Source organism: Perca fluviatilis, chromosome 4 (assembly GCF_010015445.1).
Source record: "Perca fluviatilis chromosome 4, GENO_Pfluv_1.0, whole genome shotgun sequence".
Classification (NCBI taxonomy): Eukaryota; Metazoa; Chordata; class Actinopteri; order Perciformes; family Percidae; genus Perca; species Perca fluviatilis.
In genome coordinates this window covers 42590262-42661519 of record NC_053115.1, presented here as the reverse complement: position 1 = coordinate 42661519, position 71258 = coordinate 42590262, and the positions used below count along the sequence as shown (strand labels likewise).

Here is a 71258-nt window from a genome sequence, read left to right as displayed (position 1 = left end):
GTTTTTGTCATTTGTTTTGACCTATTCTTGCCTTTTTTCCTGACTTTTTTTTTTTAAGCCCGCTTTTTAAATGTTTTTGTCACTTTTTTGGAAGTTTGTCACTTATTTGAATTTTTTGTCACTATTTGTCACCTATTCTTGCCTTACTTCCTTCTTTCTACCGTCTTTTATTTTAAGTTCTTGTCTCCTTTTTCCATGTTTTCCAGGTCCAAGGCTGTTGTTTTTTTTTTTTCTAAGATAATTTTTTGGGCATTTTTAGACCTTTATTTGACAGGACAGATGAAGACATGAAAGGGGAGAGAGAGGGGGGAATGACATGCAGCAAAGGGCCGCAGGTCGGAGTCGAACCTGCGACCGCTGCGCCGAGGAGCAAACCTCTATATATGGGCGCTCGCTCCACCAACTGAGCTATCCGGGCGCCCCAAGGCTGTTGTTTAGTAAATCTATCTCTGACATCACTGTATTCTTCCTCTTTATAGAGAGGAAACAATTATTCGCTCTGGTCAGGGGGTACACGGCTTAAAAAAACTGTTCAAAGTGGGAACATTATTGAAAAAAGCTTGAGAACCACTGCGTGCGTGCGCACACACATAAGTTTGTGGCACTATCTTTGTGGGGACTCGTCATTGACATAATGCATTCCCTAGCCCCTTACCCTAACCTTAACCATCACAACTAAATGCCTAACCTTAACCCTTACCCTCACCTTAACCATAACCTAATTCTAACCCTAATCCTAAAACCAAGTCTTAACCATCAAACAGCCCTTTAAACTTGTGGGGTCCAGCATTTTGACCCCACAAGTATACGGGACTCCCGGTCTTTCTTTGGACCCCACGAATATAGTTAAACAAGACTACACACACACACACACACACACACACACACACACACACACACACACACACACACACACACACACACACACACACACACACACACACACACACACACACACACACACACACACACACACACACACACACACACACACACACACACAGGACAAAAGTCTACAGCCATCTCAACAGTTTCCACATTTTATTTTATATTTCAGTTTTGGTTGGGGAAAAAAAAAAAGTTTTTGTCCCTAAAACATCTTGGAAGTTGACAGGAAACATTCACTGAACATCGGAGTAAACAAACCAAACAAGTCGGCGCCGGTTCAGTCTCGACGTTCACCTCCGGGAGCTGTAGAGGCTTGATTGAAATCATCACGCGTGCTGTTTGAAGAGATTAGATGTCAACTATTAAATGAATCGCCAACTATTCTGATAATCTATTAATCAGTTGGAGACATTTCTTATGTAAAAACACCCGAACTTCTCTCGTCAGCTTGTTAAATGTGACTATTGTTCTATTTTCTTCTCTCCTCTGGGACAGGAAACTGAATATCTTTGAGTTGTGGACAAAACAAGACATTTGAGGACATCATCTTGGGATCCCATTTTCTGACGTTTTAGAGACCAAACAACTCATCCATTCATCCAGGAAATAATCCATAATTAAACAAAAAACGGTGCAGCACACGCACACACACACACACACACACACACACACAAACACTAGGTACAGCCCTCTCTCTCACACGCACACATGCACATACACACTAGGTGCAGCCCTCACACACACCCACACAAGTAAAAAGTAGAACTTGTGTGACGTCAGCTTGTTAAATGTGAATATGTTCTAGTGTCTTCTCTCCTCTGGGACAGGAAACTGAAGATCTTTGAGTTGTGGACAACACAAGACATTTTAAAGATGTCGGATGTTTGAATTAAGAGACAACGTAACGACGTAATTGAGGCTAAAGGTCAGGGCAGATAAAACAAAAACGGAGATGGATGGATTGGTGTATTAAAATTGAATAAAAGTCGGTATACAATATAAAAACCATCATCAAACCAGTAATAAGATCAGGTTTCGCACCAGTTCAACAGCTGATATCTGTCAGGCAGATTACAGAAAGAGACTAAATAAAAACATGTTTTCTTCCTTCTCCTGCATGCAACAAGACATCCAACTAGGGCTGCACAATATGTAGTCTTCGGATCGTCCTAGCGACAGCAACTGGTGCAAGTTAACGCGTCACGAACTGCGACACATCGCAGTATCGTGGTAGTTTGCGTCTCTTGGCAGTCATTTTGTGTCTTTTGTAGTTGTCTCTTTATGGGGGTTTGGGGTATTTCATGTTTTTGACCGCTACCCAGCCCTAAAGTGATGGCATGTTCTCCTCGTATCGTGCAGCCCTAGATCAAACACGCTCACGCTTTTCAAAACCAAGGAAATCTGGAATGGTTGGACTGATAAAAACACTCCCGATGTAGAATATACAGTCACAGGACGGGTCAAGGAATTCACTTTTGTCTCTAGCAGGGTTCAACGTTAAGGTTGTTTTTTTTTAAAAGAACAAAAAAAAAAAAAAAAAAATGCCCAAAGACAATTTTTACTTACTGGCCCCTATACAATATAGTTTTTTTTGAAGGAAAAAAATAATTAAAATAACCTGTCAAAAAATGTTGAAAAGTATAAAAAAAAAAAAACATTGAAAAAAACCCGTCAAATGTTGAAAGAAAAGAAAGTTAAAAAATAAATAATAAAAAAAAGTCAGTCCAAGTATAAAAATAACAAAAAAAAACATCAAAAGCATAAAAAAATAAAATTGGTGGATAAATGTCAAAAAGCCCAAAAGAAAAAAAATGTAAATTAAAAAAAAAAATCATTGGGGGGGGACGGCCTGAAAAAAGAAATACGTCAAATGGCGAAAGAAAGTAAAAAAAATTTGTCCAAGTATAAAAACACAAAAAAAAGTCAAACGTCGAAAGAAAAGAAATGTCACGAATAAAAAAAAGAACGCATCAAAGCGTGTAAAGTGTGCAGCACCAACTCAATTCCCGATTGGCCGACAGCACATTCAAAGAAATCATTCAACAAACATTCTCCGATGGTAAAGAGAACATTATTTATAATTATGTATACGATGACGCACAAACAGGAAAGCTGGTTTACTCCCCCGACGCAGCGCTGTACGGGAAACCCTTAATGTTGAACCCTGCTCTCTAGACTCTTCCCCACTTTCAGTTTACAGTACAATCACTTTGTATAAAAACCTCCCCCCCCAACACACACACACATCTATATATAATCGGATAACAACTTGGTAGATTCGGATAAAAAGGAAAACATTAAAGTAACTGAGCACACAAACAAAAAACCCTCAGATTTAGTGTTGTACGTTACAGCTTAAGAGTATAAAGGTCTATACATTTACATTTACATCCTCTCTCCTTTTAAGGGTTCTCATTTCATTTAGACTTGCAATTCTACGGAAGCTTATTGCTGCCTAGAAAAAAAGTGAATTTTTATTAAAGTAACAAGATATTTTCACGTTATAACATGCTTTTGTGTTGGAAAAATAAAAATATCTTGTTTTTTTACAAGATATTTTTTGAATTTTTTACAACATATTGTTGCATATAATTACATATTTTCATGTTAAGACAACATGAGTTCCCATTATAGCGAGACATTTTTTGTTTTGATAGTTTTGCGGACACAAGATAAATGATCCGGTGTATTATGTGAAAAGTTTCACTTTATAATGTGATAAATAGAAAAGAAGATGTTATAATTTAAGCTATACTTGTTAAAACCTTCAAAATACCTTGTTAAACGCTAACAAACAACATCTTATTACTATAAAATTCCCACGAAATAACGTGATACTGATTTGTATTTTCTTTTTCCAGGCGTGGCAGCAATACGCTTCCGTACGTTAAAATCACCGTTAACAACGTGACAAGCAATCGCTCACTGGAGAGAGGGAGGAGTAATAAAGAGGAAGAGAGTAAAAGAGCGATGTAGTGTACTTTGCTGTGTAGATACTGAATAAAAACCATAAAACACATCTTTCTAAAAACAACACAGAAGTATTTGTAGTTACGTTTCCTCTCCGTGTGGGACTTTAAGTGTCTGGGCGCAATAATCAATTAGTGTCACTGACGATCACAATAACCATGTGCTCCTCGTCCAGATTACCCACAGTCCTTTTGGCGGCCTGCAGGTACTGCTGCGAGAACACGCCGGGCGGGAACGCGTACAGCATCGCCCCGGGCCCGCCCTCTTTCGCGGCGGGCAGACTCACGACTCCCGCCGCCTCCTTGTTCCGCAGGTAGGTCACCAGATGGCGAAGCAACCGCGCCTGCAGCCCCGGCTCCAGGGCGGGCGCCTGGCGGTCGATGGGGCCCTGCAGAGCCAGCAGGATGGCGAACCCGTCGGGGCGGCCGAGTTTGATGCGCCGCGTCACCTCGTCGAGCCGCGTCTGGTCCATGCGGAGCCGCTGGGCGATCTTCAGCTGGCCCGGCTGGTTCTGGCTCTGCAGCTTCAGCGTGTCGCGCATCACGGCGCTGAAGAACGCGGCGCCGCCCTCCAGCATGTACAGCTCCGTGGGGAAGCTGCTGTTCTTCAGGGCGAAGAAGCCGTGCCACGTTTTGGGCAGCGACGCCTGGGCGAACTCCGACAGCGTGCCGGGAGGAGAGGAGGAGGTGTGCGTGGCGTCAGTGTGGGCGGCGGCGGCGGCGGGAGAGACGGCCGCGATTGTCTCGCTGCTGCCACGGTGGGGGTGGTGATGGTTGTTGAGGTGTTCGCTGGATCTTTTGCTGTGGTGGCGGCCGGACGGCGGGTCCTCGTCGTTGGCGGCGGTGGCGGTGGGGGAGTGGTCTCTGGGCTCTGTGGTGGAGTCCGGCGCTCGAACCTGCGCTCGGTCGGGGCTCGCATCAGGAGAAACGGGCCCCCGAACCCGCGACCTCCCCCTCTCTTTCTCCTTCTCCCTCTCCCTGTCCTCCGTCGGCCGGTCGGCGGACAGACTCCTCCTCCGGTTCCTCCTCTCCTCCCTCTCTTTCAGCCACCGCTCCCGGCTGCGGCTGCGGCTCCTCGCCGTTCTCCCGCTGCGGCCGAACGCCTCCACGCCCCCCGCTCGTCTCTCCAGGCTGCGGGTGGGGCTGCTGGGAAAGTCTCTCTCCAGCAGCGCCCGCTCTCGCTCCCTCGCCGAGATGAGGCTGTAGGTGGGCGGCTGCGCCGGCGAGCGGTCCCTGGCTCCTCGCAGCTCCCGCTCCAGGCTGCGATGGCGGCTGTAAGCGTCCCCCAGGACGTCGTAGTGGGAAGGGGCCGCCACGGGCGGCTGGTATCCGGGGGGAAACGGTCGAGAGGGGCTCTCCTCGACTTTGGCAAAGTCAACCCTCAAACGGCGCTCGGGACCGCCCAAAGGAAACCCCCTCATCTGGCCGCAGGCGGCTTGGGCAGCGTCCAAGCTTTCGTACTGAATGTAAGCAAAACTGTCCCCCTTACCGTAGTCGATGCTCCGTATGCTTCCGAAGCGGTCAAACTCCCGGGCGAGGGCGGCGAGGGAGTTCCCAGGCCCGAGACCGCCCACCCAGAGCCGCGTGGTGGGGTTAGCTTTGCCGTAGCCGATCTTTATCGGATTTCCGCCCATGAGTCGACCCTGCATGGCCACTTTGGCCCGGTGCGCCATGTCCAGGTTCTGGAACTTCACAAAAGCATACGCCCCGCCCTGTCCACGGGCAGGGCGTTTAATCACAACATCCTCAATGACGCCATACTTGTCAAAGCCCCTCCGCAGTTCTGCCTCTGTAACATTACCGTCCAAATTTCCGATAAAAAGGTTGCTGGTCGCCCTCTGGTCGTCCTCCGGTTTTAAATCCTCCACTACTGGCATTGCGGGGATGCCATAGGGCCGGCCCCTCTCATCCAACATACCATAATAATCCAGAAGCCTCTCCCTCTCTCTGCTGAGCCCCAGGGTCTCCAGAGCGTAATGTCTGGCTCTGATGTCTCTGATGTTACTCGCGCCCGGACCGGGCGGGGAAATGGAACGCTGTCTGTAGGGGAACGGCGCGTGCAGTGGCAGATACCCAGCGTCCGGCGGCGTAACGCTGCGCCTTCTGACGTACATGGGCTCGATTTTTAACTGGCGCTCCCCAAGGACTAACCTGGAGGATTTGGCGTGCCGGGCTTCTTTTGCGTCCTCCGGGTGACGGAAATTCACGTAAGCGATGCGTCCCAGCTCCGGCGTGTGCGACAGTTTCACGCTCACGTCCCCGAACTTTTTGAACTCGTGAAACAGCGCGTCCTCCACGTCCTCGTCCGAGACCTGCGAACCGAGGTTGCTGATGAGCAGCGTTTTGTACTCCAGCGTGCCCGGTCTGGCTGCGGGGAGCTCCGCAGCAGCAGTGGTACGTAGCGGCGGGCGGCCGAGGAGGCTGAGCTCGTGCCGGTGGTGGAGCTCCAGGGCAGCGGCCGCGCGCTCATCTCTGAGCCGCGGCTTCTCTCTCTCCCTGCTCCGGCTGCGGCGGTGATACCCCCGGCTCTCCGCCAGCAGCAGAGCCAGCGGCGGCGGCGGGAGCTCCTCTCTCCGTCCGCTCTCTCGTTCCCTTTCCCGTATCCGTTTAGCGACGGCCCTGGACGGACTAGCCTCTCTCCCGGCCTGCCTCTTCATCTTCGAAGGATGATGGAGCTCAAACTTTTCGCAGCCTGCAACGGGAATCCGGCTCGCGGAGCGATTTCCAGGGGTGTTAGCAAAAACAGCGAGGCAGACGACAGCTTCGACAAGGACACCCAACCGCTCAAGACGCTGAATACTTGCATATATATCGAAATAAAAGCATAAACTCGTTTAAAAACATGTCAGCCGCGGAGGATCTGCACCTACGCCGCCATCTTGGACAATAGGAATGTGCGCTCTCGCTAAGGGGGGCGGAGACTGCGTGACGCATCATCGGCGGACGCCATGACGTAACACGCTTTATTTTGGACCACAATGAAGTTGTTAAGGACATAAAAAAAGATTTTTTTTTTAACATGAGAAATTTAACATTGAATACATTGTTAACTTATTGGTGTTATCTGGCAAAATGTACTTGCATAAGTGCAAAACAATTTTTTTTTATGTGAATTTAAATTATATATAAATAAATAAAATGTGGAACCAAAAGCCAAGCGAGACAAGCGATTGAAAAGATATTCTGATTTTGCGTGTTACTGTGTGTGTGTGTGATGGGAGGGTAATGGGACTGGTTTTAGGATGTGGGAACGACTGAGCCCATTATAATTTTATTGATGCAACTTTGCACATTTTTATTTTTGTAACTTAGGTATGAATACGTTTGTACTTCACTTACATTGTATAATTAATGTTTTCCCTTCCTGCCAAAGGACTACGGGCAGAAAATGCATCTTGTGGCCCATCAAACTATTATTTAAAACGTTGCTCATTAAACAAACATCAAGGCTATCTGTTCTTTTTTTTAGTACATCACAAAGTTTGACGTCTCACTGTTGAATGAAGACCAAGTTTAAAAAAATATATACAAATATGTGGATACAGAAAATTAATGTCAAACCTTCCGTTCAGGTATTCATTCAAAGCTATTTGGAATCAGTTTTTGGACTATTTGATTCACTAAGAACACATTTCTTGTCAACGTTACCCTCGTCTCTTAACCGACACGTTAAAGGAAATCCTATCCTCTACTCCACATGACCTTTTGCATGTTTTAATGAAAAAGTAGAATAGTACAGTTGTAACAAATGACTGGGCTTCACTCAATGTGAAACAGAACAGAACGTTATAAGTTTTCATTTCCCGCAAGAAGCATGACAATTTTGATCATGTTTCTATTTTTTTTTTTTTTTAAACATACACACCGTTTGCTTACATCAAACAATAAAATATCTATCCCTTTCTGAAAGACACAACAGTCTGGGGGGTAGGGGTAGGAGGCAGTTTTTGAGAGGTTGAACTGGTCACTTTCTTCAACATATGGAAGAAAATATGTAAAGTTGTTTCTCTCCAAGTTCAGGAACCCTAAAATGTTGCGATTGGTTTAAATAAATGGCAATAAACCAGAGCACATTTTTCTCCCATCCAGGAATGCTGTGTGGCCTAGCCAGACCTTCCTCCACAGCGCTGTGGAGGAAGGTCTGGCAAGTAGTTAGGAAATAATCTGTATTTTGCTGCCTTGTTACAATGTTCACAACACTTACATCGGCACTTCAGAAACCATCTGAGATGTCATCAGTCAGATCAAAACAAAGCCGGGAAACAACAATTCACTTAGCAGAAATGAAAAAACGTAAATCTTAAAAAAAAAAAAAAAAGCCTAAATAAATATCTTACCTACAGTAAATATGTGTTACTTTGCCGACAGAAGTGCGGCAACAATCTTTGACATTGGTCTGCTGTAACCGACAGAGATAGACCTATAAAACCTCTTTGAGACCTTTCTGTTTAACCAGAAACAGCTCTGAAGTCCCACCAGACTCCATTTAAAAAACAGTACTTTTAGCGTGTATAGAGCCAACATATTCTCACATGTAAATCAGTAAACTATGTGTTTCTTTCAACCTAAACTACAGTAGTGATGGTTGGAAAAGTGGAAAGACGACCCAAAACGTCTTTTCATAGTTTGATTTTGTTTCTGTCCACTTTGAATGAAGTGTGTTTTACGATGATAAAATTAATGTTTATTTACATGGAGTCTGGTGGGTTTAGCGAACGCAATTTCACGGATGTTTTTAAGTTTTAAAAAAGGATATTACTCTTTAACAGAAAGATCTACCTCCTTAGAAATCCTTTCCTCAATGTTGTCGGACACTTAAGATATTTGCCGACAGAAGTGCTGGCGCACCTTCCGGTGTCAAAGACTAGTTAAGTGTGCTTTAACATAAGTCACCCATACTCGATGGCCTCTTTGAGTATTTAGTTTTGTACATAACTTCCCCCGAAAGAGACTGTAACTACAAGAAGTCTGAAAATTTGAGCGGGTACAAAATGCTTCCTCACTTCAGTCGGATTTACAAAATTCTCCTTTCAAAGTATTCCTTGTGACCCACTGACAAACACTTATGTAGAATGAGGGCTGCACAGCATATCGTTTTTATCATCATTGTGACATAAACTGGCGCAATAAACACATCGCTAAAGACACTCCCGAGTTTCTGTTAGTTGAAAGAAAATATCAGCAGAAAACTACACTTTAAAATGAACCGTCTTTGTTTTTTTAGTTCTGCCTTTTTATGTTGAATTCAATGTTCAATTTGTTCAATAAAAGAAAGTTGGAAGCGATTTCCTTTCATTTGTATAAAAAGGTCAACAAGCAGTTTGTTGTATTTAAGCAGAATACTGAAAGCAGCAGAACTGAGAACACTTTAATATCTGATTATTTATCGTGATAGTCACAGTTATCGCATATTTTCCTCATATCGTGCAGCCCTAATTAGCACCTGCATTGATCTAGGAGAAGACTATTTGCTGCTTCTTGTTCTGAGTGTTGAGTATTCGCAGCCATTTCCATAAAATATAGTTTAACTTCTTGTGGATTACTGGCCAGGCCACATGGTGCTGTATAATATAAAGAAATAAGATAAAATAATGAAAACAAAAGTAGTTACGTTCATTTTTTTTAATATTGGCACAATGTGTTTGACTCTGTGTTGAAATATGGGTGACTTTGTTAACTGAAAAAAAAGACTAAATTAGAGGTTAAAAGGGGAGAGTGGTCATGGGTGTTTTTTTTTCAACCTGGACCCTCTTTTCGTTTGTGTGTCTAAGTGACTGATGGGAACAACAGTCTTTGACATTGGTCTGCTGTAACCGACAGAGATAGACCTTTAAAACCTCTTTGAGACCTTTCTGTTTAACCAGAAACAGCTCTGAAGTCTCTAGCTCTAAACCCACCAGACTCCATTTAAAAAAAATACTTTTAGCGTGTATAGAGCCAACATATTTTCACATGTAAATCAGTAAACTATGTTTATTTCAACCAAAACTAGAGTGGTGATGGTTGGAAAATTAGAAAAGACGACCCAAAACGTCTTTTCATGGTTTTATTTTGTTTCCGTCAACTTTGAATGAAGTGTATTTTACGATGCCAAAATGACTGTTTATTTACATGGAGTCTGGTGGGTTTAGCGAATGCAATTTCACGGATGTTTCATGTGTTTAAAAAAAGGATCTTACTCTTTAACAGAAAGGTCGACCTCCTTAGAAATCCTTTCCATAATGCTGTCAGACACTTAGAATAATAATCTGAGTCTGTCAGCGGCAACAACGAGCACTTTTGTGAAGGTAAATACAAGCTGGACAATTGTACTATTAACTTACATTGTAGCTTGTTTCTCCGCTGCCAACTGCAGCGATCTCTCTTAATACTGGACCAATGTCCAAGAGATTGGTGTTCCTATCAGTCAGTTAGACATAAAAACATAGGAAAATAGGGTTGAAAAAACAGCAGTTACCCTTTCATACATCGCTCATATGTACATGGAAACTGTTTCCGGTTGCTGTAACTGTTCTTCCTGTTCATTATGGGGACAAAACAAAGTCCTCTGTCAAAATGTGCTCTAATGTTTAGCTGTTAACTTCAGATAAACTCTTTTTTTTGTCCTCAATCTGTTACTTTGGGATTACATTAGAAGAGAACTCTTCTGTTTTTGGACCAGAGGAGTTGCAGCGACGGTTTCTTTTGATGTTCATATGTCAGAATTACATAACTCCGAACACTGTGAGCCTTTTCTCTTCGACAGGTAGTCATGGAAACCAGGGTAAAGTTGGGAGAGCTGGATAGCAGTCTTGTCCAAGTCCAAAGTTGTGTGTGTGTGTTGTGTGTGTGTTGCGTTGTGCGTTTGTTCCCCGTTACAGATCTGTCCGTGCACTGGCGGCTGCGGGAGCGAACTTGGGCATTAGCTCTGTGATTTTGCGGATGAAGTCGGACTTTTCGGCGCAGCCTTTGCAGGACTCGCCCCACTCCTCCAGAATCTTCTTCAGGTCCTTCACTTTAAGCTTCTTCAGGTCCACTGTGGTCAGGTCCAGCTGTTTGTCTACGTGGGACACACAAGACACAAAATTATCACCATTCATATATAACCCTTAAGTATGAGTGGTGGACTGTAACCAAGTACTGTACGTAATTACACATTTGACACACACACACACACACACACACACACACACACACACACACACACACACACACACACACACACACACACACACACACACACACACACACACACACACACACACACACACACACACACACACACACACACACACACACACACACACACACACACTTTGTAAAGATGGAAAATATGGCACAGAGAATGAGACTTGAATATGAGAACTCTAGCAAAGTGTTTTTAAATAAAAAACTCAAAACTCAGGTAGAAATCTGAGTTTTGTCCTCCCTTACCATATTTCAGTTCACAGATCTGGCTGTCCTTCTTCTTGAGTTTCTCGCAGATCTTCTCCACTGGGGCGTGGTAGCTCAGAGGCTTGGACACCTCGTTGATGATCTTGGTGGCTGCATCGCTCGTTGCCCCGATGTAGTAACACTAGACACGAGAAATGGGGAGAAAGAAATCCAATAGGACGGTTTGTTTGTTTGTGTATGTATGTATGTGTATGTGTGTGTATATATATATATATATATATATATATAATATCATATGTTGTGTCTAGGGATGCAATAATGCAAACATTGGGCTTTTTGACGGGGTTGGGTTTCTGCCGAACCTCAATTTTTTTCCCACCAAACCCTACGCTTGCATTACGCGCGTTGCCGTAATGACGGCGCCGTTGATTACGGGAAGGTGTTTACGTAGGTGGAGCGTTCAATGCAGCAGGCTGTGAGAAAGTGGACATGGAACTGGTGAGCAGAAAAAGTGTTGTTTGGCAGTACTTTCAGTCAAAAGAAGGCCATTCAAATCCAGCTACATGTTCTATCTGTTCAATGCTGATTGGTCTGGTGGTGGCGAGGCCCCTAAACTATACACAACATGGCCGCTGTTACAACATTTGGTATGAAACATCTGAAAGAATACGAGTTGTGCATGAAGGAGTCTACAGACTGCAGCCAGAATGCAGCAACTTCAGGTAAATAAAATGAAAAATAAACTGCTGTGGGCGTTGTTTGGTGCACGTTGAGCCTCAGTTAACAGCGTGAAACCAGAACTTACCGGATCAAATGTAGAAACAGAAACATGCACCTCGGTTTCAGACTTTTCAGGTGTGAAAGTAACAGCGACAGTAAACATGTATTTCAGAGTATTATCTGTGGTTTACTCACAAAGCGGTTGTCTTTGCCTTTAGCCTCTTTGCAGCTCTTTACGATGGCGTTCTCGATGTCTGCGGCGTTGAACTTTACGTCGTTGTCTTTCAGCGATTGGTAAAACTTCCCCAGGAAGGAAATACACACTGAAACAGAAAAAGGGAAAATGCGTATTAAAACAACTTTTCAAGAGGAAACCAGAGGTAGGGGATTTTATCCTCACAGGAGTCCAACGTAATGACAGATAAACACAAGTTATGAGTCAAATATTGTGGCATTTCTGCTGAGAGTGTTGGCTTTGTTATTCTTTCTAATCGATATATCAATTCAATCATCAACAATCTAATATAGTCGATGCAGGTAGGACAGAGGGATTACCAGGAAGCTGGAAGGAGAAGAAGGAAGGGAGGAAGGTAGGAAATAGGGAAGTAATGATGGAATGAAGGAAGGGAGGAAGGTAGGAAAGAGGGAAGTAAAGAAGGAAGGGAGGAAGATAGGAAAGAGGAAAGTAAAGAAGGAAGGAAGGGAGTAAGGGAGGGATGAAGGAAGTAAAGAAGGAAGGAAAGATGGAAGTAAAGAAGGAAGGAAGGGAGGAAGGAAGGAAAGTAGGAAGGAAGTTAGGGAGGAATGGAGGGATGAAGGAAGGAAATTAGGAAATAAGTAAGGAAGAAAGGGAGGAAGGAAAGTAGGAAGGAAGGATGCAAAATCTAAAATATCGATACACATCATCTTTAAGTTGCGCCTTTATTTTGAAATTACCACCTTATATATTACCACCTTATTTATATTTTAGTTGCTTTTTGTGAGTTGATATAAGTGTTACTGATTGTGTTAAATGGGCATTAATGAATAGGCAGACTTTGTGATATCAGAAAATATTGTATTGTTGTCCAAACAATCGTATCGTGATACAACTTGTGATTTAATCCCCCACCAACATATGAGATAATAGTAAACTTAAAGTTGGGGGCTTTTGCAATGTTGGTTGGGCCAAACAAGCCTGCCATCTGGCAACCGTTAAAAGAAACACGCCGACTTATTGGGACTGTCTTATTCACTGTATCCACCAGAGTTAGATAAGTCCATACATACCCTTCTAATCGTAGCAGTGCTTCACCTTTCTGAGAATATAGTTCCCAGTATGTATACGGTTAGAAGATGACTGTGTCTCATGTGACCTTGTTATTTGTACACGCTTTGACTATACAAATCACAACATGTAAATAGGAACATGTTGGCGTTATTTTGTCACTTATTGGGAGCAGTAGGCTAGATGGAGCCGGTTACCTCCAGGATCTGGGCTAAGCTAGGCTAGCAGTGGTGGCATCAGACAGAGTTATAACACGCACAGAGATGAGAAGGGTATGTATGGACTTATCTAACTCTGGGGGACACGGGGAATAAGACAAAGTCCCAATAAGTCGGCATGTTCCTTTAATGTTGAACCCTGGTAAGTTTCATTTCCAGGATTGCTCCGGTGGCGCCGAAAATTCCCCCGATGTCCGTCCCCTTCCTCTGTCTCTGTGTTGGCGTTCTAACCTCCGGTGGATTTGTGAGGACTATGGTTAACTGCTCCTCAGATCTCTGCAGGGTAAATCCAGACAGCTAGCTAGACTATCTGTCCAATCTGAGTTTTCTGTGCAAAACGCTTGATAAAACATACTTAAAAAAAAAGAAGCAATAAATACTAAAATACATACAAATAACAGCGTGTTAAGCCTACCACACACCGAGCCGATAATCGGCTGTTGGGACATTCTGGCGAGGTCGGTGACTTAAGTCTGTTCCGTGTGTTCCAGTCAGACTCAAACGGCCCATCTGATTGGTGAAGAGCTAACCTGGAAATGGCGAGCGGGGTGAGCGTGACTAGAGTCTCTCAAAATCTGACGAAAATCTTTTAAACTGACCTTTGTTGAGCTGAAATTAAGACAGATTCAGCAACTGCACGGCCTATTTCTCTCTTAAAATGTTTTCAGAAACACGTTTCGGTGAACTATTTTAATACAATATGAGATCGTATCCTGAACGAGCCGCCATGACAGTATGGCTTTGAATTTCCAGAGAAACCAGACCCATGTGACGCGTTCGTCCAATCAGCTGTTGGTTTTCATTTTTTGGGCCACAATACAGATTAGTGCTGCCTTCTGTTATGGAGATGTATTACGTCTCGTTGCTTTGGTGTGTTCAGAGGCACTTTTTTGACCAACTCAAGGAGACTGAGTCCGAGTGTCAGCCATCTGGTCAGTGTGTCTGGGCCTTAACTTTTCGTAGCGATATGTATGAATGGTCCTTGAGAACAGCCTGCTCTTTTCAATGCACTGTGACACATGAGTTTCACAGCTCTTCTTGCCTCACAGCTACACTGTGGTTTACTTATCTGATACTGTCAGAGGACGTGGAACACAGTACAATCTACATAATAGAAACAATGCAAGTGTGTGTGTGTGTGTGTGTGTGTGTGTGTGAACACTGACAGTAGAGTAGCACCCTCCTTTGCTACAGATCAGGTTAAACCTGCCATCGCTGACCCCCAAACCCTGTTATAGCCGAGACACACCAACCAGACGGCTGACCGTCGACAGAAAAGCCAGTCGGAATGATCAGTCGGGTCCCAGGGGTCCAAAAAACTGCGTCGGAACACACTGAGGCGACACCGACTTGAGAAACGTAATACGTCTCCATTGCAGCAGGCGGCGCTACACTGTAATGTTGCCCAAGAACTGAAAACCGGCAGCTGATTGGACGAACGCGTCACATGGGTTTGTTGTCTCCGGAAATTCAAAGCCAGACTGTCATGGCGGCTCGTTCAAAATACGATCTCATATTATACTAAAATAGTTCACCGAAACATGTTTCTGAAAACATTTTAAGAGAGAAATAGGCCATGCAGTTGCTGAATCTGTCTTCATTTCAGATCAACAAAGGTCAGTTTAAAAGATTTGTCAGATTTTGAGAGACTGTAGTTACGCTCATTCCGCTCGCCATTTTCCGGGTGAGTGCCGACGGCCCTGCCTCCGACTGAACACGTCAGGTCGGCCAAAATGAACGCCGACAGCCCCCCAGACTGACGACAGCACGGGACACACCGAACAGACTCGAGTCACTGACCTCGCCAGACTGTCCGACGGGCGATTATCGGCTTGGTGTGTCTCGGGCTTTACAGGCAGGGTTCAAAATTTACTTTTTCATCCAAAAGGTTAGTAACCCCCCCCACCCGTGAATTGCACCTATTAATACAGGATAATAATATTTCCTTTACAAAGTTAAGACATTATGCAAAAATGACACAGAAGACTGCATAGAAATTCACCAGAATGCAGGAAATGTAAGTGTTTGACGCTGACTATTTTCTGGGGAGACCCCCAAATTACAATGTGCACCCCCCAGTGTTGAAAACGAAACCTACAACCATGAACGAGCATATTCAGCAGATTAAGAAATAATGAAAAAAAAGCTATAATATTATAATAGTTATCATAACATCACACTATATGATGCTGGGGGTCTTCATGATCATGGTTGATTTAAGAAATCTATATGTTTATTCCTGGATTCAAAGGGCTGATTTTATGTCCAAAAAACTGTTTTGTAAGAAGCACACAGGTAGCTTTGGATGTTTTTCTGTCCGGAAATCTGGCAGCATCACACAAAAACGTTACACCGCCACTTATAAAAAAAAAACCTTTCCCAAACATTATCAACCGTTTCTACACTTCATATAAAGCCCCAGACTCTGTACAAGGAGATTTCTTCTCCCTGTGATAACATTAAAGTTGCCAATTAGCAGATTTTTGTAGCATTTAAGCTACCTGAAGCTAACACACAAAACCTACCTTCACACTCTCCGTCTTTCAGGGCTTCAGCAGGACCGGGAACGAGAGAGAGCGCGAGAGCCACCGACAACCCGCTTAAACACAACATTTTCGGCCACGAATAACTCGAACAACGTTTATATCTTCTTGTCTAACCGCTGCTGGAAGAAAAACAACTCATTCGTACTCGTGAATAGCTACAGACGCCGGTAAAGTGAGCAGCGTTCCTGATTGTACAGGGTTTCCGGTGCTACGTCACACTATGTCGGCGTCTTATTGGTCCAGAGGTGTAACTCGTTCCGTGGTCTTCCACGCATTTTGCTCTGATTGGTCGAAGGCAGAACATTCCGGGAACAACGTCCAGTTGGCGCCGTCTGATTGGGCCACATCCGCCCCAGCTCTGATACAGATAAATATAAAATAAGAACTTACTGTGATATTTAAATCGTTTACAGTACAATATATATAATTATGTACTGTTATAATATGATATAAACTATTGAAGTGTAAAAAGAGGATTGTAACTGAGCATCCGTTAGGACTTTTACATCTAAAAAAGAAAATAAGAAAAAAAAGAAATTAAGAAAAAATAGTAAAAATAAAGATTTTTTTAAATTAAAAAGACTTTCGTAACTAAAAAATAAATGGAAAAAAGGTTGAATTTTTTTAGTAGAAAATAAATAAAAAAATAACTTTCATATTTAAAAAAACAAAAAAGTTATAAAAAATAAAAATATCAATAAAATATATGACATAATGAAAACAATAAAAAAGACTCATATTTAAAAAAAATAGATAAAATAGTTAAATAAATAAGGAATAAAAGCAATACAAATACATAAATAAAAAGACTTTCATATTTAAAAATAATTGCAAAAAGTTTTCTTTCTTTTTATGTCAAATATTAGATTTTTTTCTACATATTAAAGAAAATAAATATTTAAAAAAATAGTAAAAAAAATATATATCTTCCCGTTTTATTAATTTCTTAATTCATTCCTCCTTGTTTTTTTTTAAAATCTTTTCCTCCATCACCACTGGATGGCGCTGTTTCTTTCTTTAGTGTAAAACAAAGTCAAAGTATTAGGGTCAAATAAAAATATTAGTAGACACACACAACACACACACGCACACACACAAAGAGAGAGAGAGAGAGAGAGAGAGAGAGAGAGAGAGACACACACACACACACACACACACACACACTCATTATGCAGAATGGCATATCAATAATATTAATTATTGATGTATTTATCTGCGGGTGGGGGCGGGGGGTGAAGCCCAACATTATAAGACGTGTTACTGTGTTAAAAATGGTCAATAAACAGCAACACAAGGTTGTCTGGATGTCTGTTATATAACAGACTTCACTCGAAAATAGTGACAGCAGGTGTTCCTTAAGTAAATAGCTCTGAGTAGATATTAGTTATAGAAAAGCCATCTCTTTCTTTGTTACCTAAATCTAAGAGACTTAAAATAGCTACATATCCTATCTAATTTGTGTTTTGATATTTTTCGAACGCGAACACGAACAGAAGGGAGTGACGTCAGGGTGTGAGTCAATGGCTGGTGACGTCAGCGGCGTTGTTGCAGAGTCACTGCGGTTCGACTGTAAACAAGGTGGAGGAGTCGCCATTAAAAAGGCTAAATTACGCCTAAACTTCTGCGCTGTTGACCTCTGCTGTAACTCGGACTTTGGACTCCGCCGTGAGCAGCTTTGTGACACGAGTGAAAACCAACCGCGCGCAGTCTTTCAATAAAGGCACAGTTCGTGTTTTTCGCCCAGAGCTAACGTTAGCCCTTCACGTCTTTTTTAGCTTGTTAGCTGTCGCTAGCTAGCATCGCTGGCTAGTCAACATCCAGAGAGGCCTGTTGCCAGGGAAACACCCTTTATACCCACCGGGTATATCTCTCTCTTCACTGCGACCAGGCTACCCTAAACCGTAAGTATCACCTCCCGTATTTAAAATCGTTTCTAAACGACGCTAACGGCCAGTTAGCTTAGCAGCCAAAGTAACTTGCTAGCATTAGCCAATAGGGTGGGAGTGTGTTGTGGCTAGAAGGGATACAGCTACGGCCAGAAGTTACGCATAATCTCGGGTAATATCTTAATGATATATGTTAATACTGTCACCCAGAAAACGCTTGTTCGTTCTTCGGGAGTTTACAAATCCAAAACTCGATCTTTTCCCTCAACTTAACTAGTCACTTAGTCGTTTTGGTGCCTAAATCTAACTGTCGTCGCCGTAGCTGTATCCCTTCTAGTGCTTGTTATGAAACCCGCTGTTTACATCAGTTTTTTGTTTTTTTTATTGCCCTAATAAATTACACTTAACGTGGAGTTGGCCTTGGCGAATGTTGCATACATAAACAAACACACATGTTAAACATTATATATAAAAAAATAAAAAAAAAAAAAAAAAAAAAAAAAAAAAAAAAAAAAAAAAAAAAAAAAAAAAAAAAAAAAAAAAAAAAAAAAAAAAAAAAAAAGGATTGAGTTCTTTATATAGTGTATATATAGTATGTTGCGAAATAGCAGTTGTGTATGGTGCTATTTGTCGTAGAAAAATTCAGTTCATGCAGAAACGGTTTAAACTCTCAAATTCATAATTGTTTAGCTCATTTCTCCCACAGCTTGTTTTTATGTTTGTAGTACAACCAGGTGCTATGGAAGCCCTTTCTGCCAATGTGATGGGAAAAATAACGAGTTAGTATCCCAGAATAATCAGCTAGTATCCCAAAATAACGATAAACCTTCTCAAAGTAATGAGAAACTTTATTACAAAAATCTATCTCAAGATAATCAGAAACCTTAGCAAAAATATTGAGTTTCTCATAATGACTTAAATGTAATGATGTGTGTGTGTGTGTAGCTGGGTGGCTGGTCAGAGCGGCCTCCTCCCACCATGGAGGCAGGAGGGAAGGACTGCGAGGAGGAAACGCTGCAGACGGCGTTTAAGAAGCTGAGGGTCGACGCTGAGAGGTAAAGAACAGCAACATGCGCTGACTAGGGCTGCACAATATGAGGAAAATATAAATAATAAAGTTTATATGTGTCCGTCCTCTTTGCAGTTTACCCGGAGTGGGGAGTGTGTCGGAGGTGCTGGCTCCCAGAGCGGCGTCACGCGCTTGTCTCGACGCCAGCGGAGCGAAGCCCAAACTTGGCTGCCCAAAGGACAACTGGCACGGGTAGGTTGGGGGGGGGGGGGTCACTGCTTGCATACAGAAGGTTAAAGTTACAGAGGAGAAGTCGCCGTGTTCAAAAACAGCAAGTGTGCTCAGTTTGCTTAGCTGCAGCACTGACTACGTTTACCCTTATTCCAAAAAAGATTATTCTACTAATATTCCTGTTTACATGTAGCCTTGCAAAATAAGATTTTTTCCAGCAGTGGAGGACATGTTGGAGCGTGTGAACACAGCGTCCCTCTTTCATTCCTTCAACCAGCTTCTTGTAAAGGTCGCCTCATATCCAAAAACGTGTTGATATCCAAGTCTTTGATAACGTTTAATAGTAACTGTGTTTCTCCTCGTTGGGTCTACAGCCCTGCAAACACACAGAGCTGAACATAAGCCGTAAACGTGCAAGAGGCTGTAAACTGCAGTAAAAACCCTGATCGAGACGCATATTCTGAATGCGCTGTATATATGTCAAAAGAATGCTTCTAAAACCTGAATAATATCACACACGTCTTAATCTGAAAATACTATATTCAGAAAAAGGCCTTATTCTGAATATTGGACCTTTTAAGTTAAGATCTTATTATTTTAATAGCGTCATTACAGAAACGATCAACTACAACACAATCGAACAACACACAGTGTTACACAAAAGTGTTTAACTTCTTTTTCCCCTTCTTGAACAACAGGGGTGTACTGTAGTGCGTTTAGACTGCAGGTGCCAGATGAAAAAACGCAGCGGCCTGCGGAGAAAAGTTGAGACAGATTCAACTTTTAGAAATATGCAACCCTGTGTCGCGCTGCGGTGGCCAATCATGTAACAGAGATCAGACTTGTGGGGGTGTTTTGAGGCGGTGTGAGAGTCCCGTACAGGAAACATCTCTTTCTGTCTCTGCCAAAAGGAAGTTTTAAAACACCAAACGCATCTGAACTGCCCGGGAGTTTGGGGAACAGCTGACGGTTTCCTCGGTCCCTCCATCTCTTTTCGTCATATAAACGATCTGACAGAAAACAATAACTGTGAAATAAAAAGTCTACGTGTGCTACATCGGGGGGGTTAAAGAACACAACAGGACGTCACACAAATGGGCCATTTCAGTGACACCCTGTGTGTGTGTGTGTGTGTGTGTGTGTGTGTGTGTGTGTGTGTGTGTGTGTGTGTGTGTGTGTGTGTGTGTGTGTGTGTGTGTGTGTGTGTGTGTGTGTGTGTGTGTGTGTGTGTGTGTGTGTGTGTGTGTATTTTGTAAGATTATGATTACTACATAATGTTTCATTCTCTCCCCTTCCTCCTCTTTAGCTGCATGAGGAAAACGTCCCGAGGAGCGTCCAGAACGCAGCGACGCCGGCGCTCCAAGTCGCCCATCCTGCACCCTCCCAAGTTTACCTACTGCAGCGCCGCCGCCGCCTCAGCGCTGTCGCCTCCGAGCGGCTGCCTGAAGCACCAGCGCCTGGCCGTCCCCGAGGGGGCGGAGCCTGGTCCCGCCTGCGACGTTGCCAACCCTGCCCAGAAAGATCTCTCTCCTTCGGCCGCCCCCGGCCACATCTCCCCGCTGGTCTTTGGATCCTGCGCCGAGTACGAGACGCACGTCGGCGCCGCAGTTTCCCCGCGGCCGCCCCTAAAGAAGATCCCCGCCGCCGTTTCTGCTGTCGCGACATCATCCGGGAAGGACGGAGAGTCGAGCGAGGAGAGTGGTTCGGAAAGAAGTGCCTGCGAGGAGGCAGAAACACCGCAGATATCCCGCCCCGCGGACGCCGACTTCCGCGCTTTATCGGAGCTCCACAGCCGCGGTGGCAGCTCCGCAGAAATCCCCCGCCCACCCTGCTCCTGCGCGTGGCAGAACAGCTTGGCCCCCCCGGAGGAAAGCCGGCAGGCGGCTGAATCTCCGTCTCAGTGCCGGTGTCGGCCGCTTCGTCCAGGCTGGAGCGGCGTGGAGGTGTACTCCTTCACGGGGCTCCGCAACGTCACGTTAGAGTGCGAGGGGAGCCTGGCAGGTAGTGGCGGTGACGGCGACGCCAGAACTCTCAGCGCCAACGGCAACGCTTCGCCGTCGTCGGGCTCGGCGCGCTCGTGTTCGGAGCAGGCGCGCACCTACGTGGACGACATCACGATAGAGGACCTTTCTGGCTACATGGAGTATTATCTCTACATCCCCAAGAAGATGTCACACATGGCCGAGATGATGTACACTTAAGGGGAACAAAAAGGAAAGATAATTATAATATCATAATAAATAAATATAAAGGTAAAGAGGTTTTCTGTTGTTGAGGGAAAAGAAGGAATGTCAGTAGAGTTTAGAACAATGGATCAGACATGAGAGTTGTGATTTAAATTAAATATACAACGTTGACTGATGTTTAAACCCAGGATGAAATCTTTCCGTTGTCCCCCCCCCCCTTCCCCTCTCTCATTTTCATTTCATTATAATTGAGTCCCATCTATTTCTCATTCGTTTTGACTTTTGCCTTTTTTTGTTGTTTAAATGCCAGCTGAAGGTGCCAAATCTCTCGGTGCAGACCGAGACGATAGCAGGAATACGAAACTTGTAACGGCGAGTGTTTGTGGTGTCGTGAGCTGTAAACGTCACCTGTCGGGATTTACTTTCTCTCAATAAACAAGAAAACTGGTTTTGTTGGAAAATGCATCTTTGTCTCTTCATTTTATTTCTATGTTTTGAACGTCCACGTGTTCCACCAAAACAAGTTCCTTCCTGAGACTATTTAGCAGAGGTACCATGGCTCTGTCCAGAGCTCAGCACCGCCCAAGGCAATTGTGATTGGTTTAAAGAAATGCCAATAAACCAGAGCACGTTTTTCCCCCATCCCAGAATGCTGTGTGACTTTTCATGCTGTAATTCTCTGTTACTCTCTACATTTGTGTGCTTTAAAAACAAAAAGTCCAACATGTATTTGGTGCTTTTCTGTTAGTGTTTGAGTCTTTCTGGGGGAACGTTGAGACGGTAATTCAAAGAGACACCGTGCACCGTCGGTTAGGAAATAGTCTATATCGACGACGTTACGCTTCCGGGATTGCTCCAGTGCCGCCAGAAATTCCGCCATATGTCTTTTTTTTTTCTGCTGGATGTGTGTCCCCTTCCTCTTCCTTTGTGTTGGCGTTCTAACCTCCGGTGGATTTGTGAGGACTATGGTTAACTGCTCCTCAGATCTCTGCAGGCTAAATCTCACCAATCTGAGTTTTCTCTCATCTTCCCATCCCAGAATGCTGTGTGGACCAGTGTTGGGCAAGTTACTTTTAAAAAGTAATTAGTTACTAGTTACTTCTTCCAAAAAGTAACTAAATTAGTTACTCAGTTACAAATTATGAAAGTTACTAGTTACTATAGAAAGTAATTATTGCGTTACTTTCAAGTGCATTTTTAAATGCTCAAATGTGACCCCACCTCCACCCCTCTTTAACGGAACTTAAAATACATGTGCATGTTCAATTATTTGTGATAAATCTGAATATTATAATGAAATGGACACTTAATACATTCTTAACAGAAACAATGTACACAGATCTAAACTATTTTAATGTTGCTGTGGGACAAAGTGAGACTAGCCTCCAATCAAATGCCATTTATGTAGATATTATGTTTATATAGTGGATTGATACAAATAACACCTCAACAGGCCACAACTGGGCAAAATTAAATTATGCTTGTTAAGCACTATACCAAAAATAAATTTGTAGTGCAAATAACGTAAGTTGCCTGATGTTTATACTACAACGTCAACTGGCGGCCCGCGGGCCACATCCGGCCCGCCAAAGCTTTTAGTCTGGCCCGCAGAATAATCATGAATTAACAAAATGTAAAGAGGAAAAAATGCGTTCTGTTATTTATCATTTCAAGCATTTAGAGCAAAAACCCAGCCGCCTGTATTTACATCTCTATTCACATGCCTGAGCTCCGCACATAGAGCTGAGCCGAGATGTGTGTGCGTTAAAACACGCAGCACCCGACTGGGAAGGATACAGAGAGAGTTCCCAACGGCCGCTGGGGCAGATGAACTCACGTTAGTCTCTTTTCTGTAAATAGGCTACAATTACGCAAACACAGCTCTACTCTGCAAATAGCAATTTTTTACAATCAAGCTAAAACTAAAGCTGTTGGTTTGTAGTCCAACTGATTATCTTAGTTTGCTGGGAATCTGGACAAATTCTTGTAAACCTCACTGCTGGCTGACCAAACCAAACTCTCCGCTGGATGGAGGTATTATAAGACCAAAACAGATGCATGTGGCTACTTAATATGCACGTGAATGACGCAATCGTTATGTTCGAGTTCTTCATTCTTGATGATGATGATGCTGGTTGTATTATTTTGCAACAGTATCTTTCATTGCAAACAAGGCATACATGACGAGTGCATAGCCTGCTTATCAGTCCATTCATCATTAAAGCTGGGCTTTTGGCTTTTCCACATTAACTTTTTGCTTCAGCCTCTTTGACAGTGACATGTTTACCTGACAACAGACGTTTCTTTGTGCAAGCATTTTCCACCAATCAGGATGCTGCATACTACAATAATGTTTCCATAATCACAGACTTTAACCATCCCTCCTCAGTGAACTGCCTCCTAGTCTGAGATCTTTTTCTAGTTAAAGAGCCAGTTATCATTATGGAGTTTCCATGTTTTTTAGGAGTTTGCTCACACTAATACATGTAAAAAAAAAAAGCATTAATTCAGTAAGAAAGTGAAAATTTATTATATTTATTATACATATTAGGTATAAATTCATTTTATTTTCTTTATTTGAAAGTCCAGCCCCCAGAGTGTCTGCTTAGAAAAATTCTGGCCCTTGGAAAAATGTAGTTGATGACCCTGCTCTAGAATCCTAGTGAGAGAAACAAAGTGTCTCCCCTGTTCTTTCTGACCACGGTGGGAAATCTGGAGCAGGAGAAGTTCACCCTCTCCTTGATTGACTGACTCGCCTGTGTTGTTCGTTGTGTGTCTGACAATGCGTGATTTCGAACACCCGCCCAACTCTACCTCTGATTGCCTTACCATGACATTTTACTCAACCTCAGCCAATCGTCCGCATTTATGCGCTTGTGTCGTGCACTGCCCACTAACCAAGGAAGAACAGTGGAGTCGCGCCAGATGGCGAACGTGGTGGATGACATGTGCTAAGCTCTGCAACACCAGCTGAGTACTTATGTTTTATGATAAGGCCAGTTATTACGCAACTTGCTGAACTATCAGTTTTTGAAAGACGAACTGACAAGTAAGGGTTAGCTACCAATATAAGAACTTTGACGGCCAGAAATAACCCTTTATAGACGACACATGCAAAAACCGATAAGGTACCTAGCATACCAAGCTAATAACACGGGACTCGTGGACCACAATGGCAAAGAGAGATGCAAAAAAAGGCATAAAAGGATGACTGATAATGGATGTGGACCCGGAAGACACCTTTTTAGGTTTCTGTTTGCCTCTTCCAGACTATCCAATTAATAGTCCAAACCCAAAGAAAGTATGTGCCAACAAGAACAAGGTCTCTAACGCCAACATTCTCAAAGCCATTTTTGAGCTGAAGGAGCGTTTTTCCGCCTTTGAACAACGGATAAATAACAACTCTGCAGACATCACTTTGGTAAAAGAAGAGGTTAAAGGCCTGAGTTTTCAAGCAGAGGAGGTGGAAGACAAGGTGAAAAAGATAGATAAGGGCACTGAAGAACTAAAAGAGAAAACTGAGGAGGGCGAGCATTACAGCAGAAGATGGAATTTGCGACTCATTGAAGATGTAAGAGAGGAAGTTATGAAGATACTGAGTCAGATCACACCTGATGATAAAAGCAAGCTTGGATTCTTGATCGATACAGTACACAGAGTTAGGCGCCCCAGAGATGATAAGACACCGCGTCCGATTATTATCCAGTTCAACATGCGTACCTTCATGTACAAGATTTGGAAGGACTCGCGCAATGCTGAAGTTATGAAGAATCTGAATCTCGCTCTGAGAGAGAACGCAGAAACAAACTGTGGCCCCTGGTCGAGCAAGCTCGTAATGACGGAAAGAAGACCAGATGGCAAGGACCAGTCGCCTTCATCGATGGGGTGAAATTTGTTGCATAAAATCTTCACCCAGTATAGTCGTCTAGGTATGATAACCAGGCAAGTATGTTTGACAAGTGGACAATTAAATAAGATCACGTTAATAAGGCCTTAAGACGGTTCAATATCTTGTTTTTTGGTACTCCCAGTGTTCAGGGTATTTCTAATCACTACCAAAGGTTAAGGGCTCCTATTAGATCTTATCTTCTGTTCACTTTGTTTGTAGGCATCAACATTTTTTACCCTTTTATTTTTATTTATTTATACATAATTTACTGGTTGTATGGCAAACACTACTTTCATTACCCTTAAAGTTATTTCTTTGGACGCAGAGGCGCGAGATGGACGGGCCCTCGCGCCTCTGCGCGCGTCGGGGTTACCGGCGGACGCCGCTCCTTGCGACCGTGAATTCGCGCGGCACTCGGACGCCGCAAATCGTCACCAATAAAAAGGGAACTCCCCGCCGAGTTCAACGATACCTCACACAAGACTCTACGTCATACGGTTCATTAGCTGTGAAAAGGGGCGTGGCTAAAGCATAGGGGGCGGGCCAAACCATTACCAATGAAGAAGGAAGTCTCTGCTGAGTTCATTGATACCTCACACAAGGGTATACCTTAAACGGTTCAAATTGTATGAAAGGGGGCGGGGCTTAAGCATAGGGGGCGGGTCAAACCATAACCAATTAAAAAGGAAGTCTCTGCTGAGTTCAATGACACCTCACACGAGACTCTACCTTAAACGGTTCAAATGTTATGAAAGGGGCGTGGCCTGAGTAAGTGGGCGTGGTCATATTATAGGGGCTGGCTCAGTATCACATGTAGACCACACATTCTAAGTTTCATGTAAATCGGTTGATGTTTGTCATATAAGGCGCATTTCCTGTTGCCAGCGGGTGGCGCTATGACCAAAAGTCAATTTCGGCCTGTAGGTGTCCTCAGGCCCGGACCCTTGTCAATCCTGAGAAATTTCGGGCCGATACGACAACGTACACTAAAGTTACAACAACTTCTTTGTTCATCGCTAAACACTCAAAATGGCCGCCACGCCACGCCCACACCGTCTGACGAAAAGTTTTTCTTTTAATAACTTTTCATCGTTAAGGTGTTGGGATGGTACAGACCAAGTTTGAAGTCCATCGGATGAAATCTCTAGGAGGAGTTCGTTAAAGTATAGCACCTTGACTTTTAGGCCTACTTCCTGTTGCCACTAGGGGGCGCTATAACTTTAAGTAAATATCGGCCTTTATTTGTCCTCAGGGTCGGACTCTTATGAATCCTGAAAAGTTTCGAGGTAATCGGAGAACGTACACTCGAGTTACACCCACTTCCTATTTCGGCGGCGAAACGCACAAAATGGCCGCCCCGCCACGGCCACGCCCTATGACGAAAAGTTTTTCTTTTAACAACTTTTCATCTTTAACATCTTAAGATGGCACAGACCGAGTTTGAAGTTGATCGGATGAAATCTCTAGGAGGAGTTTGTTAAAGTACGACATGTGGAAATGGCCAAAATCGCACTAATTTCGAACTTTGAGATCAAAATGGCGGACTTCCTGTTGGGTTTAGGGTATGGCTGTAATGACGTTTTTTGTACATCTTGACATGTTACATATGTGTACCAAGTTTCGTGAGTCTACGTTAAACGCACTGCAGGGGCTCAATTTTCTTAACTTTCTAGGGGGCGCTAGCGAGCCATTTTTGTGCGCCTATTCCCGAAACCCTTAAAATACGTACATTTTCACCAGACTTGATGCGACCGCCAAATTTGGTGAGTTTTTGAATATATTAAGCCCCTCAAAAAGCCAATTCATTTGACGGGAAAATAATAGTAATAGAAGAAAGAATAATTCCTTCAGTTTCAATAGGGCCTTCGCCGCTGTCGGCGCTCGGGCCCTAATAAATGCTATACCTAGTGGAATTCTTCAACTAATGAAAGGTCACTCTGAGAGACAAGAATAGCAAGAATTGGATCCGATCTTCGTTAATGGAATAAATATTAAAAGTCATAAATGTACAAATAAACAGCAAAAGGAAAATCACTCCACGGGGGAAATTTGTTTGGAACTCTATATATTCTAACATTGACTGGGAATCAACATGGCTTCTACCGTACTAATTTGTTATCCCCAATAAACTGAAATAATTACATTTTAAAATACTGCATAATATTTATCCTACGAACAAATTTGTTTCAAGATTTGGGGCTGTGGATAATAAATGTGAATTTTGTAAAATTGAAGAAGAAACTATTATACATCTATTCTGGGAGTGTCAGTATTCTGTGGTGTTCTGGAAAAAAGTTGAAAACTATTTAAATATTCATCAGAACCATGAAATTAAATTGGAAGCAAAAGATGTTATTCTTAATTACGATAACAAAACTTATTCATGAGGGAAATTTCATATCCATAAAGCGAAATTTTCTAAATCTCGGCCAGCTTTTACTCACTTCAGAATTGAATTTCGGAACTTTTTTGAGTCCATCCAAATTATTAATAATAAGAAAACTATATAGCTGATCTACTGCAAGATTTTTTCAAGGAAATGTGATTATATAGCCTTCATTCCTTTTCATATCGCCTTTATATTGTTTTCTATGTAGTTTTTTCCCCTCTTTTTCTCATTATGTATAAAGTACCCATTTAAATTTGTATATCTATCTATCTATCTATCTATCTATCTATCTATCTATATATATATATATATATATATACATACATTTTATTGCTATTTATCTTTTACTTTATCAAATAAGGTTGTGATTTTCCCTGGATGGCAATGATCATCTCTGTATATGATGCCGAATTGTTCAGATATTGTATAACATGTTTGTAAAGTTTTGCAAAAAATAAATAAAAAAACAAGGAAGAACAGTAAAAAAAAGTCTTTGCCTCTTGGCTCGGAGATCTAGTTGGTCAGATGAAAAAAACAGCTTCCATTATAGTAACGCGATGCATTTTTTGGCAGTAACGGCGTATTAAGATGGGAAGAGTAATCAATTAGATTACTCGTTACTGAAAAAAAGTAACGCCGTTAGTAACGCCCTTATTTGTAACGCCGTTATTCCCGTCACTGGTGTGGACTATAAGACCTTCCTCTGCAGCGCAGTGGAGGAAGGTCTGGCAAAGCGAGACTACATCCCGCGCCACCCGCCATTACAAGTAGATTCCTAACCTGTCAGAAACACTAGTTACAACATTAAACTAGCAAAGCAGTTTCACACATACAGTTGCTAAATATATCCATTCAAAATGTGTCTTTTTCAGCAGATAGCTTAGTTACAACATGATTGAGCTAGCAAAGCAGTTTGGTGTTTATATGTGCAGTATTTCTTCAAAACAAATCACGTTAAGTAAGCTGGATGACTAAACAAGGATGGACTATAAACTCTGTCTGTTGCTTTTAGTTGTTCAATTTGAATATGACATACTTTGTTGGAAACCGTTGTTGTGTAATCACGACAGCTAAGCTTACGGACCTCGGCGCTTAGCTGCAGCACTGACTACGTTTACCCTTATTCCAAAAAAGAATATTGTACTAATATTCCTGTCTACATGTAGACTTGCAAAAATACGATTTTTTTCCCAGCGGTGGAGGACATGTTGGAGCGTGTGAACACAGCGTCCCTCTTTCATTCCTTCAACCAGCTTCTTGTAAAGGTCGCCTCATATCCAAAAACGTGTTGATATCCAAGTCTTTGATAACGTTTAAAGTAGCGGTGTTTCTCCTCATTGGGGCCCTGTTTACACGTACATGGTTATTTTGATAAATGTTGACATTTTCCTTCATTTGTGCCCTTCGTTTACACGCAAACGGAGAATTCGCCACTGAAAACGAGTCTTTTTAAAACCTCCGGCCAGAGTGGAGATTTTGGAAATCTTCGTTTGCACGTAAACTGAGACAAACAGAGGTTTAGGCAGCCGAGAGAGAGAGAGAGGAAGTGAGTCGTTGCAGTTGTTGCTCTTTTCAGGATTCTGATTGGCTAACGTGGGCTTGAGCTTCTCGTTACACCGCCACCTACAGGTCTGGCATGCTCTTGACGGCATTGACAGCATATATACACTGGTACATGTAAACAAACACTTTTCTGAAAATGTAGACGTTCTAAAACGTGTAAACGTAGTCTGGGTCTGCAGCCCTGCAACACACAGAGCTGAACATAAACCATAAACGTGCAAGAGGCCGTAAACTGCAGTAAAAACCCTGATCGAGACGCATATTCTGAATGTGCTGTATACATGTCAAAAGAATGCTTCTAAAACCTGAATAATATCACACGTCTTAATCTGTAAATGCTATATTCAGAAAAAGGCCTTATTCTGAATATCCAACCAGAATATGCTGTTTACATGACCCGTAATGTTTTTCGAATAATTGTCATATTCAGAATAATAGTGGAATATCAGTGTCCAAGCGAGGTGAGATGATACCAAAAGGTGACGTGAAAACCTGCAGACTGATTGGTCAGAGAGAATCGTCACTAATCACTGCGTCATCATTGCTAGCGACAGACGGGGGTGTCCTGAACAAACCCGCCATTCTTAAATAGTTTAGCCTGAGGTGTTTTTTTTGTTGTTTCCTCCAGCTTCTTTAGAAACTAAATTTGTCTTCTGGCAACAGTCACATGGCAAGAACCAAAAACAACACACCTTCTACGTTCTGTGTGTGCGTGTGTATGTGTGTGTGTGGTGTTAGGTCACGGTATTTTCCTGCTCCGCCACTATGACAAACTGCTTGTTTATTCAAATTCCATTCCTTATTTTATTATAATAAATTAAGGAATAATAATAATTATAATATTCAAATAATATTTGAATATCAAATGCTCAAATTCATCCTATTATTAATATTTACGATATTACACCGGCTTATGGATCGGCAATGCCACTATCAGCATGTGGCTGTTGTTACACGTTCTGTCCACCAGAGGGACTTCTGACATTACAATACAAACAATTGGAAACAGGTGATCGCTTTCTTATTAACAATAAAACAGCGGTAGAAAACAAATTACTTTAATTTGTCAACTTTAATGTACCTTGGCTCAAGCTCGTGAATAAAATCTTTAAATCAAGAGCCCTGCATGATGTTGATCGGTCTCATAACTTTACAGATGAACCGTGTCAGTTTGTCTGTTATCGCCTGGTGGACAGCTGGTAAGCCCCGTGATGAGGAGAAAGGCAGAAAAGAAGTAATACTTGCCTGTTTTAGTGGCGGTTCCTCGGACAGATTGCCTAGCTTGTCAGGGTGTAACGTTGTTAGGTGTGCCCTCAGGTCGCTCTCCGCCATTTTTGATAGTATCAAAGAATTTCTAGTGATGATGATACCGCGTGGATGTATTAAGGCAACGTTTACGATTGTGATAAGATTCAAAAACTTTAATTGTTCATCAGACAAAACAAAAACATTTTATTTTCACATGCGTTGTAGGCCAAGGCGGCGAGAAAGGCAAGATTGTATATAAAAAAAACACACATAAAAAAAGCAATATTCAAATAGTAATCTTAGCATTCGAATAGTAGATTTTTTTAAACATTCAAATTATATTCGAATTTCGGAATTCGTTCCAACAGCCAATAGAGAAGTCAGCTGGTAAAGTCAGGTATAACCTATAGAAATGAAAATATCCATAATCTTTTTTAGTTTTATGTTACAAACAGCTGGTCCAAATGGCAGAGTTTCAGATGGAGCCTCAACGAGCGCCCGACAGCACGGTAATGTTATATGGTGGAGAGTGACTGAAGAGAGAGAGAGCGCCCAGCGGCGTTAGAACAAAGCAGTAAATCGGACAAGTAAAAATTGTTTTTCGCCAATTCTAAATTAAAAACTATTGAAAGAAAACTAAACAGATCTTTGTAATACTGAGACAGCAGAAGGATATGTGCAGATTAAAATGTTAAATCCGGTGACTTTTCTCTTTAAGAAAAACTGAATGAATATAATCATCCTCTTAACTGCTCTGCTCCACTGTCACACACACATTTACAGGTGATATGTTCACTTTATTAGCAGTGAAAATGAATGGAAACATCTTCTCAGTAAAGGTGTGTGTGAAGGTGTGTATGTTAGTATCCGCATCAGAGAACGAAAGCTTTCCTCTGTTCCAGTCCAGAGTCACTCTGATCCTCTGGAGCTGCTTTTGCACTATGACATCAGTGCGTGGAGCTGGTGGTGACCGTGCTGAGTATTTACCTTTTGAGAAACCTATTGTCCATAATCCAGACTGTATGCTTCCCTTCCTCTGGAGAGACTCTGCTAACACACCCATTGCCCAGACTGTACTGTCTCCAACCTCAACATCCCAGCTGTGAGTCCCAGAGTTAAAGCCCTCAGAGCCTAGGACAGAGAAGAGTGATCCAAGCCTCTCTGGATTATCAGGAAGTAGCTGTCTCTTACCTACTCTCACACTGGTCAAATCTTCAGCCAGGATGAGATCTAGATGAGCAGTGTTTGGGTCCAGAATCACAGGAGTGTAGGAGACCATGTCCTTCATCTTGTTCCAGATGTTGAAGCTCAGGTTGCTCAGGTGTTTGGCCTCGTCTATCAGAGCTCCTGAGAGCAGCTGTGGATCATCCAGCAGGGGGCGCTGCTGGACTCTTTCCACTGCAGCCTTGCAGTTGATCAGGAATGAGACATCTTCAGCTCTCAGCTGCTCCTCTGTGGCTCTGACTGTGTCTGAAAGAGCTGCTATCTCTCTACTGAGAGCCTCCATCTTCTCCTTCATCCTCTGACTCTTCTGCTCCTCTTCCTCCATCAGTGTAGCCAACCTGGCCTCCTCTTCCTCTTCTAGAAACTGGTGAAGCTTCTTAAACTGATCCTTAATCTGCGTCTCTGTGTGTTGCGCCTGGAGCTTTATGTGTTTTGCTGTCTGATCAAACTTCACTTTAATTTGTTCAAAAACCTTTAACTTCTCCTTTAAGGGCTCCAGAGTTTCCTGAAGCTCCTCCATGTGTTGTCGTGCAGCTTCATCGACGGGTCTGAATCTGTGGTTGGAGTGTGTTTCTGAATCTCTGCAGATGAGACACACTGGCTGCTGATGGTCCAGACAGAAGAGTTTGAGTTTCTCAGAGTGCAGACTGCAGAGAGCCCCTGAAGCTCTCTGATCTCTCTCCAGTAAGAAGGCCTCACACAGGTTCTTCAACACCAGGTTACAAGGTGGATTTGAATATGAAGATGTCGTCTTACAGACTGGACACTCTCGAGCTTGTTTCTGTCTCCACCAGCGCTGCAGACAGTCTTTACAGAAGCTGTGGCTACATGTCAGAACAACAGGATTTTTAAAGACATCATGACAGACCGGACAGCAGAGATCCTCCTCTGATCTGGAAGCCATTTGGTCTTTGAATGAAACTGAAAACACAGCAGACAGAAAGTACAGTCAATCATGGTGCACATTTAGATTTGTGTCCTTTTTTATTTATTATTTTGGTTAAAAGGTCCCATGGCATGAACATTTCACTTTATGAGGTTTTTTAACATTAATATGAGTTCCCCCAGCCTGCCTATGGTCCCCCAGTGGCTAGAAATGGTGATAGGTGTAAACCAAGCCCTGGGTATCCTGCTCTGCCTTTGAGAAAATGAAAGCTCAGATGGGCCAATCAGGAATCTTCTCCTTATGAGGTCATAAGGAGCAAGGTTACCTCCCCTTTCTCTGCTTTGCCCGCCCAGAGAATTTGGCCCACCCATGAGAGAGAGAGAGACATCATGGCTTTCAAACAAGCAACGTGGCAGTTGGTCAAGGCCACACCCCCACCCTCCACCTTGCCCCCCCTCTCTCCTCCTCAATAGCTACAGACACAGAAATGGCACATCCTCATGCCCAGGACACATTAAGCCGATTATCGGCCGTTGGACAGTCTGGCGAGGTCAGTGACTCAAATCTGTTTGGTGTGTCCCGTGCCGTCGTCAGTCTGGGGGGCTGTCGGCGTTCATTTTGGCCGACCTGACATGTTCAGTCGCCGGAAGGGCCGTCGGGACTCACCCGGAAAATGGCGAGCGGAACGAGGAGACTAGAGTCTCTCAAAATCTGACGAAAATCTTTTAAACTTACCTTTGTTGAGCTGAAATGAAGACAGATTCAGCAACTGCATGGCCTATTTCTCGCTTAAAATGTTTTCAGAAACATGTTTCAGTGAACTATTTTAGTACAATATGTGAAAGTCTTTGAACGGCTTTGACAAACCCATGTGACGCGTTAGTCCAATCAGCTGCCGGTTTTCATTTCTTGGGCAACAATACAGAGTAGCACCGCCTGCTGCTATGAAGACGTATTACGTTTGTCAAGTTGGTGTCGCCTCAGTGTGACCCAGTTCAGTTTTTTGGACCTTGGGACACGACTGATCATTTCCACTGGCTTTTCTGCCGAGGGTCGGCCGTCTGGTTGGTGTGTAACCACTTTAAGGAAAGCTCATTGGGGGACTGGCTCTAGTGGCTGTAATTCTTCACCAAGGCTGAATTTCGGGAAAGAGACTTCAGATACAGTATTAGGGGACCACTAAGGTCTATATACAGTACAGGCCAAAAGTTTGGACACACCTTCTCATTCAATGCCAAGAAGGAGAGTGATGGAGTGCTGCGTCAGATGACCTGGCCTCCACAGTCACCGGACCTGAACCCAATCGAGATGGTTTGGGGTGAGCTGGACCGCAGAGTGAAGGCAAAAGGGCCAACAAGTGCTAAGCACCTCTGGGAACTTCTTCAAGACGGTTGGAAAACCATTTCAGGTGACTACCTCATGAAGCTCATTGAGAGAACACCAAGGGTTTGCAGCACTATCAAAAAAGCAAAGGGTGGCTACTTTGAGGAATCTAAAATATAAGACATGTTTTCAGTTATTTCACACTTTTTTGTTAAGTACATAATTCCATATGTGTTCATTCATAGTTTTGATGCCTTCAGTGAGAATCTACAATGTATGTAAAATAAAATAAAGAAAACGCATTGAATGAGAAGGTGTGTCCAAACTTTTGGCCTGTACTGTAAAAGCATCCAAAGAGCACCATGTCATGGGACGTTTAAAAGTTCAGTTACATTTTATGCCATTATAGTATTATATATTATGCCATAGTTTTTATTGTTATTTTAAATTAATGTATGTATGTATGTATGTATGTATGTATGTATGTATGTATGTATGTATGTATGTATGTATGTATGTATGTATGTATATATACAGTGCCTTGCGAAGTATTCGGCCCCTTGAACTTTTCGACCTTTTGCCACATTTCAGGCCTCAAACATTAAGATATAAAACTGTAATTTTTGTGAAGAATCAACAACAAGTGGGACACAATCATGAAGTGGAACGAAATTTATTGGATATTTCAAACCTTTTAAACAAATAAAAAACTGAAATATTGGGCGTGCAAAATTATTCAGCCCCCTTAAGTTAATACTTTGTAGCGCCACCTTTTGCTGCGATTACAGCTGTAAGTCGCTTGGGGTATGTCTCTATCAGTTTTGCACATCGAGACTGACATTTTTGCCCATTCCTCCTTGCAAAACAGCTCGAGCTCAGTGAGGTTGGATGGAGAGCGTTTGTGAACAGCAGTTTTCAGTTCTTTCCACAGATTCTCGATGGGATTCAGGTCTGGACTTTGACTTGGCCATTCTAACTCCTGGATATGTTTATTTGTGAACCATTCCATTGTAGATTTTGCTTTATGTTTTGGATCATTGTCTTGTTGGAAGACAAATCTCCGTCCCAGTCTCAGGTCTTTTGCAGACTCCATCAGGTTTTCTTCCAGAATGGTCCTGTATTTGGCTCCATCCATCTTCCCATCAATTTTAACCATCTTCCCTGTCCCTGCTGAAGAAAAGCAGGCCCAAACCATGATGCTGCCACCACCATGTTTGACAGTGGGGATGGTGTGTTCAGGGTGATGAGCTGTGTTGCTTTTACGCCAAACATAACGTTTTGCATTGTTGCCAAAAAGTTTGATTTTGGTTTCATCTGACCACAGCACCTTCTTCCACGTTTGGTGTGTCTCCCAGGTGGCTTTTGGCAAACTTTAAACGACACTTTTTATGGATATCTTTAAGAAATGGCTTTCTTCTTGCCACTCTTCCATAAAGGCCAGATTTGTGCAGTATACGACTGATTGTTGTCCTATGGACAGAGTCTCCCGCCTCAGCTGTAGATCTCTGCAGTTCATCCAGAGTGATCATGTGCCTCTTGGCTGCATCTCTGATCAGTCTTCTCATTGTATGAGCTGAAAGTTTAGAGGGACGGCCGGGTCTTCGTAGATTTGTAGTGGTCTGATACTCCTTCCATTTCAATATTATCGCTTGCACAGTGCTCCTTGGGATGTTTAAAGCTTGGGAAATCTTTTTGTATCCAAATCCGGCTATAAACTTCTCCACAACAGTATCTCGGACCTCCTGGTGTGTTCCTTGTTCTTCATGATGCTCTCTGCGCTTTACACAGACCTCTGAGACTATCACAGAGCAGGTGCATTTATACGGAGACTTGATTACACACAGCTGGATTCTATTTATCATCATTAGTCATTTAGGTCAACATTGGATCATTCAGAGATCCTCACTGAACTTCTGGAGAGAGTTTGCTGCACTGAAAGTAAAGGGGCTGAATAATTTTGCACGCCCACTTTTTCAGTTTTTTATTTGTTAAAAAAGTTTGAAATAGCCAATGAATTTCGTTCCACTTCATAATTGGGACCCACTTGTTGTTGATTCTTCACAAAAGATTACAGTTTTATATCTTTATGTTTGAGGCCTGAAATGTGGCAAAAGGTCGAAACGTTCAAGGGGCGGAATACTTTCGCAAGGCACTGTATATGTATATAATATATATATATATATATATTAGGGATGGTACGGTTCATGAAAAAACACCCGAACTGCTCGGTTCGCTAGTCTCGGTTCGGAGCATGTGTGTACCGAACGGTTCGTCAGTACACTGTTAATGTGCACTAACCTCTTACTGCCGTAGTGCCCACTTTCGACACCTAGGTTAAAACAGTTACTGGAAATGACGAGCGGGATGGGCGTGACAAACGCAACCCATGGCAGCTGATTGGACGATTGCGTCACATGGGTCTGGCTGGTCCCAAATTTCAAAGCCAGACTGTCATGGCGGCTCGTTCAGAATACGATCTCATATTGTACTAAAATAGTTTACCGAAACGTGTTTCTGAAAACATTTTAAGCGAGAAATAGGCCATGCAGTTGCTGAATCTGTCTTCATTTCAGATCGACAAAGTTTAAAGTTTAAAAGATTTTCAGCAGATTTTGAGAGACACCGAGCCGACCGCTCCTCAAGTGGGAGTGGGGTGCGCTGCTGCAGGTCACGTCACGTCACCTGCAGAAATGTCAAGTGGGAGAGAGGCTGCCCAGAGCTGGAGGATGCCCGCGCGTCGTTTATAGTCTGGTGTGTGGGAACATTTTGGATTTCACGTTACCTATGATGAAATAAAACAATATAGAACTGCCACTGTGTGCACGTTTTGTGCAACATGCATTCAATATGCTAATTTTAGCTATATGCTGAAGTATATTCTGGAGTGATAAAGAAAAAATAAGAACCGTACTGAACCGAAAACCGTGACCCTAAAACCGTGATACGAACCGAACCGTGGGTTTTGTGAACCGTACCACCCCTAATATATATATATATATATATACACACACACACACACACTCCATTACAGACAGAATACCAGCTGAGATCAGTTGCCTTTTAAAATAATATCAGATTAGTAAACAGAATGTGCCTTTGGAACATTGGATAAATGGTTGCTGACAAGTGGTAATGTAGATATTGCATTAAAGATCAGCCACTTCTTTCTACAACAGTCAAGAACCCTTTTGCAATTATGTAAGCACATAATGTAATCTGAAAACTGCTGCCCTAATTAAAAAAAACAATGCAACTGATCTCAGCTGGTATTCTGTCTATAAAGGAGTGGAATGGAAATTTCTAAGTGACCCCAAACTTTTCACCGGTAGTGTATGTGTGTCAGCTAAATGTAACTGTAAAGACAGCTAAATGCGAAGGGGGGAGAATTTTGGCAGTGGGAGATTTTCTGCACACAGGTAACAGAGACATAACGTAACGGATGGCTGCTAGAGCCTGAAATGATCTGTTCCCAGGCGGATCATTAAACTTCCTGTTACTGCTGTTAGCATTGTTAGCACCCGTGACTGGAGTTTGTGCTGGCTGAGTTTGTGTTCCTGTAACAATATAACAACATGGGTACGGTCGTTGACATTTTAATGCAGAAATATAACATATTGTACATTTTAAAATCAAATCTCTCCAAGGATGCAAATAAACTAAAACCACTCAGATCATGTAAATTTAGTCTGGATCAACGACGGCTCATTTACAGGATAGTTCTGGTGCCGCCAGATGTGCCTCACCTTCTGCTTTCTTTGTGCTTACGTTCTAAACTCCGGTCATTTCGAGAAATAGCAACCGGAGCCTCTGAGCTAGCAAGCTAATGTTGCACGCTAAAAGTGTCAAGTTTTGAATAAAATTTGGATCGTGCAACAAGGCAGGCCTGTTTGTTTCTTTCGGACAATAGTTTTAAATATTTACAAAGAATATGTTTACAGAATTTTCCTCTAACTGGGATGTTTTGGGAGCGATTGGTGGGATTGCTGTGGACGAAGTACACAAGGAGATACACTGGTAAGAGATAATGAGGTTTAACCATGTATCAGCTAATTTAAATAGCTCACGTTACTGGATTGTGTCAACAGTTAAATAGATAGATACCGCCTTTGGTTGTGTGAGATGTGTCTGTGCCACCAGTTTGGGACGGACATCTGATCCACTTGACCATAGAGATTCATAGAAAAGACAGACTTTTGGAGGTTCATGTGAAAGATATGCCAAACTATGTAACATAGAACAACATTTCACAGAATAAAAAGGTGTTTTACAATATTGTAATGTTACAAACATTTTGAATGTAATATAACAAGATGTAATGTTAATCCTCCGTTACGAGTAATACCAAGATGATGCTGCGGATAGTAGCCTCGGTACTTTGCTCTCTAGTACTTTTTTTTCTAGTACAGTTTTTGTGAGTTTATTACGCTTTCTGTGGTCTACACACCTCGCGTCCAGCCATTCACCTGGCAAACGTCCGGTCCCTGGTGAACAAGATGGATGAGCTGATGCTTCTCAATCACAACAACTCGGACTTTCACAGATCCGCCGCCCTGTTTCACGGAAACCTGGCTCTGTGAACGCATCCCGGACAGCGCACTTCAGCTGCCTGGTTTCCAACTCACCGGGGCGGACCGCAACACAGAGCTCTCGGGGAAAACGCAAGGCGGTGGAATCTGCTTCTATTTAAATGAAGGTTGGTGTACAGATGCTACAGTGCTGGAAAAGACGTGCAGCCCCCACTTAGAGAACAGCTAGCCGACCAGATAACAGACAGAGAAAAATCACCCGGACTCTCTCGTCATTATTGTTGGGGATTTTAACAGCGCCAAACTCAATCTGGAACTCCCTAAATACAGACAGCATATCAAGATTTCCACCAGGGACAAAAACACACTAGACCACTGTTACAGTTTTAAAGGATGCCTATCACGCCGTTCCCCGGGCAGCTCTAGGGCTCTCCGACCACTGTCTGCTTCATCTCATCCCAACCTACAAGCAAAAACTAAAAACTTCCAAACCTGTGGCAAAGACTGTAAAGAAATGAACATGGGAATCTAAGCTGGAGTTGCTTTGACTGCACCGACTGGAGCGTTTTTGAAGCTGCAGCTACAGACCTCAATGACCTCACTGACACTGTAACATCTTACATCAGTTTTTGCGAGGACAACTGTATGCAAACCAAGTCCTTCTGCACATGTACAACAACACCAAACCTTGGTTCACTCCTAATTGTAGGAAACTGCGTCAAGCCAAATAGGAGGCCTATAGGAGTGGGGACCAGGACCTATACAAGCAGGCCAGGAACAAGCTGACAAAGGAGATCATGGTAGCCAAAAGAAGCTACAGTGAGAAACTTAAAGACAGCCTCTCAGCCAATGACCCTTTATCAGTTTGGAGAGGCCTGCAAAAGATCACGGATTACAAGAGACCATCCCCCCCACCCTGCATAAAATCCCAGACTGGCTGACAACCTGAACGACTTTTGGTGCGTTCTTTTTGTCCACCGAAGTCGATCTAGGAGTTGTTTTTTCCGGAGTTACGAACTGGAAGTTTTAAAAAGAACGCCTCTGAGGTCGTATATTTACGACTCGTCAAGTCGTCTGAACTCAGAGGACCCCGAGTTCACTTTCAAAGATGGCTACGTCATGCATCACACGTAGTAATCATTGTGGTTTTCTACAGTTTTAAGCACTTTTGTCTTTGTTGTAACCAAATGAAAAAGTCGTACACATAGCGCTGTATACTGCTACCTATAGGCATGTCGCTACAGTCTTATTAGGAGTTAAATACCGCCTGATTAGTTATTTTGTAGCTTGTGCAGCTGAAATCGACTAGAGACGCTCGGTTGCTATATGACAACAATGGCCGGGTCTTGAGCAGAAACCAGAGCAGTAGCCTACCTGCGGTTATTCGTTTTTCGACACGAATGTGACGTTACACTCGAGCTACTACTCTAGATTACAAGACAAAAAGAACGCACCATTTTACTGCAGGTTTCAAAAGCACCCATTATCCCACCCCTCATGCACAAATGGTTTTCCCACAACACCCATCCCCCTCCCCCGACCTGCGCTAATGATACGCGAGAAGGATGTGTGCCGGCTCTTTCAGAAGCAGAAGATCCTTGAAGGCTCCAAGACCTGATGGTGTGTCCCCCCACTTGTCTGCGAGTCTGTGCTGAACAGCGGGCGCCAATCTTCACGCTGATCTTTAACCGGTCCCTGGAGCTGTGTGAAGTGCCCTCCTACGTCAAATGATCCACCATCATCCCAGTCCCCAAAAAACACTCCATCACAGGATTAAATGGCCTGTTGCCCTGACATCTGTGGTCATGAAATTCTTTGAAAGACTGGTGTTGAGCCACCTGAAGGACATCACGGGACCCCTGCTGGACTCCCTGCAGTTTGCCTACAGGGCAAACAGGTCGGGTGATGATGCTGTCAACATGGGACTGCAATACATCCTGCACCACCTCGACTCCCCACGGACGTATGCCCGGATCCAGTTTGTGGACTTCAGCTCGTCATCTTCAGCATGTTAAGTGTTGTACTTTGAGAGCAAAGATTACCAGAGTCAAATTCCTTGTTTGTCTACGCAAACCTGGCCAATAAAGCTGATTCTGATTACTGATACTGAATTAAGCTAACGTGTCACGTAAAGTATTGTTATTTCAGTAGTGAGTAATATCTCAGTAAGATGCTAAAATGATGTTTGTCGTGTGTGTTATTGAAGCAGCAGCTCTGCGGCTGAACTGCAGTTTGCGTGGCCGTTTGAGGCGAGTCATTCCCCATAGACTCCTATTTTTTTTTTTTTAAATCAGAACGTTACAGAATAAATAAATACGTTTATAGCCTGGTACAAAGAACAGGGGCCTGTTGCACAAAACCAAGATAATGGATTAAGCCGGGATATTCAGGTTATCCTGGATGAATTTAGCTTTGACTTGGTTGCACAAAAGCAGGTTGAATAAAGCCCAGCCAAGTAACCATGGCGATTTATTCTTTGCAGCTAGCCTGGTCCAGAGCAGGCTAACAGCCAGGCTAAGATTAATCCTGGAGTCTGATGTGTTAAATCAGCTGACGCTCTGATCTGAAATAAACGTCTTCTGAATGTGTTCTGCTTCATTTTATTAACATGCATTACTTGTCACTATTGCTGTCACGAGTATGATTTAAATCCTACTACTGCAGTTGTTGAGATGGTAATGGTAAAAAGTGGGACGATACGGAGGAAATGGGCTTTTCCTCTGCTGCTGTCCCCGTGAAATGTGCCCCCGCCCGTGCAACGCGGGGAGGCAGGGGGATCCTCCCACACCGTGCAGCGGACTCTAAAAGCGGACTTTTAGCATCAATAACGACGACATTGGCACCTGATCAAACGTCCTTTTTTTACCAAATGGGAGTGAGAATGTGTTGGAATGCCACAAAGCTTCTTAATCATTTTATTTTGGGGCTGTCACTTGTCATCTTGGGAGTGAGAAAAAAAAAACATGAATAATAATAGGCTACATTGTTTTACAGATATGCTTACAGCATGTATTGAAGTCACTTCTTTTTCTAGTTTTTGTCCAGTCATGCTTGTTCCGTATGAACATTAATTGTATATAGATATTTAGAATTAGACATAGCTTATGGAGATTTGTGCATATGGTTGTGAAACATATTCTCGCATTATGAATAAGCTTTGAAATTAAGCCTAGTCCTTATAAATTTCCCAGGAAAAAGAATTCCCTCTGCTCACTTTTAAGGCGAAGTAGACTAAATAATAATAAATTTTATTTATATAGTGCTTTACAGGCTACTCAAAGACACTTTACAGTAAAACCAGCACATTTAGCACATAAAAACAGATACAGCAATAAAACCAACACTTAAAACAAGCATATTAAAGCAATTAAAACGTGGAGTGACTAAGTAGATTTTCTTTAAATCCATACGTATTCAGTCGGTCCGCTATTGTCTGTCGGGCTTTTTTTTCCGTTTGATAACAAAAGCCGTATTTCCCTTTTTGCATATTATATTTTTCACCTCCTCGTAAATTTCCATTAGAAGCTGCTGCTCAGCAGGTGAAACATATGCTGCACGCGTCTTCTCCATTTCTGCATCAGTAAATCTGTGATCGATACCGTGGTCTATTTAAGAAAGCCGTGAACGTGCACTTATCCCAGCTATCTACACCTGGCTTGACATAGCGTTACCTTCTCATCCTGGCTCGGCAAACGTGCAACCGATTAAGCGATGTAACGATGAGCGGACCACACCAAGTCAAGCTGCGCTTTTTCACTTATCCTGGATTTCTTCATTCTACTTTTGTGCAACAGGCCCCAGGTTTGGTCTCTATAGCTAATTCCCCCCCTTTATAACTGGGGGTAATTGTTTTTATAACTTTAAAGATGCAGTAGGTAAGTCTTATAAAACTAACTTTCTGTCATTTTGTGGAAACTGACCCTATGTTCCAGTAGAACTACATGAATTATGTAATATAAAAAATTCCAGCTCCTCTGGCACCACCTACAGCCTGTATTGCCAGTGGCAAAATCCCACCGCTCCCGGTTGATTTTCTCCAATCAGGGCCACAGGGGGGTCTGTCTGCGTGTCAATCACTGCTCAGGCACGCACACCCATATAATAGTGTTCTCCCCTCCCCCCTCCCCGTGCACGATCTGCAGAAAGGTTTCCCTAAACTCGGGTGAATATTGGAGTGGCTTTTGAGAGGTGGCGTGAGCTCCGGGATTTTAAAGATCTGAAGAACGATGCAGATGTAGCCACATTTCTTCTCAACAGGTAACCTCATTACCATGAATGATTTATCTTTCACTTGGTTATTAGTAGTCAAAAGTCCACAAAGCTACATTGGTGAGGATGATAGTAACGTTAGCACAGTGGTCGGTCTGATGTGATGCTGAAATGGCTAACGCTAGCTTGCTAGTTAGCATCGTTTTACTGTTGGTGAGTAAAGTTAACGTTGTGTTAGTGTTTAGTTATTGAACATGTTGTCTGACATGCCGGCAGTTCTTTTACACTCCCTTGTGTGGGCGGGGCTTAGGAGACGGTTTGGGCTGCAGCAGAAAGGGGGGAGGGACTGAGAAGTTGTTGATGTTCAAATTTGTTGGCAAAGTCCTGGATCTTCACAATCTTACCTACTGCAGCTTTAATCAAATTAGGCTTAAAGCTGCATACTGTTACTATCTACACAATATATGGTCTTTTGTTATGAAACCCCGCATTTTTTATTTGACAAAGTATCCTGTATCATATATGCATGTCTGGTATTTGTAGCAAAGCAGACCGCTTAAGAATCGGTTGGAAATTCAGCGATAAATTATGATTTTAATTGTGGATAGACCTCCTGCCTGTAGACAAACATGCATCAGGAGGGGCGGCATGTCCGTAGCAAAATGGCGGCTGCCTCGACGTATCGCTCCAATGAACACTAGCAGCTAATGTGGTAGCCTATCTACTGTGGGATAGGGTAGACTGTGTCCAGTTGAGACACCTTAAATAACGTGTGTAGCACAAGTTATGATTTTTGCTGTGCACATGCATATTAGTGTCGTCTTTGATCGGCTACACATGCCATCATTGTGAAAGTGACACCTGAATCAGTTTTTTCCTTTGGTGTTTGTTTACTGTTACTTTTGACATTGTCATTGTTAGTGTTGTTATTGGAATATTTCCATTTGTACTGTTGCAATATCTGTTCGTTACATATCTTGTTCCTGTTTTATACATTTTAACCAGTGCTAATTTAAATAAAATGAATGAATTTTAAATGGATGAATAAACAAACATGTTGCCCAATTGTTATTTTCTTTATTTATTATATCTGCAATGAACGGTTAGTTACATTTACATAATTAAAAATGGGTGTCTCAACTGTACCATGGTACTGTCCTCAACTGTAACACACATGGGTACAGTTGAGGAAAATATAAACTACTGATGGGTATTATTGATTGATAATATTTTAGTCTATAAGCTAATGAAATTTCATGTGGCAAAGCACTTTTTTTCAGTATCTATTTTTGTGTGAAAAATCAAAACGCAAAAGGTGTCTCAACAGTAGGCCTACTCAGTCTACCCTACATAGTGGCTCTGGCAATGCGACATTAATGTCAATTAAACTGTCCACAAAGAAAATGAAAAACTGTTCAGAAGTTTAACTCAGTTATTAGCATACATGCAACCAAAATAATAGAAACCTTCAAGTTAAATAAATAAGTTTGTTGTGCACTTACTGAATGAGCGAGTCAGTTCTCCAGTCCGTGAATCCGGTCCAGGTTTCTGCTGGGTTTTCTGGCCGAATGGCGGGTTACCTGAAGCAGCTGAGGAGTCGATATGAAGCGGTCCGGGAGTTTGTAGTGCGGGGACTCGGTGAACAGATCTCACCGGTCGGATGGATCAACAGTTTGAAATGGAGTCAACGTTTTTCTACCGCGCAACTGAGCGTATAACTTCTGTCGGTGCTCTACTACTCTCTTTCTTTCCTTCCTTCCTTCCTTCCTTCCTTCCTTCCTTCCTTCCTTCCTTCCTTCCTTCCTTCCTTCCTTCCTTCCTTCCTTCCTTCCTTCCTCCACTTCTTTCTTCTTTGAGGTTTTTTTTTGTCGGTTGGCACACAACGATTTGGTGCTGTACCGCCACCAACTGGTATGGAGTGTGGATTAGGATAAAACATTTGCTGTATGGGGGTGAATGTTTTTTATAACCCGTTATAACCGGTTTAAATTATATTAAAGATTAAAGGAGCATACTGTAGACCTACACAAGATATGATATGTTGGTATGAAAACCTGCATTTTAAATTAAACCAAGTACCATGTATCAGAAATACATGTCTGGTATTTGCAGACAGCTTCAAAGTCAGTTGGAAATTCAGTGAGATGAGATTTTAATTGTGGATTTTAATTGTGCCTCGATACACACACACGCGTTAGGAGGCGCGGCATGTCCAACCCCAAAATTAGTTTAGATTAAACTTTATTGTCATTGCACAAGTAAGGACAACCAGTACAACGAAATGCAGTTTTTACATCTAACCAGTAGAGCACTCGATAAAGTGCTTTTCCTTTATAGCTTAAAAAAGACATAAAACACAGAATGCAGTATGATCATGTTAGTCCATTATTAAAGTGCATTAGCAAATAAAGTGCATAGAGCTCTGAGAAATCAGACAGTCCATATAATAGTAGAGGCAGAATGCAGTGTGATCATACTGTATATATTGCATTGTTGAGGTGTATTAGTAAAGTGTATAATGGCCACGTTGACGTATTGTTCCAATGAATAGCAGCTGTCAGCGCGGTATCTGTGTGTATATATGCTACCTAAAGGTTTACACAGATAGTGAAATCAGATCTGGTGATGAATTCCAGGTTGTCAAAATGGCTCCCATCCCTCCTCTAATAACTGTTTTTGTTGAGAAAGTTCCTAAGAAAAGTCTTCGTCTGATTCATGATGTGTTCCTAATCAGCAGAATTGTTCGCAGGTGTGTTCTTAGAACGATGAATTTTATTAGATTACAAAGGGACTGCTTTTATATTATATTCTTGACATTGTAGAAATGAATATGTGTAGAATATAAAATGTCATACAAAGGTATAAAAAGATGTGCAAGTAAAATGATAAATCTTTAAAGCTTCTTAAATTTTTTTGATCTCTTCATCATTTCGTCAGATAGAAATATTTTAAACTTCTTAAAGAATTGAAACTATTAACTGAAGCAAAAATAAGCACTAGTAGACGGTAAACAACAATATTCACGTACACAGAGACTCAATATATGTTTGATTTCCTGTAAATCATATTAGCAACAGAGATGATTAAAAACACCAGCGATGAATATTTGAGCTGATATGTTACAGATGATAAGATCAGAGATAAAGGTCCCATGATGTAATATTAGAGCAGATATGTTACAAATGATAATATCAGAGATAAAGGTCCAGTGATGTAATATTAGAGCAGATATGTTACAAATGATAATATCAGAGATAAAGGTCCAGTGATGTAATATTAGAGCAGATATGTTACAGATGATAATATCAGAGATAAAGGTCCAGTGATGTAATATTAGAGCAGATATGTTACAGATGATAATATCAGAGATAAAGGTCCAGTGATGTAATATTAGAGCAGATATGTTACAGATGATAATATCAGAGATAAAGGTCCAGTGATGTAATATTAGAGCAGATATGTTACAGATGATAATATCAGAGATAAAGGTCCAGTGATGTAATATTAGAGCAGATATGTTGCAGATGATAATATCAGACAGCCCGGCCTCATTCCTCTGGACGTCTCAGCTACGCTACGACGTCTGGAGGCTGAAACACAAAGCAGAGTTCAAACAGCAGAAAAAGGTTGGAAGGCAAGGCAGCTTTATTTCCACAGCACGTTTAAGCAGCAAGGCAATTCAAAGTGCTTTACATAAAACATTAAAGAGCACTTAAAAATATAAAAACAAATACAATACGAGAATAAAAGTTACAGTGCAGTATAAGAAATGAACAATTATTTAAAGAGAGGCAGCATCAAAAAGAAAGGTCTTCAGCCTTGATGTAAAAGAAGTGAGAGTTGTGGCGGACCTGCAGTTTTCTGAGAGTTTGTTCCAGATATGTGGAGCATAGAAACTGACCGCTGCTTCTCACTGTTTAGTTCTGACTCTGGGGACTGAAGCAGACCTGTCCCAGATGATCTGAGAGGTCTGGGGGGTTCATAAACCTCCTGTTGTCTTCTGGTCAAATTTGACCCATTTTGAAAACGTTTCAGAAATTTGGGGTTTTTTTCAACCAAATTTTCAAAAAAACATAACGTGGATGGTTCTGTACGCTCTTCACAAGTAAAATAAGTGATAAGTTCACTACTTGGTGTTTTATTCAATTTTATAGCATTTAAAAAATATATATATCATAAAAGAACGCTGCTAAAAGTGACAAAAATATTGAAAAATTTTGACCCGGAAAAACAAAAAGTTGCTCAGTCGACGAGAAGACATCACGAGTGTTAAATGCATCGGGAGCGAAAAATTTCGGAAAAACGTGGAGAAAACCCCCCACAAAAACATCAAAAGGCGCAGAAAAGTTAGGACCCAGAAAATCAAAAAGTTGCATGGTCGACGGGGTTAATGTAGCAGCAGATCAGAAATGGAATTCGGCCCTAAACCTTTCAGTGATTTATAAACCAGCAGAAGTATTTTGAAATCAATTCTTTGAGGCACTGGAAGCCAGTGTAAAGACTTCAGTACTGGAGTGATGTGATCCACTTTCCTGGTTTTAGTGAGGACTCGAGCAGCAGTGTTCTGAATCAGCTGCAGCTGTCTGAGTGATTTTTTAGGGAGACCTGTAAAGACACCGTTACAGCAGTCAAGTCTACTGAAGATAAAAGCATGGACAAGTTTTTCCAAATCCTGCTGAGACATGAGTCCTTTAACCCTTGATATATTCTTAAGGTGATAATAGGCTGACTTTGTGATTGGGTTAATGTGGCTGTTGAAATTCAGGTCTGAGTCCATGACTACACCAAGATTTCTGGCTTTGTCGGTTGTTTTTAACATTGTCGATTGAAGATGAGTGCTGACTTTAAATGGTTCCTCTTTGGCTCCAAAAACAACCACCTCTGTTTTTTTCGTTAATTTAAGTTTTCTTCATTTAACAAATCAGAGTTCAAACAGCAGAAAAAGACAAGCAGCCGACAGCCACAGTGGCTCAAAGTCCTGCAGACTTCCTTCAGAGGTGGAGCTACAAGTCTAAAGTTTGTCCTGAGGGGGGCGCTAGAGGAAAGGTCATGGGGATCCCCCTCCAAGCTTACTGGCTCAGGGATTTTTCTCTGTGTCAATATAATAGGAATCATTATAACAATACAATTAATTTCTTGTGAAGAATTTAGCTTTTAATGTTTTTTTAATGTGTTTTGGTTTGAGTTAAGATCGGAGCAAGATTATAATAGTTTCAATTTAATTTAGTTTGAGTTCGTTTTCAGAGTCTTTGTTAGTTGTAGTTTAGTTTAAGTTTTTAGAAACGTTTAGTTTTTATATATTTAGTTGTAGTTAGTTTTTGTCAGGGCCAGGTATAATGTTCTCAGAAGTATGTATCTACATATTCATATAGAATACATGTTGGAGAACAGCCACGATGTTTAATCTTTAAACTGCTTTAGTGTCCGATGTGAAGCAGTCACAGCACAGCGACATCTCATGTAAAGTCCAGGGTTTTAATAATAAGAAACAGGGGTGTTTCTAGGACTTCAGTAGATTCAGGGCTTAGCCCAGACCCATTTAAATAAACTGAATGCAGTGCAAAACGGCGATTGGGTTGCCCAGCTTATTAATAGCGAATGTATGTTCATTTCAGCTGGTGCCAACATATGGCCTAATTATAACTGGCCTGGCAACCCAAAGGCCAAGGTTTTGTTTCCAGATTTGTGTGGTGACTTGATGATGTGGGGGGTGGGGGAGGGGGTCTGGGTGTCCTCCCCCACAAAATGCACCTTTTTATGCACCTATTTCTACCTTTTTCTGAATCAATATGCTGGAAATACCTTTATGTAAAAGGGAAACATAGATTACAATCCAAATATAAAAATATAATGGAATATATTGCAGTAAGGCTCTCAGGCGTTCTGTATTGCTTTCAACTATTTATTCTCCTTTGGATCGACTTTTCTAATTATATCTGAGTCAGCACACATGTAGCCTAGCATCATTTACTCCTTCCTCCTCTTTTGCGTCTTTTGTAGGAAGTAACCTCCTTAAATGTGCATATGACAATAATTCACCTCCATGATACATTATTCATTTTAATGTATTAATAAACCCCTGGACTGTAATGTGTTTAAGAAAGATTTCTGCTCATAACTTTGTGCACATTCAAAATATAACTCATCCCATCTGTGTTCTCTGAGATGAATCGTAGACTGGAGACAGGAACTTGATCATTAGTATTGCGCTCCTAAACTTTGTGTTAATGGCATCAATCACACAACTCTCTCTGTATCTCTCACTATGACTATGTTCAGAAGATTCCTGCGCCGAAACTCGAGTGAAGTGCTGTCTCCTTTTTTTGAAGTAGTGAGAGATTAAAGCTAAAAATCTCAAACTGACATGATTTCTGTTCATTTTTTTTATTTTTGTTTGTTTTTTAACCTGTAAATAAAGTTTTTGTGTAGTTTTAGTTTTTCTTGAAGGTTTTAGTTTTTATTTATATTCAGTTTACTAAAATTATTTTTCAGGAATTATTGAAGAGGAGCTGAGGGGAAGTTGTAGACGAGCTTTCATTTCTAACCATCTTTAAAACAGGCATGAAAACGGGTCAGGGGTGAAAAAGGTGAGAAGGATATTACCCCTCTGGGGAGATCCGGGGGCATGCTCCCCCGGAAGAAAATTTTAAAGCATCAATCTGATGCATTTTGAGATGCATTTTTTGTCAACCAACAGTGTAATATTTCAATATGCACTCATTAAAGTTGATTTGACTAGCAAAACAGTTAAAGTCCTTCTGACATTACACAATAATACAAGTCATAATTTTTTAAAACTAAAAGGTTTTGGATACATTTTTACTTCTTAAATTAAATTATGAGTCAATGTGGATTTACATATTGCAATAATATCATAATCCTACAATGAATCATTGTGAAAACTAAACTTTACTACTTTGGCCAGGTCTTCATCAAAAAAGTGAATTAGTACATTCAAGATTTTGTCCATGTTGATATTAGCTGCTTTATTTACATTTATTAAAAACGTCGCATTGTTTATCTTTTCATATAGCTAGACGTCTAGACTCTGGGACAAGGCCGTTATGTTTTAATACCTGCCATGCTGATTGCAAACGGACAGCTTTATCAAGGCAGTTTGGGATACAGATAGCTTTTACACAGTGGCCATCGTTAATGACAATGACAATGTTCCGCTATGAACGTGCACACACGTATTGTTTGTATCATGGTCGGTCAGTGAAGGAACAGTCGCAGCAGTAGGGGTTGTTGCCGGTACGTACTAGTATGACAGAGTGCACGGACCGAAGCTTTGTGACTAGCATCTAATGACTAGCAAGCACACAGTCTCTTCCTTGAACATGCGCTGCAGAAGCACTCGGCTCCCTCAACTTGAGACACCAAGTGCTAAACGGCTTCCCGTCTCCACCCTTTTCCTCTTGTCCTCTATTCATGCCCAGCGCCATTTGTTTTAACTACTTTCTCAACTAAAGCTGCCTGTATCTACATGCTCCAGGTTTGATAAACTTTGCCTACATTTTTTTTTAGCCGCGTTACCACAGAGACCACACCGGCACCACACTCTCACATTTCGGCAAAGACCCGCCCTACTTTCCATCTGATTGGCTAGAACTCGTTTCATTGGTAGGTGGAAGTTTGATGATTGGTTAAATCCAGCGCATCAAAACAAATCCCATTTGTCATTTATCATTTATTTATTTTTCTAAAATAGTAATACACCAGAAATCGGGCACCAGGCCCGAGTACTTAACCCCCCCCCCCAAACATTTTCTCATCGAATCTACACGATTCATGTAGGTCACCTATTTTGGTTTGAAAACGACGAATTTCGCCGAAAGGTGAGTGATTTTCATGTCTGTTAAAAGAGCTAAAGAATTGATGACAAAAAGAGGAAACTTTGACATTGGTGTTTATTAGGTTCCTGTTTCTGTGCTAATTAATTTATTCATAACAGCTGCATGTTTTTAACAGGAAGTCATAAAGGCAGCTTTGACAGTTCCATTTTCCATTTGGTTCGGTTTGCTTTCACACTTTGTCAAACGCAACAAACACTTTAAACACACGTCACGTGATTGAGTCGGACGCTTGTTTATTAGACGAATATCTGAAACTCGCCGACACTTCTGCTCTCAGAAATAATGGAGCAACACCAAATTTATAACAGCCTGGGTTTTCTGGTTCTGCTTTAATGTTTCTAATATTTTAGAAGAAGGCGGACAATGAGCAGCTGGAAGACAGCGAGTGAAGGAGAGAGAGAGATGATGTCACACAGACTGATGATGTCACACAGATGACCAGCGATGTGTGTTCATAATAAGTTGTGGATCTAAAAGTTATCGTCCCTTAAATCATATATAAGTCTGTAAATTGTGTGCAAGGTTGAAACTGCAGGCTAGTAAATGCTCTGATTCTGGTTCACTTCCTGTATTTGGGTCGGATCGTGTTCTCACCTGAAGTGAACCGGACTCTAGTTAATTTGGAAGAGAACAGAGACCCCCGTTTTCAAGTGGACCAGAGTTAGCTTGTTTAGTCCACACCAGAGTTTAATAAGCTTTCACACCGGCCCAAACCAACCGGACTATCAGACCAAATGCTCCAGGGTTCATTTTAAACGGACCAAACAAGGCAGGTGTGAAAGCAACTTTAAAGGTCCCATGACCTGGTGCTCTTTGGATGCTTTTATATAGGCCTTAGTGGTCCCCTAATACTGTATCTGAAGTCTCTTTTATATAGGCCTTAGTGGTCCCCTAATACTGTATCTGAAGTCTCTTTTATATAGGCCTTAGTGGTCCCCTAATACTGTATCTGAAGTCTCTTTTATATAGACCTTAATGGTCCCCTAATACTGTATCTGAAGTCTCTTTTATATAGGCCTTAGTGGTCCCCTAATACTGTATCTGAAGTCTCTTTTATATAGACCTTAGTGGTCCCCTAATACTGTATCTGAAGTCTCTTTTATATAGGCCTTAGTGGTCCCCTAATACTGTATCTGAAGTCTCTTTTATATAGGCCTTAGTGGTCCCCTAATACTGTATCTGAAGTCTCTTTTATATAGGCCTTAGTGGTCCCCTAATACTGTATCTGAAGTCTCTTTTATATAGACCTTAGTGGTCCCCTAATACTGTATCTGAAGTCTCTTTTATATAGGCCTTAGTGGTCCCCTAATACTGTATCTGAAGTCTCTTTTATATAGGCCTTAGTGGTCCCCTAATACTGTATCTGAAGTCTCTTTTATATAGGCCTTAGTGGTCTCCTAATACTGTATCTGAAGTCTCTTTTATATAGGCCTTAGTGGTCCCCTAATACTGTATCTGAAGTCTCTTTCCCGAAATTCAGCCTTGGTGCAGAATTACAGCCATTATGACCTCATAAGGAGAAGATTCCAGATCGGCCCATCTGAGCTTTCATTTTCTCAAAGGCAGAGCAGGATACCCAGGGCTCGGTTTACACCTATCACCATTTCTAGCTACTGGGGGACCATAGGCAGGCTGGGGGAACTCATATTAATGTTAAAAAAAACTCAAAGTGAAATTTTCATGCCATGGGACCTTTAAAGACTCTCCATAAAGACATGACGGTTAACTATTAAATGTAAAGTTATAGTATATAGTATATATATGTAGTATATAGTAATTATAAATAAAAACTATATATATATATATATATATAAATAATATAAAAACAGTAAAGGATGTTTAGTGACTCACCTACACATCATCTTTTTTTGCAAACGCACGTCCTATGAAGAAGGATGTAGAAATAGTTAGAGTAGAGTCTAACATATTACTGTTTTTAAAAATGTAATTGACACAAACTCAAATTACAAAGTACTTCACACATAACTTAAAGTACTCATATAATGGTCATTTTCAGGTTCATAATTGTATTTAGAAGTTATATCAGAAAATGTTTACATGGTTTAATTTTCAAAAAACACCATATTTGTGTTGTACTGCACATTGCTGCAGCTCCTCTTTTCACCCTGTGTTTTAGCTACAGAGTTAGGCATCTCACTTCTGTTCCATCTTTGTTGGGACACGCACAGTACCTAGGTAAGGACTACTAGCCAGTCAGAAGCAGACTATGAGGGCGTGCCCTGACAGTACCTAGGTAAGGACTACTAGCCAGTCAGAAGCAGACTATAAGGGCGTGCCCTGACAGTACCTAGGTAAGGACTACTAGCCAGTCAGAAGCAGAGTATGAGGGCGTGCCCTGACAGTACCTAGGTAAGGACTACTAGCCAGTCAGAAGCAGAGTATGAGGGCGTGTCCTGACAGTAGCTAGGTAGGGACTACTAGCCAGTCAGAAGCAGAGTATGAGGGCGTGTCCTGACTGTAGCTAGTAAGGACTACTAGCCAGTCAGAAGCAGAGTATGAGGGCGTGTCCTGACAGTAGCTAGTAAGGACTACTAGCCAGTCAGAAGCAGAGTATGAGGGCGTGCCCTGACAGTACCTAGGTAAGGACTACTAGCCAGTCAGAAGCAGAGTATGAGGGCGTGCCACGCTAGTAGCTAGGTGAGCACTGTAACGTATTACAAAGTGACCCACGTTTGTCTCTGAAGTAAAGGCTGGACTACAATAGAGCTGTTTGGAGCAGTTTGTGAACAGTGTTTTCTGTTGGAGATGGTAAGTCCCTTTGGGGGGGACTTTGGGCTTTTTCCCTTTGTAAACCCATAACGTGCACAAAAAAGATATATAACACAATAAAGGAAAGGGGAAAAGCCCCAAGCATAATATGAGCACTTTAAGATGAAATAAAATACAATTTCAGGATAGCAAATCAAAACGCAGTAGAGTCACATAATAAATCTGTTTAAGAAAATGCTAAATGAATGACTCTTCAAACCCTCATGATTCAGATTAATGTCAAAATATTTTTGTTTTGAAGAATACATACAGGAACATGACTCAGCAGAGTGATTTGAAAGTTACCTTTTGATGATGATGGACGTTACTATGACGAAGAGAACAGTGTGCAGAGTGAAGAGAAGCAGACGAACAGCCAGCAGTGTGTCAAAGGCTTTTGTTCCTGTGAAACAGATCAGAGAGCTGTTGGACTGTAGATTGGTAATGCACCAATTGTTGCTGTGAAACAGATCAGAGAGCTGTTGGACTGTAGATTGGTAATGCACCAAATGTTGCTGTGAAACAGATCAGAGAGCTGTTGGACTGTAGATTGGTAATGCACCAATTGTTCCTGTGAAACAGATCAGAGCGCTGTTGGACTGTTGACTAGTAATGCACCAAATGTTCCTGTGAAACAGATCAGAGAGCTGTTGGACTGTAGATTGGTAATGCACCAAATGTTCGGCTACTGAAATTTTTGGCCAGAATAGAAACAAAAAAAACTCTTTCTGGCGTTTGACCAAATGAATGAAAAGGCCAAATACATTTTACCCATTAATTACGTTTTTGATGACGCGATCAAATATCAACCAGTGTAGACTGAAACGTGCTTACGCTTTATAAATGTTGCAAACATGGCGGCAGTGTGGATGTTATTGAGGGCTAGACTTGGACTGTATAAACTTTACTGTTTGACGGATTTCGGATTTCATCTTCGCCCCCGCTGTGTCTGTCAAAACACGGACAGAGAAGACTTCTCTCTTTTGATACTTGTGTAAATTAATTATAGGACTTGCAGGACATAAGGACAAGGTTAATCACTGACAACCTCAGTAATAGATTTCTCCTACTTCATAACTCTATTTAAGTTTAACCTAAATAATAATTTCCTACAAACAGAAAACTGATCAAACAAACCTTCCTCCTCATCTTCCATGTGCAGGCTGTATGGCGCGGAGAGGGTGCGGTTGTTCCTCTTCAAACCACAGGTGTAGTTCCCAGAATCCTTTGCAGTCAGATAACCCAGATGGAGGGCGGGGCCAGACTCACAGAGGGCGGAGCCATCTCTGAACCAGGTGACCTCCAGTTGGTGGATAGTGCAGATTGCAGCCGAACAGTTCAGTGTGACTGCTTCACCTTTTTTAAACTCTCCGTCATCTCTGGAGCTTCTTATCTTCATCTGAGCACCATCTAAAGTAAATATGAAAAATAAAATAAATGTGCATTACAAACCTTTATTACATTCAGTACATAGTTTGGATCATATTTAGCTCGAAGTGCATTTAAATGTTTTACTATAAACAACAACTACTGCAAATTCTCACGTAATATAATCTTAAAAAATTTAATTTTAAATGATTTTACCTATGACTGTGACTCTCACTCCTGCTAGGGCAGTAAAAGTTGCTCTGGGATCATTAGTTTCCACTCTGAAGCGAAAAGTTGCGTTGTCTTCCTTCTGTAAATCTGAGATCTGTAAAGTGCAGTCTCTCTTCTTGTCTCCCAGGTATCTGTAACGAGGGTCGTTGTTGTTTGATTTGCTGTCATACACAAATGGAGTGGTAAGCTGACAGAATTCATGGTTGTTGCTCCAAAGGACTCTGACAACCTCGATCAAAACTTCTCTTCCATTGTCATTGACAGACTTCGGTGGTGTGAAGGAGCAGGGGAGGGTGACTGTTGATCCTATCACACCACAAACAGGATCTGGATAGTTCACATTTTGACCCAGAGCACCTGGAACAACAACACAGTGAGTTTAGGAATAAAGGAACTTGATTTGCCTGTCTCTTAGCCTGGCTCCTCCCTCCTACGTACTTCTGCCCAATTTTCATTTTCCTTCAGTACTACGTCTGGGTTTGCGGTATATTCGCGGGTTTACTCTGGCCAAATCTTTACCGGTCCAATAAGCGAACAGAGGGAGTGGCTGAGAACGATGATGTTGAGGTTGTGTGTTAGTTTGAGTTGTAGTTCTGTAATGGCGGCAGAGAAAGATGCGAACAAAGCCATTCGGTCCGTTGTGGCAACACTACTGAATATCCAGAAGTTAAAGCCTGAGCAAGAACAATCTTTGCTGAGTCTTGTTGGTGGCCATGATGTCGTGGACGTCCTCCCCACGGGGTTCGGGAAAAGTTTGATTTTCCAGCTTGCTCTGTAAGTGGTGAAGGAGTTAGCTAAAGCTAACGCTAGCGATGCTAAGCTGACGTCACGACCAAACGTTAGTGATTGGTTATGGCAGATCCAGAGTGGCTCTGGGCAGATCCAATAGTTTTAAACTTCAACAGAGTACCCGCCTTCAAGGAAGTTAACACTTGTCAATGGAGAGTGGCCAGACTCTCTGTACAAATGAAATGGACCAGAGTCTGGTAGGACCAGGCTAGTGTACCAGAGTCTGGTAGGACCAGGCTATCAAGGACACGGTTAATCATTGACATCCTCAGTAATAGATTTCTCCTACTTCATAACTCTATTTAAGTTTAAATAAGTATTTCCTAAAAACAGAAAACTGATCAAACAAACCTTCCTCCTCATCTTCCACGTGCAGGCTGTATGGCACGGAGAGGGTGCGGTTGTTCCTCTTCAAACCACAGGTGTAGTTCCCAGAATCCTTTGCAGTCAGATAACCCAGATGGAGGGCGGGGCCAGACTCACAGAGGGCGGAGCCATCTCTGAACCAGGTGACCTCCAGTTGGTGGATAGTGCAGATTGCAGCCGAACAGTTCAGTGTGACTGCTTCCCCTCTTTTAAACTCTCCGTCATCTCTGGAGCTTCTTATCTTCATCTGAGCACCATCTAAAGTAAATATGAAAAATAAAATAAATGTGCATTACAAAACTTTATTACATTCAGTAAACAGTTTTGAGCAAATTTAGCCCGAAGTGAATTCAAATGTTTTGCTATAAACAACAACTACTGCAAATTCTCACGTAATATAATGTTAAAAAATGTCATTTTAAATGCTCTTACCTACAACTGTGACTCTCACTCCTGCTAGGGCAGTAAAAGTTGCTCTGGGATCATTAGTTTCCACTCTGAAGCGAAAAGTTGCGTTGTCTTCCTTCTGTAAATCTGAGATCTGTAAAGTGCAGTCTCTCTTCTTGTCTCCCAGGTATCTGTAACGAGGGTCGTTGTTGTTTGATTTGCTGTCATACACAGACGGCGTGGTAAGCAGACAGAATTCATGGTTGTTGCACCAGACGACTCTGACGACCTCGATCAAAACTTCTCTTCCATTGCCATTGACAGACTTCGGTGGTGTGAAGGAGCAGGGGAGGGTGACTGTTGATCCTATCACACCACAAACAGGATCTGGATAGTTCACACTTTGACCCAGAGCACCTGGAACAACAACACAGTGAGTTTACGAATAAAGGAACTTGATTTGCCTGTCTCTTAGCCTGGCTCCTCCCTCTTATGTACTTCTGCTCAATTTTTATTTTTCCTTCAGTACTACGTCTGGGTTTGCAGTATATTCGCGGGTTTTCTCTGGCCAAATCTTTACCGGTCCAATCAGTGAACAGAGGGAGTGGCTGAGAACGATGATGTTGAGGTTGTGTGTTAGTTTGAGTTGTAGTTCCGTAATGGCGGTGGAGAAAGATGTGAGCGAAGCCAATCGGTCCGTTGTGGCAACGCTACTGAATATCCAGAACGTTAGCGATTGGTTATGGCAGATCCAGAGTGGCTCTGGGCAGATCCAATAGTTTTAAACTTCAACAGAGTACCCGCCTTCAAGGAAGTTAACACTTGTCAATGGAGAGTGGCCAGACTCTCTGGACAAATGAAATGGACCAGAGTCTGGTAGGACCAGGCTAGTGTACCAGAGTCTGGTAGGACCAGGCTATCAAGAACACGGTTAATAATTGACATCCTCAGTAATAGATTTCTCCTACTTCATAACTCTATTTAAGTTTAAATAATTATTTCCTACAAACAGAAAACTGATCAAACAAACCTTCCTCCTCATCTTCCACGTGCAGGCTGTATGGCACGGAGAGGATGCGGTTGTTACTCTTCAAACCACAGGTGTAGTTCCCAGAATCCTTTGCAGTCAGATAACCCAGATGGAGGGCGGGGCCAGACTCGGAGAGGGTAGAGCCATCTCTGAACCAGGTCACCTCCAGTTGGTGGATAGTGCAGATTGCAGCCGAACAGTTCAGTGTGACTGCTTCCCCTCTTTTAAACTCTCCGTCATCTCTGGAGCTTCTTATCTTCATCTGAGCACCATCTAAAGTAAATATGAAAAATAAAATAAATGTGCATTACAAAACTTTATTACATTCAGTAAACAGTTTTGAGAAAATTTAGCCCGAAGTGAATTCAAATGTTTTGCTATAAACAACAACTACTGCAAATTCTCACGTAATATAATGTTAAAAAATGTCATTTTAAATGCTCTTACCTACAACTGTGACTCTCACTCCTGCTAGGGCAGTAAAAGTTGCTCTGGGATCATTAGTTTCCACTCTGAAGCGAAAAGTTGCGTTGTCTTCCTTCTGTAAATCTGAGATCTGTAAAGTGCAGTCTCTCTTCTTGTCTCCCAGGTATCTGTAACGAGGGTCGTTGTTGTTTGATTTGCTGTCATACACAGACGGCGTGGTAAGCAGACAGAATTCATGGTTGTTGCACCAGACGACTCTGACGACCTCGATCAAAACTTCTCTTCCATTGCCATTGACAGACTTCGGTGGTGTGAAGGAGCAGGGGAGGGTGACTGTTGATCCTATCACACCACAAACAGGATCTGGATAGTTCACACTTTGACCCAGAGCACCTGGAACAACAACACAGTGAGTTTACGAATAAAGGAACTTGATTTGCCTGTCTCTTAGCCTGGCTCCTCCCTCTTATGTACTTCTGCTCAATTTTTATTTTTCCTTCAGTACTACGTCTGGGTTTGCAGTATATTCGCGGGTTTTCTCTGGCCAAATCTTTACCGGTCCAATCAGTGAACAGAGGGAGTGGCTGAGAACGATGATGTTGAGGTTGTGTGTTAGTTTGAGTTGTAGTTCCGTAATGGCGGTGGAGAAAGATGTGAGCGAAGCCAATCGGTCCGTTGTGGCAACGCTACTGAATATCCAGAACGTTAGCGATTGGTTATGGCAGATCCAGAGTGGCTCTGGGCAGATCCAATAGTTTTAAACTTCAACAGAGTACCCGCCTTCAAGGAAGTTAACACTTGTCAATGGAGAGTGGCCAGACTCTCTGGACAAATGAAATGGACCAGAGTCTGGTAGGACCAGGCTAGTGTACCAGAGTCTGGTAGGACCAGGCTATCAAGAACACGGTTAATAATTGACATCCTCAGTAATAGATTTCTCCTACTTCATAACTCTATTTAAGTTTAAATAATTATTTCCTACAAACAGAAAACTGATCAAACAAACCTTCCTCCTCATCTTCCACGTGCAGGCTGTATGGCACGGAGAGGATGCGGTTGTTACTCTTCAAACCACAGGTGTAGTTCCCAGAATCCTTTGCAGTCAGATAACCCAGATGGAGGGCGGGGCCAGACTCGGAGAGGGTAGAGCCATCTCTGAACCAGGTCACCTCCAGTTGGTGGATAGTGCAGATTGCAGCCGAACAGTTCAGTGTGACTGCTTCCCTCTTTTTTAAACTCTCCGTCATCTCTGGAGCTTCTTATCTTCATCTGAGCACCATCTAAAGTAAATATGAAAAATAAAAAATGTGCATTACAAAACTTTATTACACAGTAAACAGTTTTGAGCAAATTTAGCCCGAAGTGCAATTCAAATGTTTTGCTATAAACAACAACTACTGCAAATTCTCACGTAATATAATGTTAAAAATGTCATTTTAAATGCTCTTACCTACAACTGTGACTCTCACTCCTGCTAGGGCAGTAAAAGTTGCTCTGGGATCATTAGTTTCCACTCTGAAGCGAAAAGTTACGCTTGTTTTCCTTCCGTAAATCTGAGATCTGTAAAGTGCAGTCTCTCCTTCTTGTCTCCCAGGTATCTGTAACGAGGGTCGTTGTTGTTTGATTTGCTGTCATACACAGACGGGTGGGTAAGCAGACAGAATTCATGGTTGTTGCACCAGACGACTCTGACGACCTCGATCAAAACTTCTCTTCCATTGCCATTGACAGACTTCGGTGGTGTGAAGGAGCAGGGGAGGGTGACTGTTGATCCTATCACACCACAAACAGGATCTGGATAGTTCACACTTTGACCCAGAGCACCTGGAACAACAACACAGTGAGTTTACGAATAAAGGAACTTGATTTGCCTGTCTCTTAGCCTGGCTCCTCCCTCTTATGTACTTCTGCTCAATTTTATTTTTCCTTCAGTACTACGTCTGGGTTTGCAGTATATTCGCGGGTTTTTTTCTGGCCAAATCTTTACCGGTCCAATCAGTGAACAGAGGGAGTGGCGAGAACGATGATGTTGAGGTTGTGTGTTAGTTTGAGTTGTAGTTCCGTAATGGCGGTGGAGAAAGATGTGAGCGAAGCCAATCGGTCCGTTTGTGGCAACGCTACTGAATATCCAGAACGTTAGCGATTGGTTATGGCAGATCCAGAGTGGCTCTGGGCAGATCCAATAGTTTTAAACTTCAACAGAGTAACCGCCTTCAAGGAAGTTAACACTTGTCAAAGGGGGAGTGCGACTCTCTGGACAAATGAAATGGACCAGAGTCTGGTAGGACCAGGCTAGTGTACCAGAGTCTGGTAGGACCAGGCTATCAAGAACACGGTTAATAATTGACATCCTCAGTAATAGATTTCTCCTACTTCATAACTCTATTTAAGTTTAAATAATTATTTCCTACAAACAGAAAACTGATCAAACAAACCTTCCTCCTCATCTTCCATCGCAGGCTGTATGGCACGGAGAGGATGCGGTTGTTACTCTTCAAACCACAGGTGTAGTTCCCAGAATCCTTTGCAGTCAGATAACCCAGATGGAGGGCGGGGCCAGACTCGGAGAGGGTAGAGCCATCTCTGAACCAGGTCACCTCCAGTTGGTGGATAGTGCAGATTGCAGCCGAACAGTTCAGTGTGACTGCTTCCCCTCTTTTAAACTCTCCGTCATCTCTGGAGCTTCTTATCTTCATCTGATCACCATCTAAAGTAAATATGAAAAATTTAAAAATGTGCATTATAAACAGCCTTTATTATGCCCAAAGTGCATTTCAATGTTTTACTATAAACAACAACTACTGCAAATTCTCACGTAATATAATCTTTAAAAATGTCATTTTAAATGCTCTTACCTACGACTGTGACTCTCACTCCTGGTTGGCCAGTAAAAGTTGCTCTGGGATCATTAGTTTCCACTCTGAAGCGAAAAGTTGCACTATCTTCCTTCCTTAAATCTGAGATCTGTAAAGTGCAGTCTCCCTTCTTGTCTCCCAGGTATCTGTAACGAGGGTCGTTGTTCTGTGATTCGCTGTTGTACACAGACAGAGTGGTAAGCTGACAGAATTCATGGTTGTTGCACCAAACGACTCTGATGACCTCGATCAAAACTTCTCTTCCATTGTCATTGACAGACTTCAGTGGTGTGAAGGAGCAGGGGAGGGTGACTGTTGATCCTATCACACCACAAACAGGATCTGGATAGTTCACACTTTGACCCAGAGCACCTGGAACAACAACACAGTGCGTTTAGGAATAAAGAAACTTGATTCAGAGCGAATGCTTTGATGTGGAAACTAATCAAAATAGGGCTGGGTATCTCAGGTGATTCCCGATTTGATAACATTTTCAAGTCAATGTTAATCAGGTTAGGAAAATTTCAGATATAATACCAGTTTAGCTTAGATGTTAAAGAGATTCTCAGAGAACGTATTTACCAAGTTCATGTTTACATTAAAGTGATCATGTTATCCTCATTTTCAGGTTCATAATTGTATTTAGAGGTTATATCAGATTAGGTTTATACGGTTTAATTAAAAAAAAAAAGCTTTAGCTACAAAGTGAGGCATCACACGTCTGTTCAGTCTTTGTTGGGAGTCGCACATGTGCAGTAGGTAGGTAAGGACTATTAGCCAGTCAGAAGCAGAGTATGAGGGCGTGCCCTGACTACCTAGGTAAGGACTATTAGCCAGTCAGAAGCAGAGTATGAGGGCGTGCCCTGACTACCTAGGTAAGGACTACTAGCCAGTCAGAAGCAGAGTATGAGGGCGTGCCCTGACTACCTAGGTAAGGACTACTAGCCAGTCAGAAGCAGAATATGAGGGTGTGCCCTGACTACCTAGGTAAGGACTACTAGCCAGTCAGAAGCAGAGTATGAGGGCGTGCCCTGACAGTGACTAGGTAAGGACTACTAGCCAGTCAGAAGCAGAGTATGAGGGTGTGCCACGCTAGCAGCTAGACGAGCATTATAACATGTGTTACAAAGTGACGCACGTTTGTCTCTGAAGTAAAGGCTGGACTACAATAAGAAAAGAAAAGAGTTTGGAGCAGTTTGTGAACAGTTTTTCTGTTGGAGTTCAAATTCAGGTCTGTCAAACCGGGGGCCTTTCCGGTGACAGCTCCAGCCAGGGACAGGTCACCGAAAACTGTCCCCGGAAACCCTAGTTATAGACCAAACATTAGCATTAGCTACTTGTCAACCAGCACCTTTATAGTAGGCACTAAAGCACTTTTCCTCTTCGGTCAGACTCGAGTCCCCATCTCTGCGTTATACCGCTATATCACATTTAACCGACCAGACATAGCAACATCCTGGGCAACATTTCTCCACTCAGCAGCCTTTCTGTTTATATCTCTTGGACATTCGGACACTGACAGAATTAGTTGTTCTAGTCTCCCCGCCATATTTCATAGGATGCTCTTACCTAAGAGTCTGACTTTCACTCCTGATATGTCAGTGAAAGATGCTCTGTGGTCATTAGCTTCCACTCTGAAGCGAAAAGTTGCTCCGTCTTTCTGCTGAAAATCTGTGATCTGTAAAGTGCAGTCTCCCTTCTTGTCTCCCAGGTATCTGTAACGAGGGTCGTTGTTGTTTGATTCGCTGTCGTACACAGACGGAGTGCCTGTCTTACACATGTGAGGGCTCTGGCACCAGGCAACTCTGACGACCTTGATCAAAACTTCTATTGTCATAGAGAGAGTGAAAAGGAGAGAAAAAAGAAGAGAAAGAGAAAGAAAAAAAAAAGAAAAAAAAAAAAAAGGAAAAAAAAAAAAAAAAAAAAAAAAAAAAAAAAAAAAAAAAAAAAAAAGAAAAAAAAAAAAAGAAAAAAAAAAAAAAAAAAAAAAAAAAAAAAAAAAAAAAAAAAAAAAAAAAAAAAAAAAAAAAAAAAAAAAAAAAAAAAAAAAAAAAAAAAAAAAAAAAAAAAAAAAAAAAAAAAAAAAAAATTTTGTTTTTGATTGACGTTGGGGGGGGGGGAAGAAGAAAAAAGAAAAGAGGGGTTTTTTTTTTAGAAAAAAAGTGGGGGGGTGATTGTTTAGATTGACCACACGAAGCCGAAAAAAAAAAACAAAATTAAAAGAAGGAAAAAAGGAAGTAGAGTGGGTTTTTTTGTTGGGGGTAAAATAAAAAAAAAAGTAGGGGGTTGGTTGTGTTATTTTATAAAAATTTTATATTAATTAAACACGACACAATTAATTAAATATTTTATATAAAATAAAAATAAAAAATAAAAAAAAATGGGTGGTAATTTTTTTTTTTTTTTTTGTTTTTTTAAAAAAAGAAGGGGATGGGGAGGGTGGGAGGGTTGGGTTTTGGGTTTGTGAGGGAAAGGTGTGTGATGGGTTGTTATTTTTTTATTTTAAGGAAGATGGGAGGTTTTGGTTTTGTTGTTTTTGTGGAGTTGGGTGTGGTGTGTTGTTTTTTTTTGTTTGTTTTGTGTTTGGTGGGGTGTGTGTTCTGTGATTTGCTGTCGTAAACAGACGATCCCTGACAGGTTTCATGGTTCTTGCACCAGATGACTCTGACGACCTTGATCAAAACTTCTCTTCCATTGCCATTGACAGACTTCAGTGGTGTGAAGGAGCAGGGGAGGGTGACTGTCGATCCTTTCACACCACAAACAGGATCTGGATAGTTCACATTTTGACCCAGAGCACCTGGAACAACAACACAGTGAGATTAGGAATAAAGGAACTTGATTTAGAGCGAATGCTTTGATACGAAAACTAATCAAAATAGGGCTGGGTATCGCAGATGATTTCCCCAATTTGATTCCGAATTCACAAGTTCCCGATTCGATAACATTTTCGATTCAATATCAATCAGGTTAGGGAAATTTCAGACACAATACCAGTTTAGCTTAGATATAAAAGAGATTCTCAGAGAAGTTATTTACCAGGTTAATGTTTACTTTAAGAACTGACCTCCAAAGAGTTTGTTTAAAGTACTTTTTACTGAACAGCACTAACATGACAGTCATTGACAAATTACAGCAGTCGTCGACACAATACAGAGAAACTGTCGACTACAGCCAGAGAGGAGAGAGAACATAAAACAACTATACTACTACACCATGGTAAACTATTAAAGCGCCCATATTATGCTCATTTTCAGGTTCATAACTGTATTTTAAGGTTGTACCAGAATAGGTTTACATGGTTTAATTTTCAAAAAACACCATATTGTTGTTGTACTGCACAGCTCTCTCTCACTGCTGTAGATCCTCTTTTCACCTGGTTTCTGTTTTAGCTACAGAGTGAGACCTCTTTTCATCTTCTTCTTCTGTACTATCTTTGATTGCACTCGCACATGCTCAGTAGTTCAGATGTAGATCATGTCAGCTAGCTAACTCTAGAGACAGTAAAAGAAAGCCTGTTTCTCCAACTTTGGTCAGTTACAAGGCAGGATTAGCTGGGAGACTTCTTCTAAACCAGGGAGCACATGTAAGTAGTTCTTTTGTAGATTATGGTGAACTTGTGTGTGTTGTAGCAGTGCTTTGCTATTGAGAACGACGTAGCATGCTAGCGGTTAGCATGCTAACGAGCTAACGGTTGTGGTTAGCCAGCTCATTTCGGACTGTGACGTCACAGTCCGAGGCCGATTTTGAACAGCTCACCAGGAGACTGAAGGCAGGACACATTCAGAAACCGTATCTCACTCAAAACAGCATGGATGGATTTTTTTCAAAGTTTGTATGTGTGTGGAAGCACCAGAGACACAAAAGAACACCCCAAATCCCAGAAAAAGTGATTTTTTCATAATATGGGCACTTTAAAACATTCATTCCTCTGACAAATTAAAATTTGAATTTAGTCGACAAAAAGTGAGCGACAGTTAAGTTTAGACACCAAAAGAACTAGTTACATTCTTGGTGAAAAGGCAGATATTCAAAGATAGATTTCAGGATTTTATTAATCACTAACAGATCACTCAAACAAAGATTTTAATTAGAGATTGATTATTTTAAACCAGCCGTACTAAAGAAAATGGGCCTCAGCTTCTAAAACAGAAAATAAAATGACAAAATAATAAACAGATTCAGAGATGCAACTTCAGAAGCATAAATGTTTCTAGAGTTTATCAGTTTGATGTGAAAAACTAACTGACAAAAACATCATTAAAATAAGGTGACCAGATTTCTGAGATAAAATCCGGGGACATTTTCAGCTCAGAAACGTAAATACCTCCAAAAAAGGTAATGTTTTTATCTTTGTAAAACTTAAAACGGGGACACTGCCCCAGGGGCATCACTAGACCTAGAGCTGCATTGGGGAACAAGCCCCCCTAGGCGGGGGTCCATGGGCATGCTCCCCTGTACGAAAATGTTGTCTATTTTAACATTTAAATGCATCAATCTGGTGCACTTTGAAAAGAAATTCAGAGATTAGTCTTGATTATTCTTATCTATGGATGGAAATACTGTATTTGTGCTGTAGCAAGAAAAATTTTGCACGTCAGAATTTTAACCATGCAAACACAGGTTGGATAGTTTTGTCTTCATATTTTTGCATTAATGTCACTAGGAAGCATACCAGTATAAATATATATTCATATTTGTAAGTGGTATATATATAAGTAAGTGGGATTGTCTGGAATCTGGCAATATAATAACCATAAGGCCGGTTACACACTGGAAGCTTTGGGCGAGCGTGTCAGCCGCGTGGCGTGTCCGTTTATATTTCGGCTCCCATGGTAACAGGTTAGAGCTTACACACTGCCTGCGTGACACGCGTGCCTGCTAGAAATAGAACCGACGCCTATTTTTCACGCAAGACACAAGCGTGTTGGAAGCGTTTCCAGGCAAAATAGAATAGGAAAAGATGTTTATATGCAATTTAGACACAAATGCATATTAATAAATGACATGTTGATGTTTGAAAGCCTTGAGGTTTTGATATAAATGCAGATATATGAATGTAATTTCAAAAATAAAATCGATTTTCTAATATTGCACCTGTCAATACAGAACGAAATAGTCTGTAGCCTATTTTGTCGTCAATACTGCCGACGTTGTCTTTGCTGTAATCAAATCAGTATATATTTATGTTTAACATGGTATTTCATTTTATCAATGGGAAACATACATGTGTCCAGACAAGGCTAGCAGCAGCAGCACTACGTTAGACACGTTTCTGGTGTGTAAAGACATAGAAAATCCACGCAGCTGACACGCAACAGAAACGCCACGCTCACGCCATGCCGGCAGTGTGTAACCGGCCTTATGGTGGGATACACTGGCTAAGCAATTTACAAAAATGTCTGTGCTGACATAAATAGTTTACATGAGAATACATTATAATTTTGGCCCAAAGTTGGAGACCATGTAGAAATTTTGGTGCCATTTCAAAACCGGATTACCTGGGAACCACCGATGCATGTGTTGAGTGAAGAGTTTGTGAGATATTTCACAGAGAGTAATGGGTGTGCAGAGATTTCTGCAGAATGCAAATATAATAACATTTTATGTAAGTTCAATGTTAATTTTCTCGCAAAATATTTGTCACAGCAACTGCACTCTATACTTTTATACCTGTACTCCACTACACCTCAGAGGGAAATGTTGTAATGTTTACTGCACTACATTTATCTGACAGCTTTTGCTTTATTGCTTCATGCTGGGCTTGTTTCTGCAACAGCTCATTGAGTATCGGATAAATTAAAACTATTGAGGAAATATTTTCCTTTGACATATTGGTCCACTATTAAACGAGATCGCTGCAGTCGGCAGCGGTGAAACAAGCTACAATGTAAATTAATAGGACAATTATCCAGCTTGTATTTACGTTCATAAAAGTGTTTGTTTTGCCGCTGACAGACTCAGATTAATATTCTAAGTGTCTGACAACATTATGGAAAGGATTATGAAAGGAGGTCGATCTTTCTGTTTGAGTAAGATCCTTTTTTTTAAAGATAAAAAGTCTGCGAAATTGCATTTGCTACACCCACCAGACTCCATGTAAATAAACAATAATTTTAGCATCGTAAAAGATTGGCATTCTCGAATATCTCTGAGCTCTGAGCAGCGATTGCTCTGGCTTGAGCTTGCGCGTGCGTGTAGGATGCGCGAGTCAGCGCGATTATACGTTTGGTCAATATTTTCTTTCTTTCATTCCAATTTCGGTCAGTCACAGTGAAAACCGGGGACATTTCCAGGGACAGCTCCAGCCGGAGACAGGTCACCGAAACCGGGGACTGTCCCCGGAAACCGGGGATGTCTGGTCACCCTACATTAAAGATATTAAGGTAATAAATAAAGTCCATGTCTTACCAGCGAGCAGTAACGTGAAGCAACAGTAAATCTTTCTGTCCCAAACTGCCATCCTTTCTTTTTTAATGAGTTAATTTAATGTTTTACTTGTTCGATTGTTAAACCAGCAGCAGCGATGAGAAAGACACTGACTGACTGTAGAATCATCAGAGGCGTCTGTGTCCCTTTGCAGTGTCAGATGTGTGAATAAAATGCTGACTAATAATAGGTCACACTTCTTTTGCAGGGCTAAAACATCCGTAGACTCACACCAACATGTTACTCGCCTAAATTCAAATGTTAATTTGTCAGAGGGATGGATTTTTTTCATAGTTTGCCATGATGTAGTTGTATAGTTGTTTTATGGTCTCTCTCCTCTCTGGCTGTAGTCGACAGTTTCTCTGTATTGTGTTAATGACTGTTATAGTTTGTCAATGATTGTCATGTTAGTGTTGTTCAGTAAAAAGTACTTTAAACAAGGGTTAGGGGGTTAGGGTAACTTTGTGAATCTGGTGCTTCCACACTCATACAAACTTAGAAAACTCTGCAGGGCTTTCTACTTCACTAGCCGAAATGAGGGGGTTTAGCCTCGTTCTCAATGGCAAAACACTGCTACAACACACACGAGTTCACCATAATCTACAAAAGAACTACTTCCATGTCACCTGTTCTGCAGGTATTCCACGCAAAGTTGGAAGTGCGCCGTTGTTTAGAAGAGGTCTCCCGGCTAATCCTGCCTTGTACTAATCGCAGTTAGAGAAACAGCTAGCTAGCTGATGTAATCCTTACCTAGCTACTGAGAATGTGCAACTCGCAACAAAGATGGTACAGAAGTGAGAGCTCACTCTGTAACTAAAACAGAGACCTAAACACAGAGGGTGAAAAGAGGAGCTGCAGCAATGTGCCGTACAACAAAAATATAGTGTTTTTGAAAATTAAACCATGTAAACCTATTCTGGTACAACCTTAAAATACAATTATGAACCTGAAAATGAGAATAATATGGCCACTTTAAAAGAGGGGATGCAGTCACCGGAACTGTAACTGCTGTAATCTGCGATATCCACCAATTGGAGGTCACCTGGTTCAGAGATGGCTCCGCCCTCTTTGAGTCTGGCCCCGCCCTCCATCTGGGTTATCTGACTGCAATACCAGGACCTCTCCTAAGTGGAATGCAGCCATCAGTAATGGTTTAATACCAGGGCCTCTCCTAAGTGAAATGCAGCCATCAGTAATGGTTTAATACCAGGGCCTCTCCTAAGTGGAATGCAGCCATCAGTAATGGTTTAATACCAGGCCCTCTCCTAAGTGGAATGCAGCCATCAGTAATGGTTTAATACCAGGACCTCTCCTAAGTGGAATGCAGCCATCAGTAATGGTTTAATACCAGGGCCTCTCCTAAGTGGAATGCAGCCATCATTAATGGTTTAATACCAGGGTCTCTCCTAAGTGGAATGCAGCCATCAGTAATGGTTTAATACCAGGGCCTCTCCTAAGTGGAATGCAGCCATCAGTAATGGTTTAATACCAGGACCTCTCCTAAGTGGAATGCAGCCATCAGTAATGGTTTAATACCAGGGTCTCTCCTAAGTGGAATGCAGCCATCAGTAATGGTTTAATACCAGGGTCTCTCCTAAGTGGAATGCAGCCATCAGTAATGGGTTTGAATACACCTGTGGTTTTCCTACTATGACATGTCAACATATCTGCCTTTAAAAAGGTCTATACAGTCCAAGTCTAGCCCTCAATAACATCCACACTGCCAACATGTTTGCAACATTTATAAAAGCGTGGGGCCCGTCTCAGTCTACACTGGTTGATATTTGATCGTGTCATCAAAAACTTAATTATTGAATAGCACAAAATGAACACCACAGTCAGCTGATACCTCAACACCCCTGTCAGTCTTGTTTTTATATGTCCGTATGAATGTCTCTTTGTAACTCGAGCCTTGTCAAAGACAATTTTCTGGAACCCTTGTGTAACAGACAATAAAGTATTATCTTATCTTATCTTATCTTATTTGGTAAAATGTATTTGGCCTTTTCATTCATTCGGCCAAACACCGAAAGAGTTTTTTTTTTTGCTATTCTGGCCAAAAATTTCAGTAGCCCAATATTCGGTGCATTACTAGTCTACAGTCCAACAGCTCTCTGATCTGTTTCACAGGAACAAAAGACTTTGACACACTGCTGGCTGTTCGTCTGCTTCTCTTCACTCTGCACACTGTTCTCTTTGTCATAGTAACGTCCATCATCATCAAAAGGTAACTTTCAAATCACTCTGCTGAGTCATGTTCCTGTATGTATTTTTCAAAACAAAAATATTTCTACATTACAGTTTTTTTCGATTGCTAAATGACAGTGGGCACAACTGGATGTGCAAAACTCTAACTTTTGTTAAAAAGTCTGCACAGCAGCAGTTCATGTGGACCAAATGTTAGTTTTTCGTTGCTTGACCACAGTTTCAAAACTCTACACACTTATCCCATGACTTTAACCACAACGTGCACAAAACTGTAGATTTACAGCACTTTGTTCAAATTCTGACAATAGATTTCAGTCTGGTGCCTATCAAACACTGATGATTTGAATTTTAGCTGAAAGCCTAAGCAGGTGTCTAGTTTTAGACTAGTTAGTGAACATATATGGTATTTATACTATATTTATATTTATATTTATACGGTATTTATATATAAGCTCAGAAAAGCCTTTTTTGTATACAAACACCAAATAAGAATGAAACAATTATACACCGTACCATTTGAGAGAAACAGGTAAAAGAGCAAAGATACCAATATGTCCAGGTAAGATGTCTGAGGTTATATACACAGCTATAAAAAAAGAAAAACACTTTATCTTTACAATAGTAAAACTGCGTTCTTACTGTTTTTCAGAAAGTAATGTAGGTGAAAGCAATGGAAACATCACATTCATTAGTATTTAGAGATGATGCAGACATCCAATGTGATGAAGAAAACTTGCCACATGATGCTGGAGAGGCAGGATTAGTCACACTATTCTTTGGTACTGTTATGTAGGCTACCTTCAGTTATTTTCCCCAGTAATTCCATAAATTACTAGAGACAAAATACTGTATTGAAGAAAACTGATGATTTTCATTCCTTCTTGTTTACCTTACGTAAAAATTGGTATATTATACAATCTATATCTTTTCCTTAAATAAACTGTTGAGTGGTGTCAAGTCACTCAAATTGTTCAAACTGTAAAGATGAGAAAGTTTGTAATTTGTGTATTGGTGTTTGATGCTAGTGTTTTTACCCTCAGTGTGTTCTCAGTGACAGTGTGTGTTATCTCACTGAGGACTGTTCATAGTGTTTGGCTGCACTGAGCCTGTTATGAGATGTGTGTGAAGAGTTGTGTTGCTGTGAATGAGTTTTGCAGGAGATGTGAACTGTTTAGCTCAGGTGACTGTTGGTAATGCAGACTGTAGTTTTATTATCTATCTATTATCTATTATGTGGCTCTACTGCGTTTGATTTGCTAATGTGAAACTGTATTTTATTTCATCTTAAACTATTTGTTAAGCACTTTGTAAGTTGAGTTTGTGTCCACTACATTTTTAAAAACAGTAATATTTTCAATGCAGTAGGCTGTGAGAAAGTGGAAATGGAACTGGTGAGCAGAAAAAGTGTTGTTTGGCAGTACTTTCAGTCAAAAGAAGACCATTCAAGTCCAGCTACATGTTCAATCTGTTCAATGCTGATTTGTCTGGTGGTGGCGAGGACCCTAAACTATACACAACATGGCCGCTGTTAAAATATTTGGTATGAAACATCTGAAAGAATACGACTTGTGCATGAAGGAATCTCCAGACAGCAGCCAGAATGCAGCAACTTCAGGTACGGCAAAGGAAGGACAGTCACTGTTTACTTCATTCATGTGTTTACTGTGTTCATGGACTGAGGATGGGAGGAGGATTCGGTATTTTCTTAACGGCAGAATCTTAACCAGTGGATTTGGTATTCGGCCGAACCCCAAAAATCTGAATTTGGTGCATCCCTATTTCTGAGCACACGCCACTGGTGTGTGTGTGTGTGTGTGTAAAAACATGCAGCTGTTATGAATAAGTTAATTAGCTCAGAAACAGGAACCTGGCTTCTGTCAGAAGAACATTTGAAGAGAAAGATATAAACACCAATGTCAAAGTTTCCTCTTTTTGTCATCGTTTCTTCAGCTATTTTAAAGATGGTGAGAAATGAAAGCTAGTCTACAACTTC

At 41.7% G+C, this 71258-nt stretch overlaps 6 protein-coding genes across 6 annotated transcripts; 1 reads left to right on the top strand and 5 right to left on the bottom strand.

Moving 5' to 3' along the window:
• Positions 1 to 3131: 3131 nt before the first annotated feature.
• On the bottom strand, positions 3132 to 6732 carry rbm15b (RNA binding motif protein 15B). The gene has a single exon (XM_039798764.1). It carries the CDS (start codon positions 6512 to 6514, stop codon positions 3986 to 3988), a length of 2529 nt encoding a protein of 842 aa, XP_039654698.1. The 5' UTR covers positions 6515 to 6732; the 3' UTR covers positions 3132 to 3985.
• A 3456-nt stretch (positions 6733 to 10188) lies between these two features.
• manf (mesencephalic astrocyte-derived neurotrophic factor) lies at positions 10189 to 16180 on the bottom strand. Its single transcript, XM_039798345.1, has 4 exons — positions 15962 to 16180; positions 12147 to 12274; positions 11271 to 11412; positions 10189 to 10896 (listed from the first exon to the last, which is right to left on the bottom strand). Exons 1-4 carry the CDS (start codon positions 16047 to 16049, stop codon positions 10712 to 10714), a joined length of 543 nt encoding a protein of 180 aa, XP_039654279.1. The 5' UTR covers positions 16050 to 16180; the 3' UTR covers positions 10189 to 10711.
• Positions 16181 to 17502: 1322 nt separating this feature from the next.
• Positions 17503 to 21759, top strand: oser1 (oxidative stress responsive serine-rich 1). The gene is made up of 4 exons (XM_039798344.1): positions 17503 to 17883; positions 18814 to 18923; positions 19013 to 19129; positions 20415 to 21759. Exons 2-4 carry the CDS (start codon positions 18847 to 18849, stop codon positions 21307 to 21309), a joined length of 1089 nt encoding a protein of 362 aa, XP_039654278.1. The 5' UTR covers positions 17503 to 17883; positions 18814 to 18846; the 3' UTR covers positions 21310 to 21759.
• An 8824-nt stretch (positions 21760 to 30583) lies between these two features.
• LOC120557750 (nuclear factor 7, brain-like) lies at positions 30584 to 44299 on the bottom strand. The gene is made up of 2 exons (XM_039798343.1): positions 44054 to 44299; positions 30584 to 32528 (listed from the first exon to the last, which is right to left on the bottom strand). Exon 2 carries the CDS (start codon positions 32509 to 32511, stop codon positions 31129 to 31131), a length of 1383 nt encoding a protein of 460 aa, XP_039654277.1. The 5' UTR covers positions 32512 to 32528; positions 44054 to 44299; the 3' UTR covers positions 30584 to 31128.
• A 1638-nt stretch (positions 44300 to 45937) lies between these two features.
• LOC120557144 lies at positions 45938 to 59005 on the bottom strand (the record flags this gene model as incomplete). Its single annotated transcript, XM_039797175.1, has 10 exons — positions 45938 to 46141; positions 52259 to 52290; positions 53483 to 53579; positions 54314 to 54586; positions 54761 to 55132; positions 55916 to 56188; positions 56363 to 56734; positions 57348 to 57620; positions 57795 to 58166; positions 58780 to 59005. Coding segments are annotated over 9 exons (2283 nt in total), but the record flags the coding sequence as incomplete, so codon positions are not given.
• A 1221-nt stretch (positions 59006 to 60226) lies between these two features.
• LOC120557143 lies at positions 60227 to 62433 on the bottom strand (the record flags this gene model as incomplete). Its single annotated transcript, XM_039797174.1, has 3 exons — positions 62198 to 62433; positions 60629 to 61000; positions 60227 to 60480 (listed from the first exon to the last, which is right to left on the bottom strand). Coding segments are annotated over exons 1-3 (837 nt in total), but the record flags the coding sequence as incomplete, so codon positions are not given.
• Positions 62434 to 71258: the final 8825 nt, after the last annotated feature.

Coding starts and splice junctions, on each gene's coding strand:
- manf (XM_039798345.1), bottom strand. CDS start 16,049: ATGTTGTGTTTAAGCGGGTTGTCGGTGGCTCTCGCGCTCTCTCTCGTT. Junction 12,275..15,961: donor GAAAGACGGAGAGTGTGAAG/GTAGGTTTTGTG, acceptor TTTCTGTTTCAG/TGTGTATTTCCTTCCTGGGG. Junction 11,413..12,146: donor AAGGCAAAGACAACCGCTTT/GTGAGTAAACCA, acceptor TCTCGTGTCTAG/TGTTACTACATCGGGGCAAC.
- rbm15b (XM_039798764.1), bottom strand. CDS start 6,514: ATGAAGAGGCAGGCCGGGAGAGAGGCTAGTCCGTCCAGGGCCGTCGCT.
- LOC120557750 (XM_039798343.1), bottom strand. CDS start 32,511: ATGGCTTCCAGATCAGAGGAGGATCTCTGCTGTCCGGTCTGTCATGAT.
- oser1 (XM_039798344.1), top strand. CDS start 18,847: ATGGAGGCAGGAGGGAAGGACTGCGAGGAGGAAACGCTGCAGACGGCG. Junction 18,924..19,012: donor CTGAGGGTCGACGCTGAGAG/GTAAAGAACAGC, acceptor TCCTCTTTGCAG/TTTACCCGGAGTGGGGAGTG. Junction 19,130..20,414: donor CCAAAGGACAACTGGCACGG/GTAGGTTGGGGG, acceptor CCTCCTCTTTAG/CTGCATGAGGAAAACGTCCC.